The 62338-nt window shown below is 46.1% G+C and overlaps 4 protein-coding genes across 6 annotated transcripts; 2 read left to right on the forward strand and 2 right to left on the reverse strand.

The window, feature by feature from the left end:
- The first annotated feature begins 3049 nt into the window (after positions 1-3049).
- On the forward strand, positions 3050-37592 carry LOC119360757 (wall-associated receptor kinase 4-like). Its single transcript, XM_037626265.1, has 2 exons — positions 3050-3956; positions 37378-37592. Exons 1-2 carry the CDS (start codon positions 3050-3052, stop codon positions 37590-37592), a joined length of 1122 nt encoding a protein of 373 aa, XP_037482162.1.
- Positions 37593-39667: 2075 nt separating this feature from the next.
- Positions 39668-39966, reverse strand: LOC119362950 (dolichyl-diphosphooligosaccharide--protein glycosyltransferase subunit 4C). The gene has a single exon (XM_037628232.1). The coding sequence runs from the start codon at positions 39964-39966 to the stop codon at positions 39856-39858; it is 111 nt and encodes a 36-aa protein (XP_037484129.1). The 3' UTR covers positions 39668-39855.
- Positions 39967-41873: 1907 nt separating this feature from the next.
- LOC119362949 (ADP-ribosylation factor-like protein 1) lies at positions 41874-45482 on the forward strand. 3 transcript variants are annotated; one of them, XM_037628229.1, is made up of 7 exons: positions 41874-42021; positions 42134-42288; positions 42447-42587; positions 43578-43686; positions 43828-43889; positions 44551-44654; positions 44923-45482. In XM_037628229.1, exons 2-7 carry the CDS (start codon positions 42196-42198, stop codon positions 45053-45055), a joined length of 642 nt encoding a protein of 213 aa, XP_037484126.1. In that variant the 5' UTR covers positions 41874-42021; positions 42134-42195; the 3' UTR covers positions 45056-45482. The 3 variants fall into 3 exon arrangements, with proteins under 3 accessions (XP_037484126.1, XP_037484127.1, XP_037484128.1); XM_037628230.1 differs by having other exon boundaries at positions 44953-45482; XM_037628231.1 differs by lacking the exon at positions 41874-42021 and having other exon boundaries at positions 42163-42288; positions 42433-42587.
- Positions 45483-45759: 277 nt separating this feature from the next.
- LOC119362948 (AP-4 complex subunit mu-like) lies at positions 45760-50179 on the reverse strand. The gene is made up of 13 exons (XM_037628228.1): positions 49997-50179; positions 49805-49899; positions 48917-49120; positions 48580-48696; positions 48327-48455; positions 47711-47837; positions 47213-47316; positions 47020-47124; positions 46838-46932; positions 46665-46752; positions 46455-46515; positions 46288-46361; positions 45760-46114 (listed from the first exon to the last, which is right to left on the reverse strand). Exons 1-13 carry the CDS (start codon positions 50052-50054, stop codon positions 46016-46018), a joined length of 1356 nt encoding a protein of 451 aa, XP_037484125.1. The 5' UTR covers positions 50055-50179; the 3' UTR covers positions 45760-46015.
- Positions 50180-62338: the final 12159 nt, after the last annotated feature.

A 62338-nucleotide genomic window follows, 5' to 3' on the forward strand; every position in this document is an offset into this window, starting at 1 on the left:
GGTGCATTTTGCAAAAAAAAATAGCGACCTGGTGGTTTTCCGCAGATGAAGCCCCAAATGTGGTGGTTTTTTGCAATTCACACCACCCCCCCCCTCCGCCTCTCCTGCAACTTCACTTCTTGTGGCTCATGGCCGGTGAGTTTGCTGACATGAGGAAGGCATGATGTAGAACACGGAGGCCGCAATAGGCTACAAACATATAGACTAAGTTAAAAAATGCCATTCACTTTTGTTTAGTTGAAATACGTCGAAAATGTAATGGTTCTAATGAAAACTGTCCAACTTGCCCGGTTTGTTTAAATTCCTTTTGGAATGTGGTCCGCGTTGAAGCCCTAACATGGTGATGTCGATGGAACCTGAATCATTTTCTCTCTACCTAAACTTTTCTTTCGCAAGAATTGAGCAGTTCAGGCCTATCTATCTTCTTAACGTAAGTTTCAAAAAAAATACCAAGGTTGGGACTAATAGACTCACGCAGATTGCGCACTCTGTGGTGGAGCCGTCCCAAACTGCTTTCATGCCGGACATAAACATCCTAGAAAGGGTTGTGGTCCTTCATGAAACGCTCCATGAAATCCATACGAAAAAAATAGACGGGGTTGTTTTCAAAGTGGATTTCGAAAAAGCGTACGATAAAGTCAAATGGCCATTTCTGCAACAGGCCTTGCGTATGAAAGGTTTTGATCAGGCCTGGAGACACCAGGTAGAATCTTTCACGCAAAAAGGGAGTGTTGGAATTAAAGTGAATGACGACATAGGTCACTACTTCCAGACACATAAGGGCCTGCAACAAGGAGATCCAATGCCACCTATTCTGTTCAACATAATAGTCGACATGTTGACAATTCTAATAGGAAGGGCAAAGGATGTTGATCAAGTAGATGGCCTGGTACCTCATCTAGTTGATGGAGGTGTGTCTATCCTACAGTATGCCGATGATACTATCATCTTCATGGAGCATGACTTGGCAAAAGCGAGAAACATGAAGCTGCTGTTATGCTTATTCGAACAATTGACCGCGTTAAAGATTAACTTCCACAAAAGCTAATTGTTCTGCTTCGGAAGAGCCAATGAGGAACAAGAGGCATACAAACAATTGTCCGGATGTGAATTGGGGGCTTTACCTTTCACGTATTTGGGTATACCAATTCACCATCGTAAGCTAACAAATAGAGAATGAAAGTGTATTGAGGATCGATTTGAAAAGAAACTGAGCTGCTGGAAGGGCAAGTTGATGTCATATGGGGGCCGATTAATTCTCATTAATTCGGTACTCACGAGCATGCCTATGTTTCTCTTGTCTTTTTTCGAGGTACCAGTGGGAGTTCGGAAAAGACTGGACTTTTATCGATCCCGCTTCTTCTGGCAGAGTGATGACCTGAAAAGAAAGTATAGACTCGCTAAATGGGATATTATTTGTCGACCGAAAGACCGAGGGGGTCTAGGTATCGAAAATGTTGAGGTTAAGAACAGATGTCTTCTCAGCAAGTGGCTGTATAAGCTATCTGTAGAGACAGAGGCCACGTGGGCGCAGATTCTGCGTAATAAGTACCTTCATTCCAAAACTTTGTCCCAGGTGACAGTGAGGCTGACGGACTCGCCTTTTTGGAAAGTACTGATGAGAGTTAAATCAGTCTTTTTCAACAAGACAAAGTTTATAGTCGGAAACGATACCTCTACGAGATTCTGAGAGGATACATGGCTACAAAAAACACCCCTTGCGCTTCAATATCCTTCCCTTTATGGCATTGTTCAACGAAGAGACGCTTTCGTTGCAACGGTACTTCAGTCCACTACTCTTAATATCCAATTCAGGAGAACACTTGCCGGAACCCGTTGGGAAGCTTGGCTCCATCTTGTGAGACGACTGATGGATGTGCAGCTCTCTCAACGACCAGACCAGTTGTGCTGGAAGCTAACTAGGAATGGAAAGTTTACGGTTAAATCCATGTATCTGGATGTTATCAACTCTAGCTCTATTCCTAGTTCGAAACATGTTTGGAATGTCAAAGTACCGTTGAGAGTTAAAGTTTTTATGTGGTTTGTATATAAGCAAGTCATTTTAACTAAGGACAACTTGACAAAACACAACTGGATTGGTTCTACAAGATGTAGTTTTTGTGACCGGGATGAATCCATCAAACACCTCTTTCTGGACTGTCCGATGGCAACAAAATTATGGCGGACTGTTCATATAGCTTTTAATATTACTGCTCCAAATAATATCAACACGTTATTTGGGACGTGGCTTGACGGGATAGATTCTGAAACAGCGAGACACATTCGTGTAGGAGTATGTGCTTTACTTTGGGTAGTCTGGAACTGCAGAAATAATTTGGTTTTTAATAGAACAACAAATACTCATTTTTTGCATGTTATCTTCCGAGCCACAACGTTGATCCATATGTGGTCGCTACTCACTCCGACGGAGGCCAGGGAGCGTTTGGTTACTGGATCTATCGGATGGGAGATGATAGCTCGGGTTATTTTCAACCGGTTTGGATGGCGGTCATGTAATAAGATAGGCAATTAGTTTTTCTATCTTTCTTTTGCCAGCCGGTTGTGGCTTTACTTTTACCCTTCTGCTTTTTGTGAGCTTTTTTGGTTCGTTCATTTTGAGACTTCAAAACCTATGTTGAACTTATTTGTTTTTTAATAAATATGGCTGTATACATCGTTCTGATGCAGAGGCCGGGGATCTCCCCCTTTTTAAAAAAAAAAAAATTCTTTCGCGATGTAGCCCAGTAACAAAGATAACACGGCTCCATTATAGATGGAATAAATAAACTTACCACAGCACCAACACACTGCACTGTTTAGGATGTACACTTGGTGCATGTTTCTCATCAAATACTGTATGTCACACCGCGTTTTCCATAGAACAGCTGCATGGACTATTCTCCTTCTGCCTTTTCTTGATAGGAAACACGAAACAGCATGGAAGGATAACAAGACGAACCAGTCCAATTCCCACCTACCCTACCTTCAATATGTGAATCTATCTATATAATCACGAAAGCTGCTGCAAATTGTGGCCTTACCATTCAGCATGGCTTTCAACAAATTAGCACCCGCTGTAGGGTTCATCGTAGCACTGACGGCGTTCTGCCTCAGTGATGCTGGAGCTTTGGTGCCACCAGGCAACTGCACGAGGGAGTGCGGTGGACTGGAGATCCCTTACCCGTTTGGCATCGACCTCGAGGATGGCTGCCAACTTTCTGACCGCCGGCAAGGCTTCAAGCTACGCTGCCTAGACAGAGGGGGCCGTGGCAAGAGGCTATATTACATCAACCAGGAGGTGCTGGAGATCTCGCTGGAGCACGGCCAGGTCCGGTGGCTGAACAACATCTCCTCCTACTGCTACAACGCCACCGCCGGGGAAATGGAGGTCAACAGCCCGCCGTCGAACATGGACCTGGAGGGCTCCATCTTCCGGCTCTCCGACACCGCCAACAAGTTCACCGTGCTCGGGTGCAAGACGCTCGCCTACATTGGCGACACGAACAACAGCACATCGTACACGGCCGTGTGCGGAGCCACGTGCAAGGACGGCAACCTCTCGCTGCTGACCAACGGCTCCTGCGAGGGGATCGGCTGCTGCCGGACGGCGATCCCCAAGGGGCTGGAGAACTACCGGGTGTGGTTTGACAAGAGCTTCAGCACCCGCCGCTGCAGCTACGGGGCGCTGGTTGAGGCGTCCAACTTCACCTTCTCATCCGCCTACCTTTCCTCGTCGGCGTTCGTCGACGCCTACGGCGGGCAGGCGCCGCTGGTGGTGGACTGGGCTATTGGGACGCTGCAAGGGGAGACGTGCGAGTCAGCACGCGCGAAGCCGGAGTCCTATGCGTGCGTCGGCAACGACAGCGTGTGCGTCGACTCGTCTATTGGACGAGGCTACTTCTGCAAATGCAAGAATGGGTACCAAGGAAATCCTTACCTTCCATACGGATGCAAAGGTAACAAAAAGTCTAACAACAATTCCACACGTACCATACAACCAAGTCTCCAGTCTTTAATTCAATTTTCAGGATAACTTATTAATCCATCTTTTGCAGAATGAATTTGGTTTGTTAAAGCAAAATACAACTTGAAATTGGTTTTCTGATTAAAATATGGACGAATATTCTTCCAAAATTGACGAATATTCTTGTAAAATGGTAATTTTGTTGGCATACCGTTTCTTTTACCTTTTCCAAGTAAGATTAGTCACACTATTGCACCAAACCATCAACTGGTCCAAGTAATAACAATTCTTGCACCAAACCGAGGTTCCAATCTTAATTTACTTTTGCATGGTAGTAACTTGTTACTCCCTCTCGATCCTTGTAGAACGAATTTGATTCTTTTTCAAAGCAAAATACAACTTGAAATTAGTTTTAAGATTTTTTAAAATGGAAGAATATTCTTGCAAAACAGTAAATTTGACACAACATCGAATTATTAGGTGGGAGTAATACCAAATTTTCACCTACTAGCTAATTACCCGTGGGTTGCAACGGGGGCATAGGTTCAACACCAATCGTGTCCGTGATACATAGTACGTACCCTTTTGCTTCTCCTCCTCACAAGAGCACCCAATGAATAGGGTTTCCGTGTCTCCTGCCACGCTGGCGCCGATCTGCCTTGTATCCTGGGACCTTAGGGCCATGGAGGCATGGTGGATCCCGGCCCTTGCCAGCGGGAGGCTCCTGCTTCCTTTTTAGGTGTTATTTGAAGTTTGTCTAGGGTTTCTGTCTTGCTCAAGAAGACGAGACGGTGAAAGGATCGAGAATAGGGGTCTATGGGGGGGTGATTAGACCCTCAACAAGTGGAAATTTTTAAGTTCTTCAAGTTGACGTGGAGTTTTAACACAAGTTTAAGCATTCATAGTACATTTCAAGCAAGCATGGCAAGAGTATGAGCAACGGAAAGAGTAAAGCATGCTGATTACAAGAAAGTAAAGGGGTGGAATTGGAGTGTGCAAACACAATGAAGACACGGACATTTTTGGCGTGCTTTCGATAGGTGGTGCTATCGTACATCCACGTTGATGGAGACTTCAACCCATCAAGGGTAACGGTTGCGCGAGTCCACGGAGGGCTCCACCCACGAAGGGTCCACGAATAAGCAACCTTGTCTATCCCACCATGGCCATCGCCCACGAAGGACTTGCCTCACTCGAGTAGATCTTCATGAAGTAGGCGATCTCCTTGCCCTTACAAACTTCTTGGTTCAACTCCACAATCTTGTAGGAGGCTCCCAAGCGACACCGAACCAATCTAGGAGACACCACTCTCCAAGATGATGAACTCCTTGCTCTTGTGTTTCAAATGATAGTCTCCCCAACACTCAACTCTCTCTCACAGATTTGCTATGGTGGAAAGATGATTTGAGTGGAAAGCAACTTGGGGAAGGCTAGAGATCAAGATTCTTGTGGTAGGAAATATCTTGGTCTCAACACATGAGTAGGTGGTTCTCTCTCAGAAAATGAGGAATGGAAATGTAGGTACATTCTGATGGCTCTCTCACAAATGGAGAAGGGGGTGGAGGGGTATATGTAGCCTCCACACAACTCCAACCGTTATACACATTTCACCCAACTTAGTCAGTCCGAATAGAAGAACTCGGTGAGACCGATTCAGTTTAAAATGTGAATGTTAGGAATCTCGGTGGGACCGACTAGAACAACTTGGTGTGACCGATGTGCTAGGGCTAGGGCAAAACCTCATCTCGGTGAAGCCGATTGCTTGAACTCGGTGAGATCGATTTCAACCAAGAGCAAACAGAGAGTTGGTCAAGCAAACTCGGTGGTACCGATCGGTCATTTCGGTGAGATCGAAATATTACGAAAGGAAACAGAGAGTTTGCAGGGCCATCTTGGTGAGACCGAGATCCATATCGATGGAACCGAATTGCTAGGGTTTCTGGCAGTGGCTATGTCAAATGAACTCGGTGGCGCCGGGTGGATCATTTCGGTGGGGCCGAGTTTGACTTTGAGTTTTGGACATATATATATTTGGAAATGAGAAAGTGGTTGAGGGCTTTGGAGCAATATCACTAAGCACTTTGAGCAAGTAGACCATTAAGCAACACCTCATCCCCTTTTAATAGTATTCCTATGGACTCAATGTGATCTTGGATCACTAAAATATAAATGAAGAGTGTTGAGCTTTTGCCAATCTTTGCCCCTTCGCATTTTATGGGGGTTCCACATCCTCTTGTCCTTAACATGCCATTGTTGAACTCATCTGAAATATACTAGATAAAAGTATTAGTCCAACAAGAGATATGTTGACATTAATTACCAAAATCACCCAGGGAGCACTTCAGCTTTCAATCTTCCCCTTTTTGGTAATTGATGATAACATACATCAAAGCTTAGGATTAAAGATATACATGGTATTCAGTAAAGCTTTGGAAAAAGATACGTAACATGCATAGGCCCCCCCTACATGTATGCAATCATGTAAAGATAGAATATAAGAACATGTGAATGCATAAACATGACAAAGCAAGCTATGAGTTACATCTATCTTGGCTATATGCACCAGAGCAAATGATGTGTATAGGAAGTGTACCTCCATGTTCATGAATCTTTCTTGCAAACAATATGCACATCAGCAAGAGAACATCATGCACATGAGTATGATGCATATACTTACCTTGTGGTCTTGAGTTGGCTTTAGAAGAAGTGGACTTGAGAAAACAAGGTTAGATGACACAAGAACACTCTAGATAAAGCAATTTCAGAAACCACAATAGTACCAAGACTGGGATGACATGTAATGGGTGAGTACTAGGTACTCTATTTAGATACTGACACGTCCCCAAAGATTTTAAAGATATGCAATGAATTCCAAAGATTTTTCTTCCCCTAGATATGGACATTTTCTCCCCCTGAATCTAATATTGGATAATGGGAGAAAGTAGGGTAAGAGAAATTCAGAGCAAGAAAGGATAATATTAACCACAGTTAGAGCAACAATGATATGCAATAACAATAACTAAGATCAAGTATGTTGACATGTCTTTTCCCCTCTAAAAGACATGTGACTTCTCTCCTCTTTGTTTTACTAGCATCTGGAAGAGCTTAGATGTGCTCATATGATAAGCTTTGATGTGCTCTCTCTCCCCCTTTGACATCAATTTCCAAGAAGTGCACTTCTGGAGTATGAGTCAAGTAGGTGTGGTCCTTGAGAGACACTACAAAGTAGTAGGTAATTCATGATGCTTGTAGAGAAAAGAATCATTGAGTGGAGCTGAAAAAGATAGGCTGTAAAAATGTTAAAACATTTTCTCAGAGTTGAAAATGGTGACGTCGATTGGTTTTCGTCAATGACGCCGAATTGACGGAGTCACATAAGGTCTTGATCGGTGCGACCGAGTTCAACACAGAGTAAATAATTTGTCATCTCAGCTCACTTGGAAAATTAGATCTCACAAGGATTTTGTTGGGGATATAACTATTTGTGTAAGCCGCCCAGGAGGGGCCGGGTTACGCAAAGAAGACTCACCAGAGAGAAGCCCAAGACCAAGCATGAAGATGGTGATTCAATAAGGGGCTTAAGGCCCACAGGCGACTTAAGGCCCGTTGTAGTAAACTGCCATAATAGCATGACTTGTATCATAAGGTAGATTTAACTAGTCACCGAGCCGGACACTGTTTATAAGCCGACCGGGACTCTGTAAGCCACGGGGCGCCAACCCGTGTATATAAGGGGACGACCTGCTGACGGCTTAAGGCAAGAAACAACTCATCGAGAGCCGAGCATAGCGTATCTCGCTCCCTGGTCATCGAAACATCAATACCAACCCAACTAGACGTAGGCCTTACCTTCACCGTAAGGGGCCGAACTAGTATAAAACCTCTCGTGTACTTTGTCCCGATTAACCCCTTCAAGATTCCTAGTTGCGATGGCTCCACAACTAAGTCCTTTCACGAGGACATCTGACGTGACAATTCCATGACAGTTGGCGCCCACCGTGGGGCTAGCGCACGATGGATTTGAGTTCTTGAAGGGCAACTTCGAAGGGCTCAAGGGATACGTAGTGGGCCGAATGACCAAGAGTCGTCGCGACAAGATCTACATCGACGACGAAGGCTGGGGTCCCGGCGTCGGCTCAATTGAGTACGGATACTGGGTCCCCTTCGGCGGAATCCACGTCTTCATCGGCCGGATCGGTGAGCCGGGCCCTGAGCCGGACAACTGCACCGACCTCGTCGAGACGGCTCAGCATGCGAGGAAGACCCGAACTCAACCTGTTATGAAGCGTGCCTTCATGGGTTGCATCCATGGAGAAGAACTTTCTGAAGGATCTGAAGATAGGGGTGAGACAGTCGTCCTCTCAGACAATGATTCGTCCGCCGGCTCAACAGATTCGTTGTATCAGGTGCAAGACGGCGTGCTCGGGGGCTGTTCCGATGGCATCAGTATTCCGGACCCCTATGAGCCGCCAAGATGGGCAGGAATCTTCATGGCTGGAACTCAGCCCGGCTCTAACTCTACGGCTGTTGTAGCAATAACATCCGGAATAGGGACAGGCGAGGCAGGTGGCCCTGTGCGCCCGCCGGCTCAGGTGCTGATAGACCTCATGGACAAACTTACGGCCCTGTTAACCGCCACGGTTATCCCTGCGAACAAAGATGAGCATGACGCGGAGGTGGCACGGGTGCGTGAGGAGATAGCTCAGGCCAAGGAGGCCTTGGCAGCTGAGGATACTGGAGTAGCTACAGAGCGGGCGGCTCTCGACACCCGGGCATAGCGGTTGCAGTCAGAAGCTTACCAGCTCACGATGAGCTTAAACGCATCCAATGAGGTAATGAGGAGGAGACACCAGAAAACCCAATCCCGTTTACCTCCGAATTACGACCCTAGGGTTCTTTTCGCTACACCCGGAGCCGGCCCAAGTAACCCACCAGATGCCAATCAGTTTATGACAGCCGGAGCAGGAGGACCGGCTCAGCCTCGAGAGATGCCACCTCCTCATGTGAGCATGGCACCACCGCGTTATGTGCCGGTACCGGAGGGCCACTTTTCTAACCCCATGGAGAACTTAATCGCGGCTTCGGCGCGCTTGGCGGCTCTGCCCATGGATGGTGATGACCCGATAGCGGTGGAGACCCGGAGGGTCAGAGAGCTTCTCCAGACGTCCCTGGCTTAGCAAGAGACTTATTCTTACAGCAAAGACATGATTCATTCAACTCCCCCGCCTTGGTTAGCACCGCCTCGTCAGAACCGGAGCCCGAGTTACAGCAGGCACATGGAATCCGAAGCTTTGTCAAGCAATGCCCAACGCTGTAACCAACACGGTGGCTATAACCCGGTGCAAGACCGAATACGTCAGGAGAACGAGCGGGCGGCTCAGCTGGCGGCTCAACAGGCGGCTCATCAGGATATCCCAGAGTATCCAACAACTTCTGTTGAGGCAGGAGTAGCCACTAGAACCAGTGGTGTTCCTTGTCTGGTACCGGCTTTGCGCAACATACGTCTGCCCAAGGACTTCAAGGGACCTCGAAAGGTGCTGAATTACACGGCCGACTTACAGCCCGGAGCATGGATCGAGAGTTATGAGATGGCCATGGAGCTGTTTGAAGTCAGTGACGCAGCAATGGCTAAATATTTCACCATGATGTTAGATGGAACGGCCTGGTCTTGGTTAAAAGGTTTGCCACCCAATTCCATTGGTTCATGGGAAGAGTTAAAGGCCCGTTTCATCCAGAACTTCAAAGACACCTGTAAGCAATCTATGTCGATTGTGGACTTGACGAATTGTAAGCAGGGGGAGGGTGAATCCACTACCCATTGGGTACGCCGGGTTAAGGAGATAATTCATTCATCTGGCAAGATGGATGCTGGCTCTGCAGTCCTTATGTTGGAGAAGAATTGCAGTTTTGAGCCGCTGAGGCAGAAACTGGGGCGCCTTAAACGTGACTGCAAGGATATGGGTACGCTGATGGCGGCTTTAGTTAAATATGCCAATTCTGATAGTACCAAGGATCCCGCGTCTGACGATGAGAAGACAGGGAAGGAAAAAAGGAACGACAATGGAAAGGGTCAACATCATAACCCGGGGAATCAAAGCGGCAATAAGCGTAAGGCGGACGGTAACCCGGAGTTTGTGGCCAATGCCAATACGCAAGGTAACAATCAGAGACGTAAGGGTAAGCCGCCTCGATCCGGCGGGTCAGGCCCATCTCTTGAGCAGCTACTCAATGAGCCCTGCCCGAGACATGGCACCCGGGAGCGCCCCGCCACACACCTATGGAAGGATTGCGCGATCATGAAGGCATTTAAGAATTCCAACACCTTTGATGGCAGTCATGGATCTGGCGACGGCTCAGGGGCTGGCGGTTTTCACGGCCCGGGCGGTGGTTCAAATTCCGGCTTTCAGGGGCATCCAGACGGTAATAGTCAGTAGCAGTCTGGTCAAGGAGGGCAATAGCAGCAGCAGACAGGTTATCAAAGCCATCCGAAGCAGTTGAGTGGTGGGCAGTATCACGTATTTACCACTAGCTTATGTAAACGTGACCAGAAGGTTCATAAGAGGGCCGTCAATTCTGTTGAGCCGGCAATTCCTCGTTATTTGAGGTGGTCAGAACAGCCCATTATATGGAGCAGAGAGGATCACCCTCCACGGGTCGATAATCCGGGTCAATTAGCCTTGGTGGTAGCACCCCAGGTTGGTGGATATAAATTCACTAAGGTACTCATGGACGGCGGTAGAAGCATCAATATCCTCTACTACGAGACCTTTCAGCGCATGGGGTTGACTGAGAAGAATTTGAGAACATCCAACACTGTTTTCCATGGGGTGGTTCCGGGTAAGTCGGCTTACCCAGTTGGTAAGATTGAATTGGAGGTGGCCTTTGGAGATGAGTACGACTCCAGGGCTGAGAAATTGACGTTTGAAGTGGTTAAAATCAGGAGTCCATATCACGCTCTGTTTGGGGGACCGGCTTATGCTAAATTCATTGCACTGCCATGTTACGTTTAATTACAGCTCAAGATGCTGGGTTACAAGGGCACCATCACTGTGCATGGGAGTCAAAAGGTGGCTTTGGAATGTGAAGAAGGTGACGCGGCTTACGCTGAGTCTGCATGTGCTGAGGAGGAGCTCAAATTTTATCAAGACAATGTTGACCCAGCGGATATGACCTCCCTCAAGAAACCAACTACAAAGCATGACCCGGCATTGAAGTTTAAATCGGCCGCTGAGACAAAGCTTGTTGACTTTACCCCAGGAGATGCCTCTAAGCGGTTCAGTATCAATGCCAATCTGGATCCTAAATAGGAAAGCGCGCTCATCGAGTTCATCCGTGGGAACCGGGACATCTTTGCATGGAAACCTTCTGACATGCCGAGTGTACCAAGGGAACTCGCTGAGCACACTCTCAATATTGATCCAAAGTATAAGCCGGTCAGGCAGTTTCTCCAACGGTTCAACAAAGGGAGACGGAAAGCTATTTGGGAAGAGATCGCCCGGCTCTTAGAGGCCGGGTTTATTGTTGAAGTTTTTCACCCGGAGTGGTTGGCTAACCCGGTGTTAGTGCTTAAGAAAAACGACACTTGGCGGATGTGTGTGGATTACACGGACTTAAACAAGGCTTGTCCGGCTGATCCCTTTGCTCTCCCCCGTATTGATCAAATCACTGATGCTACGGCGGGTTGTGAACGTTTGAGTTTTTTGGATGCTTACTCTGGTTATCATCAGATCAAAATGGCAGTTAAGGACTAGGAGAAGACGGCTTTCATCACTCCGTTTGGAGCCTTCTGTTATGTATCTATGCCATTTGGACTCAAAAGTGCCCAGGCGACTTATCAGCGGTGTGTGCAGAGCTGTTTGCAGGATCAAATTGGGCGTAATGTTCATGCTTACGTAGATGACATTGTGGTGAAGTCCAGAGAAAAGGAAACCTTGATATCTGACTTGAAAGAGACCTTTGATAATCTCCGGGTTTACAAGATGATGCTTAACCCGGCCAAGTGTGTGTTTGGTGTACCTGCGGGCAAGCTCTTAGGTTTTCTGGTGTCAAACAGAGGCATTGAAGCTAACCCGGAGAAGATTAAGGCGATTACCTCTTTGGCTAAGTCGGCGTGCATCAATGATGTTCAGCGACTGGCGGGTCGTGTTGCCGCTTTAAGCCGGTTAGGTGAGAAGGCCCTTCCATTGTATTAGATGATGAAGAAAACTGACACTTTTGTCTGGAGTGAGGCCGCTGGTGCTGCTTTTGAAGACTTGAAGAGACAATTGTCTGAACCGCCGGTTCTTGCGTCTCCCATTGATAAAGAGCCGTTGCTGCTATACATGGCTGCCAATTCACGAGCCGTCAGCGTTGCCATCGTGGTGGAGCGTAAGGAAACTGGCAAGGAGCATCCGGTTCAACAGCCGGTTTATTACATCAGTGAGGTGCTCATTGACTCTAAACAAAGGTATCCACATTGGCAGAAACTCGTTTACGGAGTGTTTATGGCCAACCGGAAATTGAAGCAATACTTTCAAAGTCATCCTATAACTATGGTAAGTTCTGCCCCTTTGGGAGATATCATCCAGAATAGGGAGGCCACAGGACGAGTCGCCAAGTGGGCCATCGAGCTTGGGCCTCATGATTTGAAGTATATGTCACGTACTGCCGTTAAGTCTCAGGCCTTGGTGGACTTTATCAATGATTGGACAGAATTACAGGCACCTGAGGAGAAGCCAGATAACACATATTGGACGATTCACTTTGACGGGTCCAGGCAGCTAGAAGGCTCGGGGCTGGAGTGGTGTTAACTTCCCCTCGAGGTGACAAATTTTGTTATGTACTCCGGCTTATGTTTCCATGTACTAACAATGCAGCTGAGTACGAGGCCTTACTTCATGGTCTCCGGATGGCCAAGGAGATGAACTTAAGTTGGGTAAGATGCTTGGGCAACTCAGATCTCGTGGCTCAACAGGTGTCAGGCAAGTGGGATTCCAAGGATCCCCTCATGGCGGCTTATCGTCGTGAAGTAGATGCTGTGTGTCGGTGTCAAAACCGGCGGATCTCGGGTAGGGGGTCCCGAACTGTGCGTCTAGGAGGATGGTAACAGGAGACAAGGGACACGATGTTTTTACCCAGGTTCGGGCCCTCTCGATGGAGGTAAAACCCTACTCCTGCTTGATTGATATTGATGATATGGGTAGTACAAGAGTGGATCTACCACGAGATCAAGGAGGCTAAACCCTAGAAGCTAGCCTATGGTATGATTGTTGTAATGGTTGTTGTCCTACGGACTAAAACCCTCCAGTTTATATAGACATTGGAGAGGGCTAGGGTTACACAGAGTCGGTTACAATGGTAGAAGATCTACATATCCGTATCGCCAAGCTTGCCTTCCACGCCAAGGAAAGTCCCTCCGGACACGGGACGAAGTCTTCAATCTTGTATCTTCATAGTCTTGGAGTCCGGCTGACGATGATAGTCCGGCTATCCGGACACCCCCTAGTCCAGGACTCCCTCAGTAGCCCCTGAACCAGGATTCAATGACGATGAGTCCGGCGCGCATATTGTTCGGCATTGCAAGGCGGGTTCCTCCTCCGAATAATTCATAGAAGATTGTGAACACCAGGATAGTGTCCGGCTCTGCAAAATAAATTCCACATTCCACCGTAGAGAGAATAATATGTGCACAAGTTCAATCTGCTGACGTATTTTGTGGCATGATGTCACGCCACCACCAAGCCTTTACTTGAATCGTTTTTTATTATACCACCTCAGCGCGTTTAGCGAAGCAGTTTCCTTGGCACGCCTTGTCGAAGCAGAGATCGTGTTCCGCTTATTCCGGGATTCTCATCAATACAGACGTGGGTAACCCAACCGCGCCATTGATGGTGGCACTTGGGAGATAAGCGAGTTTTACCAGGCTGGTGGGTACGCATAGTTTCCGTCCGCCCATATATAAGGGGATAAAGATCCACCTCTTTTACCTACGCCTTCTTCCTCCTTTGCTTATCCATCTCCGCGCACTCGAGCTCCAGAGCCCAAGCCCGCACACCTCGTCTCAACCTTCTCCAGCCATGTCCGGAGCGGGAGGCAAGTGGATGATCTCCTCTGTTACGGAGGAGCATGTCGAGAAGTTGCGCGGCGCCGGATACCTGTCCAGCGACATCGCGCACCGGCTGCCCAACAAAGGGCAGCTCATCCCCACCCTCGGGCCCCATGAGAGGGTCGTATTCCTTCCCCACTTCCTCCGCGGACTGGGCTTCCCACTTCATCCCTTTGTCCGGGGGCTCATGTACTACTACGGCCTGGATTTCCACGATCTGGCGCCAAACTTCATCCTCAACATCTCGGCGTTTATCGTCGTGTGTGAGGCCTTCCTCTGCATCCAGCCCCACTTCGGCTTGTGGCTGAAAACCTTCAATGTCAAGCCGAAGGTAGTGAAGGGCGTCCAAGCGGAGTGTGGAGGCGCCATGGTAGGCAAGATGCCCAACGTCCTCTGGCTCGAGGGCGCCTTTGTGGAAACCATCAAAGGGTGGCAATCTGGGTGGTTCTACATCACCCAGCCGTGTGACCCTAAATGGGCTGCGGCCCCCGAGTTCAGATCTGGTTCCCCCATGCAGCTCACCTCCTGGAAAGAGAAGGGCTTGCTATGGGGTAGTTCGGAGGAGCTGACCGGACTCCAGTCCTGTCTCCAGACCTTGGTGAACAAGAAGCTCAAGCTTGTCAACGTGATCCAGGTCATGCTCGTCCGCCGGATTCTCCCTGCCAACAACGGGCCTTCAATTTGTGGGAGTTCGATCCGGCACAGCACCGGACCCTTAGCGGGCTCTTCGACACAACGTACGAAGCTGCCTGGAGGGTGCTGTTCAAGGGGGGAGAAGCCCCCGCATCCGCGACTGAAGATCGCGGATTCAGCACGAAACTCCCGGCCGGTGTGGTAAGTTATCCTTTATGGGACACGTATTCCTTTCATAGTTTGACTCTATGTGGGATCTAAAATTCCCAATGCCTTTAACAGGACTGGCAGAGGACGTCCGGACAGGTTAACTGTCTGGCTCCCCTCCCCGAAGAACCAGCGGATGCCCGTTTAACGGGGCTGCTAGTCCCGGCACTTTATGTGGTGCCGGAGAAGAAGGCCAAGAAGAAGGCCACGGGAACCCGAAGGAGTTCCCGGCGCCAGGTGGTATCGGACTCATCGTCCGATGACTCCGAGGCGGACTCCTCCCCCGAAGGTGAGGAGGAGAAAGAAGACTCTCTCCAGGAGGGGGGATAGAGGAAGAGGAAGGCTTCCCCAACGGGGGAGGCCGAAGGGTCCAAGAGGGGAAGGACCCTTCCTCTGGACAGCTCCGCCAATGCCAACGATGGCGACGAGGAATGGCCCTCAAGGGCCAAGCCCCTGGCAAGATTGTAAGTGTCCGGATTCCTGAGTGATTTGTAATTTCTCTTTTGTGCCGCGTAGTGTCCTTCTAATGCCGCATACTACCTGTAGCCCGGCCGAGGAGGATCTTCCCGCTTCATCCAGCGGGTCCTTGGCTCCGTCGGATGTAGATTCCATTCCGACCGCCTCCACCCCTCGCGATGCTGAGGACGCCGAGGTGGGATCCCAGGAGGGGACCCGCCAGGAGGGGGAGGCTCCGGAGGTGCCACAAGGCAACCTCCCGGACTTCGTGCCGGACTCCGTGCCAGAACCCGCAGTGGTTCCGGAGTCCGGCAGGCAGCCCCTTTGTAAGAAGGGCAAGACCGCGACACCGGCAGCCTCCGTCCAACCGGAGGCGCCGGACAACTTGTTGGAGGCGCTCAACGGCGCTTCCACCGAGAAAGAACACTGCACTATTATGAGTGCGGTGATTCAGAAGGTTCAGCTCGCCAAGAGCGGGCTGACCGAAGCCTGCAGCAGCCTTCTAACAGGCTTTGAGGTAAGAAGTTTTAAAATATGCAATGTAATACCGCATAGACAGTAGCCCCTGATGCTCGGTTCGGTGTTCGGAAAGAAAAGCCGGACTGAGGATCTAAAAAAGATATACGAAGGAGTACTAAAAATTATGTCAATATGGGTTTGCAGGCTACGCTGCTGACCTCTGCCGCATTAACTGCGGAGGTCGGTGCTTTGAAGCAGGACCTCGAGCGGACCGAGAACGAGCTCGGTCTTGCCAAGAAGTAGCTCGACGACAAAGAAGGTGAGGAACACCGTATTAAATTTGTACCTTACAGAAAAGGATTTTTGTTGCGATAGAAATAACAAGGATAACGTGGGTACTGCAGGGGCCACGAACGAGGTGGCGACGCTGAAGGAGGCCGTGTCCGCGGCCGAACGCAATGCGGCCGCGGAACGAGCGGAGCGAGAGAAGCAGGAGGCGCGGGTGGCGGAGGTGCGGCAAGAGCTCCAGGCTCTCATGGAAAAGCATGAGAGTTTGGAGCGCGACTCAAAGACTCGAGAGTCCGAGCTTGCCTCGGCTCTTGAAAGTTCCAAAGCCGCTAAGGCTGAGGCCCATAAGGCCCTCCAGGAGATTGAGGCGGTGAAGAAAATAGCGGCGGGTAAGGCATTTTTCATGCAAAGGAAGCATGTGAATGTAAATTACCTGTTACTTACTCGGATTCGGAGCTCTCCAGGAGCGTTTGCAGATCTGCCTTGCAGCGTATCCGATGCCGCCGCGTTCTACCGAGCCGAGGAGGGGAGTTCGATGGAGAAGGTCTTCTAGTCTCAGTATGCTGAGGCCGGACATCCGGTGCCCCCTAGCGACCAGCTGAAGCAGCTGGTCGAGCTCCACAAGGTAGCCGAGCAGGCCATGAAGGGCCTCATAGTCCGGCTGTGTCCTGGGGAGGCCATGTCTGAGAGCTACTTCGGCCTCGTGCGGCGGCTGGTGGATGCGTGCCCTTGGGTGGAGGTCATCAAGCGCTCTGCCTGCATTGAAGGTGCCCGTCGGGCCCTTGCCCATGCAAAGGTGCACTGGGGCAGGCTGGATGCTGAGAGGCTTCTGACGGACGCGCCGCCGGCGGGCAAGGAGTATCGTACGCCCGAAATGTACTGTAAGACTATCCTGAAGGGTGCCCGCAAGATTGCGAATGAGTGCCCCAGAGATGTAATTTTTTAGTAGACTCGCAATGTGTTATCCTGTGCGCTGAAAACTTTGTTCATATGCGCTAAGCAACGCTTATCTGATTTAAAATATTACCTTCTGTGCGGCCGTTTATCAAATCTGAGAGATGGCAAGTCGTCGGCTTCAGCCCCCATGCCACGAGTTCTGGGGTGTTCGGGATAAACTTGAGCGCTCTTGTTCCCATTTTTGGGTCCATCTAGGGAGGCGCTCAACGCAACGAACAAGGCAACCGGACTTATAATGCTTGAGCACTCTCACTTAGCCATAGAATTCTATAATTTTAAATTTCGGCGAAGCCCCTAGTGTTCAGAAGACTGAATTCGGGGCGCTATCCACGCCTTGGCCGGACACAGCCGGTTCCTCGCTCTAAGCAGCATAACTCTTTAAGGACTCAAAAAGACCTCTCGAACAGCGACCAGCTCTCGCCTTATCATGACGGTCAGTTTATCTTTCTCCACTGAGGCGCTCGCCCAGCTCAACCGGGGCGCAATCGCAGTGGTTCTCCCAGTGCTACCTTAGCCGACGGAACGGAACGTAAGGTACCAAAACATGGGAGCCGGGCAAACCCAACTATTGACCCAAGACATGATTCGGAGCTGATGCATATAATGCTATAAGTTTGGGGTGCCGCACTTTTGAAAGTGTTCGGACTTATCACACCATAATGCGGGGAACATAAGCCCCTGGTGTATTCGGCCGTACCAAATTGTACAGATGCAAGATGTCATAAATGAACATATATATATAAAGAAAAGGAATGCAATTATAAGCAAAAAATGATGCATTGTTTATTCAAGGAATTCTGCTATGAGTGCAGAACGATACAAATAATGCGTAAGCAAGGGTTTGGACTATTAGACATGTCCCCCTCCAGGGGTAGGCTGCGGAATGGTGTAATAAACAGATTTAATGCTCGTAATGGAGACCACCTGAGTGTTCGTTGTAGCCATTGTTCCTCCCTGGCTGTTGCATCGTGAGTTCAGCAGATCTACTGCCGGACAGGGCCTTTGGTAAATGGAGTCCTGTGGATAAAAAAGGAAAAGAAAAAAAAGCGACACACTTGGGAGCCCCTGGTGTGGTTGAGCCGCACTCTGGGCCTGTCGTGGTCGTGCCCCTCCCCCTATGCCCAAGGTATTTCCAGAGCGTAATGATGTACGCGGAGAGCTTGTGTTGCAATCATGCAAGGGCTGGGGTTGGGGCCGCATTGCTATGCGTGCTCGGAACGTGCCAGGTGGTCTTGATGTATGTTACTCCGGGCGCGTTTAATCATGTCCGGTCTTTTAACGGCCGGACTCGAAAATTGCCTTAAGAGGCTGCTCTGTACTTCTACCGCGAGAGCCGCTGTGTGTTCCTCCGTTCGAAGGGAACGTTCAGTGTTTCCATTGACCGTGATGACTCCACGAGGGCCTGACATCTTGAGCTTGAGGTATGCGTAATGCGGCACTGCGTTGAATTTTGCAAACGCGGTTCGTCCGAGCAGAGCGTGATAGCCACTGCGGAACGGGACTATGTCGAAGATTAACTCCTCACTTCGGAAATTATCCGGGGATCCGAAGACCACTTCCAGTGTGACCGAGCCTGTACAATTAGCCTCGACACCTGGTATGACGCCTTTGAAGGCCGTCTTTGTAGGTTTAATCCTTGAGGGGTCTATGCCCATCTTGCGCACTGTATCCTGATAAAGCAGGTTCAGGCTGCTGCCGCCGTCCATCAGGACTCTAGTGAGGTGAAATCCATCGATGATTGGGTCTAAGACCAATGCGGCGAATCCGACATGGAGGATACTGGTGGGGTGGTCCCTTCGATCGAAAGTGATCGGGCAAGAGGACCATGGATTGAACTTCGGGGCGACTGGCTCCATCGCATATACGTCCAGAAGTGCACGCTTCCGCTCCCTCTTGGGTATGTGGGTTGCGTATATCATGTTTACCGTCTGCACTTGCGGGGGGAAACCCTTCTGTCCTCTACTGTTCGGCGGCCGGGTCTCTTCCTCGTCGTCGCTATGCAGCCCCTTGTCATTGTTTTCGGCAATTAGCTTGCCTGCCTGCTTGAATACCCAACAATCTCTGTTGGTGTGATTAGCTGGCTTTTCGTTGGTGCCATGTATCTGGCAAGAGCGGTCGAGTATTCGGTCCAAATTGGACGGACCCGGAGTGGTTCTTTTGAATGGCTTCTCCCGCTGACCGGGTTTAGAGCCTCTGAATCCGGCGTTGACTGCCGTATCTTCAACGTTATCGCCGTTAATGCGGCATTTGTTTTTGCTGCGACGCGACCTGCCATTGCGGTCCTTGCTGTCCGGACTGCCAGAATTTTTGCTGAGGTTGTTACTGCAAGCTAGCTAGCTGTCCTCTCCCGCGTAGAAGCGGGTCATGAGTGATGTGAGGGCTGCCATGGATTTCGGCTTTTCCTGTCCTAGGTGCTGGGCCAGCCACTCATCGCGGATGTTATGTTTGAAGGCTGCGAGGGCCTCTACATCCGGACAGTCGACGATTTGATTTTTCTTTGTTAGGAACCGTGTCCAAAATTGTCTGGCCGATTCGTCTGGCTGCTGAATTATGTGGCTTAGGTCATCGGCGTCTGGTGGTCGCACATATATGCCCTGGAAGTTGTCAAGGAATGCGGCTTCCAGGTCCGCCCAACACCCAATTGACTCTGCTGGCAAGCTGATAAGCCAATGCCGAGCTGGTCCTTTAAGCTTGAGTGGGAGATACTTGATGGCGTGGAGATCGTCACCGCGGGCCATATGGATATGAAGGAGATAATCTTCGATCCAAACCGCGGGGTCTGTTGTGCCATCGTAGGATTCGATGTTTATGGGTTTAAACCCTTCAGGGATTTGATGATCCATTACTTCGTCTGTGAAGCATAGTGGGTGTGCGGCGCCTCTATATTGAGCAATATCACGATGTAGCTCAAGAGAGTGTTGTCTGCTGTGTTCGGCCCGGCCGGAGTTGCTGTATCCAGCGCGACGGTAGTCGTCGTGGGTTGTGGGGCGCCCACGTGATCCGTAGATGGATATGGATTGTCTTGCCTTATCCTCGATCCATCTGTCGGCCAGCAGGTCTTGATCAGCTTGAAGTTGTTGCTGCTTTTTCTTTAGGCTGTTCGCCGTGGCCATTAGCCTGCGTTTAAAACGCTCTTGTTCGACGGGATCCTCAGGCACGACGAATTCGTCGTCATTGAGGCTTGCCTCGTCTCCGGAGGGAGGCATGTAATTTTCGTCCTCCTCGTCTGCCGCTCTCTCCTGAGGGCTGGCTACTCCGTCCTCCTGTGCTGAATCGTGCTGGAGGGGGTTGTCTTCGGCACTCTCTGGGGTGTTATTATCTCTGGTGCCGGAATCTCCATTCTTGCTGTGGCGGGATTTAGAGCGGCGCCGCTGAAGTCAGCGGTTGGGCTGTTTCTTAAAGGAATCTGCCTCCGCTGCTTCTTCGCCGTCCCCATCCTTTGGGGTGTCCACCATGTATATGTCGTATGAAGAGGTGGTCTTCCAGTGCCCTGTAGGCGCTGGTTCTTGATCATCTCCGGCATCGTCGTCCATACCGTCGATGTCTTCGGAGTCGTAGTCTAGCATGTCGGTTAGATCGTCGACAGTGGCTACAAAGTGGGTGGTGGGTGGGCTTTGAATCTCTTCGTCGTCCGCATCCCAACCATCCTGACCGCAGTCCGGCCAGGGTTCTCCTGATAACGAGAGATGCTTTAGTGAGTTCAGGATGTCGCCAAAGGGTGAGTGCTGAAAGATGTCCGCAGCGGTGAACTCCATGATGGGCGCCCAATCGGATTCAATTGGTAGGGGCGCAGGAGGTTCGGAGTCCAGCAAGGAGTCCGGCACCTCGGAGTCATGAGCTTTATAAGGGACAAGGTTGGTATTCGGCTCCATCGCCGTAGAGGTTGCAGCTCCCGAGGCGGTGTCCAGCCACCTGTCCTCGATCTGCGCGGTCGGCTCCGAACTATAGGTCGGAGCGGACTCGTGTGCGGCCTCCAAGGCACTGTCCGGCGGCAGAGCTAGATCATGCCCATCGTGACAGTGCGGCTCGCTCGGCTGTGGCTCGAATCCGTCGAAGATCAAGTCTCCGCGGATGTCGGCCGTGAAGTTTAGGCTTCCAAATCTGACCTGATGGCCAGGGGCGTAGCTTTCGATCTGCTCTAGATGGCCAAGTGAATTGGCCCGCAGTGCAAAGCCGCCGAACACGAAGATCTGTCCGGGGAGGAAAGTCTCACCCTGGACGGCGTTGTTGTTGATTGAAGAAGCCATCAAGCCTATCGGTGACAACACAGAGGAACTCTCAATGAAAGCACCAATGTCGGTGTCAAAACCGGCGGATCTCGGGTAGGGGGTCCCGAACTGTGCGTCTAGGCGGATGCTAACAGGAGACAAGGGACACGATGTTTTTACCCAGGTTCGGGCCCTCTCGATGGAGGTAAAACCCTACTCCTGCTTGATTGATATTGATGATATGGGTAGTACAAGAGTGGATCTACCACGAGATCAAGGAGGCTAAACCCTAGAAGCTAGCCTATGGTATGATTATTGTAATGGTTGTTGTCCTACGGACTAAAACCCTCCGGTTTATATAGACACTGGAGAGGGCTAGGGTTACACAGAGTCGGTTACAATGGTAGGAGATCTACATATCCGTATCACCAAGCTTGCCTTCCACGCCAAGGAAAGTCCCATCCGGACACGGGACGAAGTCTTCAATCTTGTATCTTCATAGTCTTGGAGTCTGGCTAACAATGATAGTCCGGCTATCCGGACACCCCCTAGTCCAGGACTCCCTCACTGTGGCTGGTCACTTCAAGGGTTATCAAGTGGAGCACATTGATCGAAGGAAGAATGAGGCGGCTGATGCTTTAAACCGGTTGGGATCCCAACGTAAGCCGGTGCCGCCTAACACCTTTCTCGATATTTTACATAACCCTTCTGTCAAGGTGCCTACCGAGGAAGAGCTAGCAGTGCTAGACCCGGAGGCACAGCTGGTGGCGGCTCTTCACGTTATCCCGGACTGGACAGTGCTTTATTTGGCTTATATGACCCGGGGTGAGTTGCCTGAGGATGAGACCTTGGCAAGACAAATCGTCAGGCACTCCAAATCTATGACGATTGTTAACGGCGAGTTACATCACCTAAGTGTCACTGGGGAGTTTCAACGTTGTGTGTCCCCTACAGAAGGCCAAGAAATACTTCGTTAGATCCATGAAGGGGATTGTGGCCATCATGCCGGGTCAAAATCTCTGGTAGCAAAAGCTTTCCGTCATGGTTTCTACTGGCTGACGGCTCATGCTGACGCGGAAGATCTGGTCAGCAAATGTGACGGTTGTCAAAAGTTCTCACGACGAGCTCATGTGCCGGCTCAAGAATTGAGGATGATCCCAATCACTTGGCCGTTTGCACTCTAGGGGCTTGACATGGTTGGGCCTTTCAAGAGGTCTAAGGATAAAAAGACACATCTCCTGGTGGCAGTGGATAAGTTTACAAAGTGGGTTGAGGCAGAGCCGGACAGTAAGTGTGATGCAGCCACGACAGTTCAATTCATGAAAAAGGTGATCTTTCGTTTTGGTTTCCCACATAGCATCATAACTGATAATGGCACTAATCTCTCCAAGGGTGCCATGGAAGAGTTCTGTCAAAGAGAACATATCCGGCTTGATGTTTCGGCTGTTGCTCATCCTTAATCCAATGGTCAAGCAGAAAGAGCTAATCAAGAGATCCTGAAAGGTATCAAGCCCCAGCTCTTAGTCCCCTTACAGCGGACTCTGGGTTGTTGGGTGGAGGAGTTACCTTCTGTGTTATGGAGCATCAACACTACGCCTAACAGATCTACAGGCTACACGCCTTTCTTTATGGTGTATGGTGCAGAGGCGGTCCTGCCAAGTGACATCCGGCACGATTCACCCCGCGTGGCGGCTTACGTTGAGGCTGACAATGAAGAAGCTCGTCAAAATGCACTTGACTTATTAGATGAGGAGCGAGACTTGGCAATAGCCCGCTCGGCGATTTATCAACAAGACCTGCGCCGCTATCACAGCCGCCTGGTTAGGAGCAGAACCTTTCAGGAAGGCAGCTTGGTGCTCCGGCTCATCCAGGATCAGTCTGACATGCACAAGCTATCCCCGCCTTGGGAAGGGCCCTTTGTGGTCAGCAAGAATCTGCACAACGGGTCATATTACCTCATCGATGTTCGAGAGCACAAAGACTCACGTAAGTCGGACGAGGAGACCCGCCGGCCGTGGAATATTGCTCATCTCCGGCCTTACTATACTTGAGCCACCGGCTCTTAAGATGTATATACTTTTGACGATGTACATATTATATAAAGCAATAAAGCAGGACCTCTGTCCTTTTTTCCCATAAAGAATGTTTTTATGTCTTCTTTATCAGGTGGTGGACACTACCAACAGGGAGCGGATCATATCTGAATCCGGCTTTCCCTTTGGTCCGGCTTATGATCTATCTGAATCTAGCCATGATCACTTGGGGGCTTCCTGTTGAAACATAGGTCATATTCGAACCAAAGAGAACATAGCTGTCGATACCCGCTTGATTGGCATACTGCCAAACCCACTTGGGGGCTTCTTGATCATATTTGAATCACGGCTTAACTCCTTTGGGTCTGACGTGGATCGTATTCGAATCAGTGTCATTAAACAACTCTTATGGTCACTTGGGGGCTTCCTGTTCAAACATGGGTCGTATTCAAACCAAAGAGAACATAGCTGTCGATACCCACTTGATCGGCATCGCCAAAGCCACTAGGGGCTATATGATCATATCCGAATCTTAGCTTAACCCCTTTGGAGCGGTTTATTGATCGTATTCGAATCAGAGGCCTTTTTTGAACATTGTTTATTATATATCATAAGCATAATTACTTGACTATTTTGAGACCTTTTTGAAAGCACTATGAATGGATTTTGATTCTTCCGGCTTAATATTAACTATCCCAGGTTGTTAAGTGCTAGGTGAGCATTATATGTTCTGACTTTCAGGAGTTGAATCCATCCACATGGTGAAGATCACATAAACAGGTGGGATTACCAAAGGGATTGCAGGATGAGGCAAGCAAATTTAACATCAAGGAGACAAACAATCAACATGAGCTGGAAATATATAACAATGGCAGCTTACGAAAGTATTAAGCGCCATAAACATGCGTGAAGGCATGACAAACATTGAGAGGTTTTTTCTATCCTATTACAAGACTCCCCGAGTCTGAATAAGTGGAGCATTGTTTTGCGAAGTTATAAAATGCCTGGAGGTTCATTCCTTTGGCGGGCTTGAAGACTCCGGGTTATCCTTCTCCGCCTCTCCGTCGGTTGCTTTGTCCTGGAAGATGGACGAGACCCAGTCAATGCCACTCAAGGCTTCAAACTCAGCCTCATCATCTATTAAACCGGCCGGGTCCACTTCAGGGGCAAAGGTATGCTTACGCGTTGGAGGGATCAGGCTGACTTGGTCATATGGAATGTTTGGGATTCTCCGGTTCTTGCTATCATAGCCCGGCGAATACTTAGTAAGATCAGTATCATTCCCAATAAGGGTAGCCAAGGGACGGACGACTTTGACACAGGCGGTGAAATCTTGATCATCAAATGCAGTATCGTCCTCCTTCAGACTTGGATATCCAAGAGAGAGGTCAGCCAAGTCAAGCTCTGGCACCCATGCCTTCGCCCGGCTTAATGCGCCCACGGCTCCGGCTCTTGAAGATGCCCGCCTTAAATCCTGAATGCGTTGAGGCAGCACTGCGAGATGCTTCAGAACATCTTGTAGGAGGTGGGGAGTAGTATTTGATAAGGCCACAACGGCCAAGGCACGTTGTGACCCGGAGTACAGCTATTCCACTAAGGTGTAAACCGCCTTAAGCTTGATCAGCATGTTTTGCTTGAGGTTGGTACTCCTGGGGCCTGTATGTTCACAAATATAACAATGAGCCGGAGGTAACTATTACAATAGACATTGGAAGATTACAATGCTTGAGGTTTTGCACAGTAACTTACCGAAGATGGCTGAGACCATTTGGGATATCTGTCGTTTCAAGTCAGATAACTCAGTTGTTGCCTCTGCAAGAGCTGTTTCTGCCGTCTCGGCCCGAGTCACCAGTGAAGTTTTCTCATCAGCCCAGATTTTCTTTTCTGACTCAAAGTTTTGCTTCAATTTCTCTTGTTCAGAGACGCTGAATTCAAACTTGGAGTTGGCTTTCTGAATTTCAAGCTCTTGAGTTTTCAGCTGGTTCTTCAGGTCAGCAAGCTCCGACTCAAATTGACTTATGGTGGCCTGTATTGATACCAGGTTATGGTAAGAATCATGGTAAGGTAACATTCAAGTCCCAAACATTTTACAAGTCAAGATATTTGGCACTTGGGGGCTAATGTATGCTTAAAGAATTTTTAACCTACCCTACCGAGACATACATATTAAGTCTCAAGCACTTTACAAGTAAAGATACTTGACACTTGGGGGCTAATGTGTAATACAAGTTCAAAGTATCATGCTATCACCGGCTTAAAAATATTCTCTTTAAACCGGGCAAACAAATAGTAGCAGATTTCTAAGTCTATAGCATATTCATTCATAAGCAATAGACTTGGGGGCTCGTATAGTAAGTAAGATTCAGGAAAATAGCATAAGTTATACTTCAGATTTGTGCTGTATTTGTTTCACCATGTCAATTTCCAGGTCACGACTATTATGCACTTGGTTCAGATAGCCTGAGACTATGTCACCAATGCTTAGGTGAGTATAGTCAGTGATGTCTTGTTTGGCTTTTCGACGTTGGGCAAATTCTTCCTTGGCAGTGCATTGGGCAAGAACAGTAGGCCGCCCTGGTTCAACAAATTGACTTTTCAGATACACAACTTCCGGGTCAGTCGTCTTGGCCGGATTAGGAGCTTCCGGGTTATCAGAGTTGTGGATAACATCTTTAGCAGGCGGGTCAGAAGTTGGCCCCGGAATATCAGAAGCCGGTTCAAGCGGCGGTTGATGGGTGGAGCTGTCAGGAGCGGACAAGTCAAGCGCCGGTTCAATGACAACCGGGTCTTGGGACGGCTTGTTTTTCTTTGCCCTCTTGTTGGGCTTCACTTGTAGACTGTTGATAAAGGTAGAAGGGTGAGTATTAAAACATAAGCATGGTAAAACTCAAAGTAAGGAAGGTTACATTACCCGGGAGACGTTTTGAAAGCCGGCATGTTTGATTGCATAGACTCGTCGGAACAAGGAGAGGTATCCTGATAATTGGAGTCAGATGAATTGAGAGGTTGGCGAATCAAACCCGCCAAAGGTAAAACAGAACGTAAATCGGAGATAACCTCGGTCCGATGCTTCCTAGTTACATCGAGTAAGCCGGAGGAGAGTTCCGCGTCTTGATTGGCCCGAGTCTGCCTCCGGTTCTCAAGCTGTTGTTGCTTCAAAAGAAATTGAGGATCTTGATAAGCTAGAGGATGTGAAAATCTTACTTTCCGGGTCACCCTTCGGATTTTTTGTTTTGGCAAAGGCTCTGAGTCGGAGGAGATTATAGTTACCTCTTCTTCAACTGCTTGACTGTTCCCTGTATCCTCCTGAAAGGATAGAATGTCAGTAAAATAACGACAAGGGAGTTAAGAAAGTTAAAGGATTACCTCTTCATCATCCGAAGAACTATCATCCAATTTGAGTAGGTCGGAGGTGCTGGGTTTCTTCTTCTTTGAGGTGCCCATCTTGGCGGCCTTCTTTTCGGTTTTCTTGGCTACCCTGGCTTGTTTGGCAGCCTCGTGGTCATACTTGACCTTCCAGAAATTATCACCGGCCTGTGGAAAAAGAAAAAGAATTATAAGCACAAAGAAGGTATAACATGTTAAAGAGTATTTATTAAGATTGGAAACTCACTGCAGGGGTCGGGTTCTTCTTGCAGAAGGGAAGTAAGTCGAAGGCATTGCTAGTTACAATGCCCTCCTTCAGCAGTGACTGAGTTGTAGCATCTATCACATCATTTGGTAAGTCGTCTGGACTTTGACGCATTGGGTCGTCCTTTTTGCCTGTGTAAGTACACAATAAGCCGGAGCGGCGGCTTAATGGAAGTATTCGCTAAGTGACCCAGACTCGTACCAGATCGATGCCATTTAACCCGTTTCCCAGAAGAGCTTTAATCTTCCTGATGGTGGGATTAAGAGGCAGACGTTCAACAGCGGTCAATTTATCCGCTAGCTAATGGTTGGACTCAAGATGCAGGGCGCGAAAGCCGGGCAGAGGCTTCTCATCAGCCGAAGAAGTGTCCTGACAGTAGAACCACGTCTGCTTCCAATCTTTTGGGTGGCTCGGCAGTTCAGCATAAGGAAAAAGGCAGTCCCTTCGCCGCTGGATCGAGATGCCGCCAAGCTCAAGACTAGGCCCGTTGGCACGTTCATTCTGCCGGTTCAAGTAAAAAAGTTCTCTGAACAAAATTAGACTTGGCTCCTCTCCCAGGTACACCTCGCAGAAGACTTGAAAATTGCAAAGATTTGAGACGGAATTGGGTCCGATGTCTTGAGGTCTAAGATCAAAGAAATTCAAAACTTCCCTAAAGAATTTTGAGCCGGGAGGGGCAAATCCCCGGTTCATGTGATCCGTGAAAACTATCACCTCCCCTTCTTTGGGTTGAGGCTTCTCTTCAGACGGGTCAGGAGCACGATAAGACATGACCTCCTTTTTTGGAAGATGGCCAGACTTCACAAACTCAGCCAGTTTACTCTTGGTGACTATGGATGGGACCCAATTGCAGGTTACAGGGGCCTTGGCCGCCTTAGGTGCCATAACAACAATTGGCCTATTACAAAATAAGAAGTTCCGGTTCAAATTTTAACCCGGGAGAAATATCCAAATTATTTAAGGTAGCGGCTTACGAAGGGGCCTAATGATATAAGGATGACTGTGTAACGATATTTAAGCCGCTACAAGTATCAAGAGCAGTTCAAAATTCTTAAGGTGATGAGAAGCAAGCAAGGCTCACAGATCAATGTCGTTTATTTAAGCCGGACTCCTGGACAGCTGTGTTTAAGGGCATTTAACAGAAGGAGTTTTCTGGGTGATAAAAACAGGTTTCATAATCTTCTGCTGATATTTGAGATCAAAGGTCTGTTCTGATAAGAAAATTTTCTAGACCTAAAAACCGACGCGCATGTGTTCATAGGCTCGAATGAGGCTTCTATGCAGGTAAAGGGATCTGTTTCTTATCCAAAACAAGTGCGAAAACAACTACCGCGGCCATTTTATATCATGCTCAGATCAGAAGAGGCGTCTAAAGGGAAAACTAACAAGGGTTTGGCTCTAATGGTGATGAACTCCGACGAACTTGAGGAAGCTCTAATGCAGATCTAAGCGAGGAAGGGAAGGGAACTTACGGATCTGGATGGGCTGTGGAGGTTCATCGCGTTTCTCTGGTCCAACCAGGTCGATGCAGCGGCCTGAGACGGTGAAGACAGGAAGCTCGACAGCGGCGGCGGCGGAGCTCGAGAGGAGGCAGGAGGAAGAAGACGACTGAAGAAGGGAAGAATGGAAGACCTAAGTCGCGCCTATTTATAAGGAGAGGATAACTGAGACAGCGCAGGAAATGAGGAGATAAGAATTATTATCCAGCGGCCCGACGCCTCGATTTTCGGAACAGTCAATAAAACAGAGGTCCGTTGGAAGATACGATGGAATAGAAAAAGAATTTAAGAAAAGGATGACGTCACAGCGGGTTAACCCGGATCCAGGAGATGACGTCATGGCGGGTTAAAGAAAACCTTTTGAACAGTCAGAAGACGGAGGATTTATTAAGGTATTTTAAGATTGACATGAACAGGTTCAAATCAATCTGGGGCCTAATGTTGGGGATATAACTATTTGTGTAAGCCGCCCAGGAGGGGCCGGGTTACGCAAAGAAGACTCACCAGAGAGAAGCCCAAGACCAAGCATGAAGATGGCGATTCAATAAGGGGCTTAAGGCCCACAGGCGACTTAAGGCCCGTTGTAGTAAACCGCCATAATAGCATGACTTGTATCATAAGGTAGATTTAACTAGTCACCGAGCCGGACACTGTTTATAAGTCGGCCGGGACTCTGTAAGCCACAGGGCATCAACCCGTGTATATAAGAGGACGACCTGCTGACGGCTTAAGGCAAGAAACAACTCATCGAGAGCCGGGCATAGCGTATATCGCTCCCTGGTCATCGAAACATCAATACCAACCCAACTAGACGTAGGCCTTACCTTCACCGTAAGGGGCCGAACTAGTATAAAACCTCTCGTGTCCTTTGTCCCGATTAACCCCTTCAAGCTTCCTAGTTGCGATGGCTCCACAACTAAGTCCTTTCACGAGGACATCTGATGTGACAATTCCACGACAGATTTGCAAGGAATTAACTGAAAGATTTGCAATGAATTAGACACAGAAGTTACAGAGAAAAACATACATAAGAAAAGAGATCTAGATGGAGTTTTTTTAAATAAGAAGGGAAATACTCTAGCAAGAAAACATGCAAAGAAAATACAAAGGGCACAAAAACACTAGAGAACTTCATCTAGATATGGTCGGCGACAAAGTCACCTATGTTAGAGTATATTTACTTAGGAGTCAAGTGAAATCACTTGATCATAGGTCATACTCATCGTTTAAGCTCAAAATGGGGTTACCATTTTTTGTTTGAGCATTTTGATGTATTCACATCTCGTTGAGTTTCTTTGGCTCATGACTTGGGTCAAAGCTTCTCTAAGATGGAGTGACATACCTAGGGTTGTGATGTTGATCTTGATCGTGTAGTCGAACTTGTGTTGGATGCTCAAGGTTGATGTAGTCCATCAAGAGTTGGGAGCACCCCTTATAGTTTTAGTTCATCTTCCTACATGGGTTAGTCTTGCAAGGAAAAGCACTTGTGTATCCAAGATGACAATCGTGAAACTTGATATCAAATGAAATTTGATATATTGAAATTGTCAAAGGATATGTTGAGTGAGTTCATGCTTCCTTGTCTTCAACATCCACATAGTAGGGACATGGTGATGTAAAGATTGCTCAAAATGTGAGTGACTTGCAATATCATAGATTTGGGCTTCATCCAAGTACCTACAAGGGTTAGATAACATGCAAGGGTAAAAGTATAGATCTTAGACATATGATCATCATCATCATAAGAGAAGTATCAAGGATTAGTTATAAAAGGATCATGCCTTGCATGTATCCAAATGGAGTTTCTACTCCAAGTTTGAGGCATTAATGATATTCAATTCACCTCTCAAACGGCAAAATGCTTTCTCATGAAGCGGTTTGGTGAATATATCTGCCAATTGCTTATCGGTACGAACATGCTTAAGATTGATGTCACCTTTAGCAACATGATCTCAAATGAAATGATGATGAACTTCAATATGCTTAGTTCGAGAATGTTGCACGGGATTGTGAGCATTCTTAATAGCACTTTCATTGTCACAAAGCAATGGAACATGTTTCACATGTATCCCATAATCCTTAAGAGTTTGGGTCATCCAAAGTAATTGAGCACAACATGATCCGGCGGCAATGTATTCCGCTTCGGCATGGATAAGGATACCGAGTTTTGTTTCTTGGAGGACCAAGACACAATAGATCTACCAAGAAATTGACAAGTACTCGAAGTGGACTTTCTATCAACCTTGCCACCGGCATAGTCCGAGTCAGAGTAGCCAACAAGATCAAAAGAAGACCTCTTAGGATACCAAATGCCAAAGTTTGGTGTATGAATTAAGTATCTCACTATCCTTTTCACAGCCTTAAGATGACATTCTTTAGGGGCCGCTTGATATCGTGCACACATGCACACACTTAGCATAATATCGGGACGGGAGGCACATAGATATAACAATGAACCAATCGCAGAGCGGTAAACCTTTTGGTCAACCGGTTTGCCATCCTTGGTCAAGTCAATATGTCCACTAGTAGGCATGCGTGTCTTCATACCTTTGCTTTCTTGCATGTTGAACCTTTTGAAAATATCCTTGGTATACTTTGTTTGAGAAACAAAGGTACCTTCCTTAGTTTGCTTGATTTGCAAACCAAGGAAAATTTTGATTTCACTCATCATAGACATCTCAAACTTCTCCGACATTAGCCTCCCAAACTTTTCACTAAAATGAGGGTTAGTCGAAACAAATATGATATCATCCACATAAATTTGGCACACACATAATTCACAATTAACCCTTTTAGTAAAAAGTGTAGAATCAATCTTCCCAATTTCAAAGCCTTTTTCAATAAGAAACTTGGTCAAGCATTTATACCATGCTCTAGGAGCTTGTTTAAGACCATAAAGAGCTTTGTGAAGTTTGTAGACATGATTAGGTTTCTTAGGATTAACAAAGCTGAGAGGTTGTTTAACATAAACTTCCTCCTCAATTTTGCCATTTAGAAAAACACTTTTAATGTCCATTTGGTATAAAGTGGTATCATGGTGATTGGCATAAGCAAGTAAGATGCGTATGGACTCAAGTCTAGCAACGGGGGCATAAGTCTCACCATAGTCCATACCTCAACTTGATTGTATCCTTGAGCGATGAGATGGGCCTTGTTGCGTACAACTTGTCCACCCTCATCTTGCTTATTTCGAAACACCCACTTGGTTCCAATGACATTGTGGTTGTCGTCCGGCTTTTCAACCAAAGTCCACACTTGATTCTTCTCGAAATTGTGTAGCTCTTCATGTATAGTGTTCACCTAATCCGGATCCTCAAGAGCTTCTTCAACCTTCATAGGTTCAATAATGGAAATGAATGAGTAATGTTCACAAAAGTTAGCCAAACGAGTTTTAGAGCGAGTAATTCTCTCGGTTTGAATATCATCAAAGATTATTTCAACGGGATGATCTCTTGAGATTCTTGCTCTAACTCGTGAGAGATTTTCTTTGGGTCGGGGTGGAACATCCTCTTCATTATCTTCTTCTTATTGTCCTTCTTCATTGTTTTTGGCGTTGTTGTTCTCTTGTGGAGGTGGAGAAGGAAGTCGATGAGGGTCATCTTGTTGTACTTCCTCGTTTCCTTTGTGTTGACGTGTTCTACTTGTGGATGCCTCCAAGTCAACTTGTGGTTCACCTTGTCATAGAGTTGAGGCTTCCACTTGAATGGATGAAGTATTCTCCTTCACTTCCGTTGGGCGAATCTTGCCAATAGACAAGTCTTGAATTGCTTCTGAAGGATCTTTGTCTCCTACATCAATTGGCAATTGCTCTACTTGCCAGCCGTTAGATTCATCAAACTTCACATCTATCGTTTCTTCAACTTTTTGGGTGAAATTGTTGTAGACACGGTAAGTGTGAGAGTTTGAGCCATAACCGAGTAGGAAACCTTCATGAGATTTAGGGGAAAATATCAAACGACAATGCTTATCAAGAATGTAACACTTTGAGCCAAATACTCAAAAGTATCCAACTTGGGGTTTGTTACCGGTGAGAAGCTCGTATGCCATATTGCCGAGAAGCTTGTGAAGATATAGTCTATTTGTAGCATGACAAGCTGTCTCAACCGCTTCCGCCCAAAAATGTCTTGGCGTCTTGTATGCATCAAGCATCATTCTTGCCATCTCAATAAGTGTCCAGTTCTTCCTCTCAATAACTCCATTTTGTTGAGGTGTGTACGTAGCCGAGAACTCATGTGAAATCCCTTCTTCGTCAAGAAAGGTATCCAGATTGGCGTTCTTGAACTATGTTCCATTGTCGCTTCGAACCTTCTTGATCTTCACTTCAAATTGATTTTGGGCCTTCCTAGCGAAGTTCTTGAAGATCTTTTGGACCTATGACTTATCATCAAGAAAGAACACCCACGTAAATCTTGAAAAGTCGTCAACAATGACCAAATCAAACGAGTTACCACCAAGACTCTTGTAGGCGTTGGGACCAGAAAGATCCATATGAAGTAGCTCAAGCGGTCTTCTCATGGTCATGATGTTCTTCACGGGATGTCTTCCTCCAACTTGTTTTCCTGCTTGACAAGCACTATAAAGTCTATCCTTTTCAAATATAACATCTTTAACACCAAGGATGTGAGCACCTTTGATAAGCTTATCAAGATTTTGCATGCCCATGTGACCTAACCTTCTATGCCATAACCAACCTTTAGAAGATTTAGCAATTAAGCAAGTTCGAGGTTGAGCTCTCTTAGTGAAATCAACAATGTATAGATCACCTCTACGTATATCGGTGAAGACCATATTATGATTATCTCTACGAAATACTTGGCAATCTACTTCACTGAATAGAACATTGAAACCGAAATCGGCTAGTCTAGATATGGAAAGTACATTGTAACCAAGAGATTCAACGAGCATAACATTTTGTATGGAGCTATCATGTGAGATGGCCACCTTACCGAGGCCAACTACCTTACCTTTGAGTTGTCACCAAAAGTGACATACTTTTGGGGACTATCATTTTCAGCGAGCTCACGAAACATGTCCTTGTCTCCGGTCATGTGATCGGTACATCCACTATCAAGAACCCATTCCTTTCCTCCGGCGATGTAACCATAAAGGTTAGCCATAAGACCAAAGTGTCTCATTGACTCATCAAGATCAAAGTCACTATCATCATCCTCATCATAATATCCATGTTCAACATCATCATGTTATTGATCATCACCTAGAGAGAGTGATTCATTAGATTTATGACCATGACAATGTGCATCTTTATGAACTCTAATGACTTGTGAAATGATGCTACTAATGACTCCAACATCTCCTTTGGCACACATAAGGTCACGAAGCTCAAATAGACAATCATCAAATTTAGGATCACTAGGATTCATTTTATGAAAAGCAATGGACTTTTGAGGAATATCATCTAGATTTTTCAAGGAATAGTTTGGAAACCGCTCCTCAAGGTATCTCCATATAGTATAAGCACATTCAAATGTAGGTAAGAATACAAGCAAATTTCTAGGAAATCCTCTCATGGTAAGATCAATAGTTCTAAGATTGCGGGCCATGTCAAGATACTCATCGGGGGTAGGATGCAAGGGATCAATAGAAGGCGCACAAGGACTAGTAATATACTTGCTCAAATTATATTCATTGAAAATCTCAAGCACCTCATTTTTCCAAGCATTATAGAACTCTCCATCAAGCATAGGCACTCTACGTCTAATACTCCCAATCGTAGAGTCATCCATCTTCCTCTAATGGTGATTAAACTAGAGACTAATGCTCTGATACCAATTGAAAGGATCGAGAAGAGGGGTCTAGAGGGGGGTGATTAGACCCTCAACAAGTACAAGTGGCAATTTTTAAGTTCTTCAAGTTGAGGTGGAGTTTTAGCACAAGTTTAAGCATTCACAATACATTTCAAGCAAGCATGGCAAGAGTATGAGCAGCGGAAAGAGTAAAGCATGCTAATTGCAAGAAAGTAAAGGGATGGGATTGGAGTGTGCAAACTCAATGAAGACACGGAGATTTTTGGCATGGTTACGATAGGTAGTGCTATCGTACATCCACGTTGATGGAGACTTCAACCCACGAAGGGCAACGGTTGCGCGAGTCCATGGAGGGCTCCACCCACAAAGGGTCCACGAAGAAGCAACCTTGTCTATTCCACCATGGCCATCGCCCATGAAGGACTTGCCTCACTCGGGTAGATCTTCACGAAGTAGACGATCTCCTTGCCCTTACAAACTTCTTGGTTCAACTCCACAATCTTGTCAAAGGCTCCCAAGTGACAACTAACCAATCTAGGAGACACCACTCTCCAAAAGGTAGTAAATGGTGCATTGATGATGAAATCCTTGCTATTGTGCTTCAAATGATAGTCTCCCAAACACTCAACTCTCTCTCACAGATTTGGCTAGGGTGGAAAGATGATTTGAGTGAAAAGCAACTTGGGGAAGGCTAGAGATCAAGATTCTTGTGGTAGGAATGGAATATCTTGGTCTCAACACATGAGTAGGTGGTTCTCTCTCAGAAAATGAGTAATGGAAGTACAGGCACATTCTGATTGCTCTCTCACAAATGGAGAAGGGGGTGGAGGGGTATATATAGCCTCCACACAAAATCCAATCGTTACACACATTTGACCCAAATCGGTCAGACCGAATAGAAGAACTCGGTGAGACTGATTCAGTTCAAAATGTGAATGTTAGGAATCTCAGCGGAACTGACTGGAACAACTCGGTGTGACCGATGTGCTAGGGCTAGGGCAAAACCTCATCCTGGTGAAGCCGATTGCTTGAACTTGGTGAGACCGATTTCAGCAAAGAGCAAACAGAGAGTTGGTCAAGCAAACTCGGTGGTACCAACTGCTCATTTCGGTGAGACTAAAATGTTACGAAGGGAAACATAGAGTTTGCAGGGCCATCTCGGTGAGACCGAGATCCGTATCGGTGTAACCAAATTGCTAGGGTTTCTGGCAGTGGCTATGTCAAATGAACTCGGTGGCGCCGATGGATCATTTCAGTGGGGCCGAGTTTGACTTTGAGTTTTGGACATATTTGGAAATGAGAAAGCGGTTGAGGGCTTTGGAGCAATATCACTAAGCACTTTGAGCAAGTAGACCATTAAGCAACACCTCATCCCCTTTTAATAGTATTCCTATGGACTCAATGTGATCTTGGATCACTAAAATATAAATGAAGAGTCTTGAGCTTTTGCCAATCTTTGTCCTTAGCATTTTGAGGGGTTCCACATCCTCTTATCCTTACCACGCCATTGTTGAACTCATCTGAAATATACTAGATAAAAATATTAGTCCAACAAGAGATATGTTGACATTAATTACCAAAATCACCCAAGGAGCACTTGTGCTTTCAGACAATGACGACTCCCAAAAGATGGAATAAGGTTCTCCCCGCCTAGCCTCTGTTCTAGTGGCGTGTCTAGTGTCATTGGAGGGTGTGTGCAGGTGTGTCTCCGGCGGATTTTACGGGATACGTTTGGTGTTTGTCTTCGATGGATCTGTTTGGATTCGGTCTTCATTCGTCCGCTTATGTGTGCCTACATATTGGATTATATGGATCTATGGTTCTCTTCATCGGCAACAGTTGTCATTCTGGTGCGCTGGTCCTTTGGGGCCTTAGCATGACGACTTCCCGGCTATCTACTACAATAAGGTTTGGCCGACTCCGATAGGGAGGGGTGATGACGGCGGCGCGCCTTTGACTCGCATCAGTGCTTATAGTCATCACTGGTGGTCTACAAACATAATATAATTTATTTATCTGGTGTTCTTACTACCATGATGTTTGATGAATAGATTAGAATTTTCCCACACACACAAAAAACATCAATCGTGTCCGACATATACCTTACACCCACCATATTTTGGATTTTGGTAAGATTTGATTTTATTTGAGTATGGTTAGTGAAGGCAAGGAATGTTTTGATTTAGGTGAGGTTTTTGTAAGATTCAATTTGATTTGGATAGTGTACGGGAAGCAAGGAAAGTTTTGATTTAGTTGGGGTTTTGATAAGATTTGATTTAATTGAGTTAATTCAGGATGTGGTTTTGAGAGACTACGGACTAATGTACAAACACTAAACCTGCCATTACAACCGTAGACTCCCCTTTAATGTAAATTATGGCACCTCACCATCAAGAGCCCTATAGCCTCTCTTTAAAGCGATTTTTAAACAGGCATGTAAAATCCTTATGTTGGTGGTGGTCCATGGAATTAAGCAAATTTCGACCCCAAAAGATCACTATGCATTTTAAAAGGGTAAACCTAATCCCTCAAAGCCCACAATTTGCACTACGATAATCTTTTTCCTAACCCCCAATCAAAGCCCACAATTTGCACTACAATAAAAAAATGTTGACGTTCTGCATTGGAGTCGTTGTAAGATAGGTCAATGGCTTCACGAAGGTGAAAATGTTATACATTATTTCAGGAACTATGACCATGTTAAATATGCCCAAAGGAGTTATCCTCCTTTTCGGGGAAAAGGCGTGACCTCAGCGGTTAAAATTATATATCAAACAGTCTGCGTGGCTCATAGGCAATCTTAGAATTAGAGTCAGATTATTCAGACAAAAAAGAAAAAAAATTGAGTCAGATTATAGGTACCTAGTTGTCTGGCTATCTTCCTCAAAAAATGGTTATTTAGCTACCAGTAGAACTGGAAATGTCGGTTCCATGAAAAAGGCTGACGATATGCACGTGTTATTGCTTGCAGTCGTGTTTTAGTCAGCCATCGTTCTAGGTATGATAGCCAATATATTACCCGCCCAAGTTCTACGACAGCTAGTCTTCTGCCACATGACATGGCTAATATTCTGATTCAAATCTCCTAATCTTGTCAAGAAGACAAGAACATATGTATTACCTTGGGAAAATAATGTTTTTCTTTGATATTGTTTTGCTTGTGCACCTTACCAAGATGTGCCTCATTTTGCAGATGTCGATGAGTGCCTTGACCCAAAAAATTGTGAAGGGACGTGCCACAATATCATTGGAGACTTCATCTGTTGTCCTCCGAGAACAAAATATGATCCCAAAAAAATGCAGTGCACCACTACCAAAAAGAAAACTCTCGTCATAGGTACCTACCTTTCAATTATTATGGAGTATATGAAAATGACAATAAGCTTATTGGCATATGGTTTTACATAGGTGTTACCATTGGGCTGGGTGCGGGCTTTGGAATGCTACTTCTTGGCTTGAGTGGAATGTCCATCTCCTATCGATGGAAAAGATGTGTCAAAAAACAACAACGCAGGCTTTATTTCCAGAAAAACCAAGGCCTTCTATTGGAACAACTCATATTATCAGATGAAAATGCAAATGATAGAACAATGATTTTCTCCTTAGAGGAGTTGGAGAAGGCAACAAACAACTTTGATGAAACTCGTATTGTAGGCCGTGGAGGACATGGCATGGTATACAAAGGCATCTTATCAGACCAACGTGTGGTGGCTATAAAAAAGTCAAAACTTGTTGAGGAATCTGAGATCAATCAGTTTATTAATGAGGTTGTAATCCTCTCCCAGATAAATCACCGAAATATCGTAAATCTCTTTGGATGTTGTCTTGAAACAGAAGTGCCGCTGTTAGTATCTGATTTTATCCCTAATGGCTCTCTATTTGATGTTTTGCATGGTGAGCCAACTAGTAGACTATGTTTATCCTGGGATGATTGTTTGAGGGTTGCTCAAGAAACTGCTGGAGCTCTCTGTTATCTACATACATCTGCCTCGATATCGGTCTTTCATCGTGATGTGAAGTCCTCGAATATCTTGTTAGATGGAAATTTCACTGCTAAAGTTTCAGATTTTGGTGCTTCAAGAACAGTTCCTATTGACCAAACTCATGTTACCACAAATGTACAAGGAACATTCGGATACTTGGATCCAGAGTATTATCAAACTGGGCAACTAAATGAGAAAAGCGATGTGTATAGTTTTGGTGTGGTACTCATAGAGTTACTTACAAGAAAAGAGCCTGTTTTTAGAAGTAATTCAGGTTCAAAGCAAAACTTGTCCATCTACTTCATTACAGAGATTAAAACAAAGTCAGTAAGAGAGGTGGTAGCCACTCAAGTTCTTGAAGAAGCAAGCGAGGATGAAATTTGTATCATTGCCTCTCTTGCGGAGACGTGTTTGCGTCTCAAGGGAGAAGAAAGGCCTACTATGAAGCAAGTGGAGAGTACATTACAATATTTGCGAACAAAAAGGTTGGCCTCATGTCATGCTGTTCAAAGGAGCGAAGAAGAAATCCAACCACTTGTCTCTAGTTTTCAACCTTTCGCCATTCATATGGATGATAAATCTCATTCAATCATTCAGAAGCATCTAGTTCTTTCTTCAGTTCGGGGTGAGACGTTTTTTCTTTTCTTTTTGATAATGTCCGGGGTGAGAGCTTATGTCATTCGCTTATCTGGTTCACAAGTATTTGAAGTTGTTAGTTTGCATTTCTTTTTTATCTTTGCAACTAAATAGTATTTCTTAGTAGCGGGTTTGCAGAACAATTCATTATTATATGAAGACGGGAGTAGAATAATGCCTTATTCGGCCAAACACATGTACTGCAGTCAAGAGTGTTAGATTTTTCTGTGGCTGTTTATCAGCATATTTCTTGTTGCAAGAATTGAGATAAATTTTGCTTCTCAGAGTATATTTCATGCAAGAGTTATGACAACATTTTGCCATTTTGTCTTGCTGGTGTTTGTTGTAACAATGGAACTAAAATAACCCACAGTGGTCATTTTTTCAAACATGCTGTACCGTCAACTCCACGGATGCCCCCTTCACGTCCATCCAGACAGACCCCAGGACAATTGAACGGTTCATTTTTTCTAGCACCATAGAAAAAGGTTTGCTTAAGCACAATCCAAAATCTTAACAACTTCCATTCTCTGAATACAGAAGACTGATAAATGGCAGGAAAAACAAAGCACATGTAATTGTGATTTGTGCACCGTCAACCCATAGGTGTATGGCCTTGGCATGGGTAAAACAAGGTGAAGAAGACAAACTCTGCTTCATCGACAAGGTTCCAGTGCATATTATCATTTCATTTTTATGGAATGCCATCCGGCAAGCTTTATTGATTAGATAAAATAGTTATATCGTTGAAGAACATAGCAAAAATGAAGCTAGGGGATTCAAGTCCCAGATACGAGAATTTTGCAACCCAAAAGGCAATACAGATCACATCATCAAACAGCAAATAACAAGCAGGGTACAACATAGACAGATAGTAAATCAATCTTTTGAAATCTCAACAGTTCACTTGTTCAACAGATTAAACATGATTCAAGTCACAATGCCAGGTAATTGCAATTAAGAAGATCTGTCAAGCGCTCTGTTACCATTAACCGACACATTTCCCTATTTGCTCCGAGTATAATACGGTCTCATTGCTAAACAAAAGGCGATCAGTTCTCATACTTCGGGTCTGCCATCACAAAGTGGTACGCGATGACCAACACAAAGATGAAGATCCCCAGGAAGTTGGTGAAGAAACCCAAGTCTTGATCGTCAAACATCTGCAGAAAACATTGGCAAACAAAGGATAGTTAAGATGTGAAAACAGGCAATCCATGATGATAATCAAATGTACTGGTTGCCACTTGTCAGAAGTATATGCCATGGAAGCAAAGGCTAAAGTACAACATACAAACAGAGGTTATAAACGAGTTGTGTGTGTAGTGTCGGAAAGGAGGGCAAGAAGCAGCAAGAAGATTATGGTGATAGGTTGTCAATACAAAACGCAGCAAGTCAAACATGTGGCAAAGCCCTGCTTAACCATCATATGGTCCTGATAATTCCAAACAAAGATCTCTGAGCTCTGGGGCATGTTCCAACAAATCTAATTTGATGACAGATTGGGATGTCACCAAGTCAGCATCACTCTGACTCCACTTTCTCCAAAAAGATACGTAGGAATAGCAAATAAACTGGGGTTAAGTGCAGTCCACTTTTATCATGATATGCATTGATTAAGGAACCTTGCATGTCCAAAATACAAATTAGGCCATCCATGTACCTGACATGGGAAGGGTGTCCTATGCCTACTGTAGTTCAGGGATGAGTCGTGGAAGATGGGAGACTAGCTAGATAAACTTTTAGTGGTGTAGCATGATCAGAAAGAATGACCATAGTTTAAGCTATGAAGAGCATACTGCTACTGATGTATAGAGCTAGATTACATAAGATGGTGCGACTGAACCTGCACTACTGTGGGCATGCTGCAAAATCTAATAATTCAGGGCTACCAATATCTAGAGAAAGTTTCAAATGAAAGCAAGACAGAAAGATGGAAGATAACAGAAACAAAATTTCGATAACCAGATCCAGTGCAACACATGAATGAAGGTGAAATTTAGTTAACTGCTGTACAAGAGCACTATCTCTGCAGTGTAATAGAACATGTAGGAAACGTGCAATGATAGCTATACAGAGAAACACACATAACACGGTCTTCCGGGTGCACCAATTCATGGGTCTTCATATCTTCATTACCCTTCCCAAGTTTCTACTGCCAAGAGAACTCTTCTTGTATGCAAGGGTTTGTGTGATCATATTATCTATCAACATGTACAAATTCAGCTCCTGAGCTGTTCACTCAACATAGCTTAATCTGCTCCGTGGGTTGCATAATCTTCTTACGGCTAAAACCGGAGAATTACTTTAAAAATTCATCCTAAAAGGATATCAGGCTACTGCATCTGGCGCCTGAACCTGACCAAGCGGATTACGTTCACTCACCTATGGCATGCCACACCCACCGGGTGATCCTCCAAAGAGCACCACAACAATTACCCTAAACCTACGAACAAAATCCAACAAAAGGGGCAGAGTGGACTGAGCCCGAGTCATTTCCTGCCGGAATTCCGGAATCAAATCGAACGAGATCTCACGGGATGCAAAGCTGATCCGGCCACGAGATCGCGGCAGAGGAGCCGCGTCACTCAGTCACCCCCTTGTGACTCCACTACGGATCCCGCCCCAAATCGAACGGATCTGCCGGATACCACGACGAGGAAGACAGAAGAAGCTGCGGCGTGATGGGCAGGAACTCTTCGCGCGAGCAAAAATTTGCTGTGCGATCTGAGAGAAGAGAGCAGGTAAGACGGAGGGAGAGGACCGCACCTTGCCGGCCGCCGCGCGGATCTGTAGGGAGACTTGGCGCGCTCGCGGTCACGCTCGCCGTCGTTGCCGCGTCGTTGGTCCTGGCTGCCGAGTGCACTGCGCTGAAACTGCCGAGTTGCGGGGAGGAAGAGCAGAAGAAGACGTGGGCCGGGGTTACAGGTCTTTGTGACGACTCCGCGATTACTGGGCCGGCTGGGTTCATCTGGGCTTAAGGCACTGTGTATTTGTGGCCCATGCGACTTTGGGGAGAACACCCCGTCAACGCTCCAGTGCTGCGAGAACACCCCGTCAAAAAAAAAAACTGTGCTGTGAGAACAAGTCGCGCATTCTCGGCTCCAGTGCTTGCCGGGGACGAGCGAGGCGAACGACCGACCGACCGACCGCGCGCGACGGCGACGTCGGCGAGGGGGCGAAGCGATCTGATCGCCGCGCGCCGCCTCCTTTCTCCGGTGAGCGACCCAGATCTTCTCTTTCGCGCCGTGATTTGCATGTTTTACCCTCTTCTCCTTGATAGTTTTTGTTCGCGCCGCCGCCGATTTGATGCGCATTGGTTTGTTTCAGTTTCAGGGATGGCCTGCACAACAATAAGCTGGTAGCTGATTGGGAAGTGGGGAATACCAGCAATGTTCTCCTTGCTACATGGCCTATGGAACCATGTGTTCAGCAAGACAGAGTTCCGTGTGCTCATCCTTGGAGTCCATAAGGCTGGGAAGACGGTAAATTCATCTCAAACTTATGTTTACATGTATGAAGTATTGAGCCAGCTATCTCCCTTATCGTGTCAGCGTCCCTCTGTTGAGGATTGACTCTATTTGTACTCTATTTTATTAGATTCATACCAAAAGTTGACATGCTTCCAGTAATGAATATGCAGACCTTGCTAGAAAAGTTGAAGTCAATCTATTTGAAAGGAGAAGGGCTTCCACATGATCGTATTGGTCCAACTGTGGGGCTTAATATTAGACGTATTGAAGATGCAAATGTAAAACTTGTTTTCTGGGATCTGGGAGGTCAGGTATGGTTTCTTGTGCTATTGACCAAAATTTGTGGCCGACAAGCTATTCTATGAAATTTCTCCATTCGTCATTCAGGACTATTTTAATTTCATCAAAGATAGGTTGATATTTGCTAATTCTCCGGCCTCCATTTTCATTAACGGAGATCAAAATCATGAAATCTGGAAATAGAGAGATCTTGCTCGAGAAGATTAATTGCAACCATAGTAGAGCTGCACATGTTGTATCTAATTTTGCTAGAACCGGACAATACACTAATGCTTGGTTGCACTGGTTAATGGATTGCATTTCACTGCTTTCTAAACCTTTAGCTGACCAATAAAGATCCCATTCCCATGTAAGGAAAAAAAAGGAACTAATTGATGTTAAGATCAATGCATTTGTACTTTCTTTTTTTTATGATCTTACTTTAATACCTGGAGATAGAATACACTTCATTTTGCAACCAAAGTACCTGGATTAGATAAGTGACAATTGTCGGTCAGTTTTCAACTTTTCATCCCTTATTTAGAAGCCTCAAAAGTTTCCTCTGGACATGCAAATTAGTTGAACATTAGAGTTGATGCTTATACTGAAGGCATGTAACCATCATGTTTATAAGTTTTTTCACGTTTATGGCAAAACTGCAGCAAATGCTTATCTTAAGTAAGACCTTATACTTGATACTACAGAGATCCTGGTCTACGTCCGTGATCATGTACCTAATATTTTTATGGAAGGTTCTCTCTTACTACTACTGCTGTCTGATGTACTTTCAGCCTTTTAAGAACATAAGCTTTGGTAATACTGAATTGACAAGTTAGACCTTTCCCATTATGTGGTTTAAGTTTTGCTTAAGGAAGCATACTAAACTGTAGTTATGACCTTCACTTTGTGAAAGCTAACAGGCAAAATAAACTTCATTCCAAAATTCCACGAAGACTACAATGTAGATAGCATTCTTTTTCTAGACATTGCAAATTCTAATGCTAATTACATGTTTTTGACAGCCTGGCCTAAGAACTATATGGGAGAAATATTATGACGAGGCTCATGCTATAGTATATGTTATCGACTCTGCCTCCTCATCGACATTTGAAGATGCCAAATCTGCTCTTGGTAAGTTGCTTCTGTTTCTTTCGTCACAAAACATTCGTGTAACTTATGATGTAACTGTATGTTCTAGTAAAGTCTTTCATAGGTCTGGAAAAGTTAGGATCATTACTGGAGTGAATGGTGACTCAAACATTTTTGTTGCAGAGAAAGTACTTCGTCACGAGGATCTGCAAGAGGCGCCACTACTCATATTTGCCAACAAACAGGTTGAGTTCTATACACTATACTTAAATTACCTTACAAAACTCGATGCTTTCACTCTGAACTGAAAACTGCAATTGCTTGGATGAAAATTGGTACTTCTGGGAAAATTCCTTTCCATGTGCATACAATGCACAGCTGTAAACCAACCTACAGCTGTTTAAGTGTCAGAGGATGTCAATTTCCATGCTCCCTAGGTTTTGAATACACATCATGTAGAGCTCAGAGTATGGAAGACGAGAAACATACTTTAACCATGTGCATGCGCATAACTGAAGTTGTTCAAGAATTGACGCATTCTTATCGTCCTTGATGATATTCACATTTTGAAGACGAGAGACATGTTGTGGAAATAAATAATTGTCCATCTTATTCCTTGAAGGACTGGAGTATCACCAAAGATTTAGCCATGGACCGGGGTGTGTGGAAATTAGCTATCCACGTGCCAGAACCATGACTTGGTTTCTATATCTTATGGGTTTCAACTCTAGCCTACCCCAACTTGTTTGGGACTGAAAGGCTTTGTTGTTGTTGTTGTTGTTGTTGTTGTTGTTGTCCATATTATTCCTTTGAGTCCTCTGCAAGTTCATTTCATCTTGATATGTTGCTTTTAGCCATTTTCCTCATGCCTCTTGTATTTTCATGTTTGGATGCTCCTCTCAACAGGATTTACCAGCAGCTGTCAGAGAAGAAGAATTGGACAGACATCTTCACCTTAAAGAGTTTGACGAGAGGCCATATATGTTTGTGGCGGGATCTGCGTTTGATGGGTAAGTAGAGCAATACCTTTCCCAAGCTTATTTGCCTCATACTGAAAGATGATCCATTATTATGCATATTTCTACTAATTTCTTCACAAGATGGAGATTCAGTGATTCAGTTTAGGCTGGCAACTGCACCGCTTAACTCATTCTTATTTAAATATACATCGCTTAATATTTTTTTCTTCTATGAATGTGTAATAGTCAAGGATATCATTGAACTAGCCACTTGGAAGTCTTTGCTTCTTGACCAGTAGACATGAATAAAGGTGTGCAGACCTCTTTGGTTTTATGACCTTTATGGCAGGACGGGGATCAAACTGGGTATCGACTGGTTGGTAGAAGAAATGGGAAAGGGCAGGCGCACCGAGGCTCTGAGGGCACGCACCAACACATATGCGAAGATTTAGCACCATGACTCAAACTCTGGCACCTTTGATTTTCAGAAGCACAAAGCATTTGAGGACGCTGGCTGATGTCGTTGATCTCGTGTATACGCACTTTAGTACAATGTCATGATCAGTTGAAGCCCATCGTCATCCTCACTCGGCTATAGCCCCAGAACAAAATGCCTTAGATGTGGCTCTTGGAGCAGTACTTGCAGTAGGAATTCTGTTGTAGCGACGCCAGAAACGATTGTGTTACTCGTCCAGATTCGTGTTCATATGATCTTCCTTTTTCTTGAAGCATGATTACATGCTGGGTGGCAATGTTGAGCATGTGCTTTGTACTCCCACCATTCACAAGTATAAGGATGTTTTAGCTCTTTTCTGAATCATTTGTATATAGATATGTTTTGGTGTTCACAGATATAAGATGTTTTAGCTCTTTTCTGAATCATTTGTATATAGATATGTTTTGGTGTGTTTGTTCACTCGTTTCAGTCCGTATGTACATATTCTTGAAGCATGAACATGCTGAGTGAGTACTCCCTCTGTTCACAAATACGAGATGTTTTAGCTTTTTTCTGAATCATTTGTATAGACATGCTTTGGTGTGTTTGTTCACTCATTTTGGTCCGTATGTAGTCCATATTGAAATATCTAAAACATTATATATTTGTGAGAGGGAGTACGTCTAGTTTTGTCCACAGAAAAAGAATGCATTTCCGAAGTGAGACAGTTTCAGTTTGTAATTGCCAGATGAACAAGAAATTTATTCATTTCTCAGAATACAAACACCATCATGTATATTCCGCATATCGCAGAAGGAAAATATGACACTAAAAGAAAGTTAAGCTAGAGGAGCAGAGTGATGTTGGGATCCCACTATAGAGTTACAATACATGTCACTCTGTCCAAGCTTCAAGTCGGTCCAAGATAATTGCACAAGGAACAGGTGGGAAATGCCTTTGGAATTGTACAATGTCCTCATAGACGAGCTACATACGAGTTGGCCTGCGTCACATATCTCACCCACCTGTATGGATTGTATGTTTTGGATTTCTTCGCTATCTGAAGATATCTGACCTGCAGAGGCGAAGGGAACAGTTCAGTCGTGTTTAGGAAGCATAAAAGCTACATGGAGCAACTAGCTGTTCAAACACACCTAATAACAGAACAGCTAAATCATACTACCTACTTGTCGCTCAAACGGATGTATCTAGCACAAAGATCGCATACTTGGCAGCAGATGGTCTTACCTGCAACTTTGAAGCATTGTACATAGGTATAGTGAAATTCATGTTTACTGGCCCGGCTTCCTTTGTGAGGTTTCCTGCATTCCAGAAAGATGCGTGTCACAAAAAATGCAGTATAGCAGGCAAGCCACTCAGAGCATAGACAAGGCATGCCAAAGACAAATGCATACCATGTGACTCCTGGGAAAATGTGAGTTTTGCACGAAGGGTATGCTCAGAACCGCCAACAATCTGCCAAAAGTTAAAATTGTTCAGCAAAGCACAGCAAATTGGCTAACGAATTCAGGTTTGCATTGCATGTAATCATCTTCAAATAGGGCGTGCATATAATAGAGCTCAAACAAGATCAAAGAAAAGATTAAATCCTTTTTGGAACTTGCCTTCTTTAGATTCCACTCCAGTCTCCTAGTTCCTTCTTTAAAATCCGTTGTCTGTCCAACTGCTCCAGCTTCCAGTTCAAAACTTGCCCTACAAAGTAATCCATAACGCATCAGAAGAAGATAATGTTTCGCTTTGTATCAACTAAAAAGAACAAAATAAATCTGCAACTGACCTCATTGTGTAAGAGGGCACTGGCATTTGTACTGTGATTGTGTTGGCAGTCACATTCGCAGGAAAGTCTGCCCGTATTTTCAATAGAACTTCAGCCTGTGTAACATAAATCAAGATCTTGAATGGAGATACACCAATGTAGAAATATTAATTTATCAGCCTCAAAAACACAAAATACCTTACCCGAGATGGACCAGCTTCTTCAATTAGTGCGGTGACACGGAAGGGCGGCTTAAATTCTTGAGTCATCCGGTAGTTCATCACTGGAAATTCTCCATCAGGTGGTATCTGCTCATTGGTAAATATGATTGTAAAATTTTGCTGCTGTGCTTATTTGGAGAAAAAAAAGGAAGAAATTCATATCAGTAGTACTTACTAAATGCAGAGTTCTGTCAATGTCAAAACTGTCAAGCTGCACTGACTCATGGAAGTTACAATCATCAAGAACAACTGATCCTCCTCCAGAAGAACTTCTGTAATCTGGTATCAAGCATTTGTAGTATTGTTAATCCATAAGATGTAAGAAAATAAAATGATGGTAAGCAGATCAAATTTACATGATAGCAACAGCACATCAAACTCACTTTGTTCAAGTGGTAAAAAGTTTTTTGGTGAAGAACTGAAGATAGGAATTGTACGATAAGACAAAATGCAAATAGAAGGACTCCACTGACATTAATGGTTGAATGTACCCATTGAATAACCCATCAAGCAAAAAATGTAACACGTTTTCAACACTATGAGCACAAAATCAAAGAACAGTGAAGAAACATAAAATTCAGGTCATGTTTATAGATATCCGGAAGTCCACAAAAATAGTAGTACACCATTTTCCTAAGTTGGGTAATAAAGGAAGAAAAGTTAACAGACATACCATGTGTAGAAGAGCTATTCTTTCCAATGCCTAAATCCTCATTCAGAGCTAGGCGGATTTCTGGATTTCCACTAAGGTAACTTTTCATTTGGATGGTTCCATCAATCTCAGAGGTAAGTATATAACCCTGTATAATGAAATTTCAGATAGAAGGTAGTAAGTACATGGAAGTACTAGTGTTGCATTAGAACAAAGCATGTATTCATCCTAGTTATATGACACAAGACAAACAAAAGGAACTGCCATTTAACTACTCAGGAGTAGGTTGATAATATGTGGTGCCTCACAAAGTGCAAATATCCCATTCGAGCTATTCAGAACCAAAAGGTAATATGGTCCCTATCCCATTGATTTGGAATTTTACAGTAAGGGGCAACAACATAGCATCTTATGCATGTCCAATTTTAAGTTGTAAACGCGGAGATACTAGTGGGATAAGAAACTGAATAATAAAGGAGCAAATTTTGACAGTAAGGCAAATCAACTAACTACGTGCAGCAAGTTGAACTACTTAGTAATCACTATTAATACTACAGAACAGCAACATGTTTGAGATTTCAGGTCAGGAAGAAGAAAAGGAAAAACAGCAACAAGGCATGTGTATATCAGAACTTACACTAGAGCTGAATGTCACACTTATTTTCTCAATGATATCAACAAAAATTTCCTCCCTCTTTTTCCCACCTGGCTCATTAGCAACAACTGATTTTGTCACAGCTGTACCCGGCATCCGCTTTGTGCCTTGCTGCATTAGACAATTTGTCAAATGAAACTATGAGATTAACAGAGTAAAATGGTGAGCAGCACACTGCTTGGTCAAGTGAGACCCTAAAGCCATGTTTTCTTGGGATAATAGGGAGAGGTTTTACCATGAACATAGCAGCAGGACCAAGTGGTGGCAACCGTCCAGCATCAACCATGATTGGCTCATTAAATATGTACGACTTCAGAGCCTCGGTAGAAGTTGTTTGTGGGTATCCGAAGTCCTAATTACACAATTCAACACATAAATAATGACATAGTTCTACCAGAAGATGATAACATTGTGTTTTGTCCTAAACAGATGAATCACACTAGCCACTTCAAAACCACACCAACTGCTTGATAAACACACATTAAAATTTGCTAGTGGACCAAAAACATGGTCAGAACAGGTTGCGGTTAATATTGTATGAAGAAAGGTAGTGTGGACTGCGGGGTACTTACGATAACTTCATCAAGCAACTCGTACACTAAAATGAAATTCTTCCTCAGGGAATCTTCATTTAGAACACCGAGATAGTCTTTGGTAACACGTGCGATCCTTTGCAGAAGTTCCAAGAGAAGCGACGGCGAGATATTGACCATTGTGGTTACCACAAAAAATAATCCCGCGACTTTGACATGGACATAATTAACCCCATCGATATTCTGTCATTTACAAAACGTAGAAAATGCCACATATCAGATCAAGTGGCAAAGAAATGGGTGAATCGACAGACAGAGGAATGCAATCATTGTTGTCTCTTCCATACACATATGTAACACTCACTCCTTCACTTTATCAAGCAGATCCTCCAAGGCAAGCTTCATGCGCATTTGATATGGAACTAACAATGCATCATGTTATAAACCTTCTCACTACCAAAAGAACCATAATGGAGAACATGCACTAAAAGCTTCCTTCCTGATGAGCTTAGTCCCCACTTCCCAGACCTCCTACACAGTTGAAGAGTTGCTGGAGGAGGGACTAATCATTTTATTTTCTCAGTCCATCTAAAGCATTTGCCTTAGGAACTACTTACACAGGAATGCAGATGCACCCTATGCACCTAACCAAATGCTCAATTATCGTGAAAGGAATTAACATATTGGACGCACAATGATTCCAAACAGAACCAGCGATCTGTAAGCTCACGTTCTATCTGGAAGTCGGTGATGCTATTAAGCTTCTCAACACATATTCGACAACCCATAATAAACATAGCTAATCAGCCTATCACTTCAACGTAACACCACAACTCAGCACCCAAAAACCTCGAAATTAGGATGGTTTATCAGATTGCCCAGTATGAATAACAAGAGGCAAGCAGGGAGAGGGGAGCAGATGCATACGAACACTGGAGGCGCCTCCTCGGCCTCGTCCTCGTTCCAGAACTTGACCTTCCGGAAGAAGATCTCCGCGCTGCCCTTGGGCACCTCGCCGCGATCTGCATCCCGCCCACCCGCCAACATCCCCACCCCAAATCAGCGGCAGGTCACGACAAATTCTGCGAATGGAACGAGGGGGCAGGATCCAGATCTTACAGTCGCGGAAGACGATGTGGTCGCCGCGCTGCGACAGCACGAAGAACTGCGAGATCATCTCTCCCCCGCGCGCCCTCCTCTGCCTCGCCGGCCTCCGGCTCCCCCCTCCTCAGGCAACGTGTCCCGTGGCTGTGACGTGACGCCGCGGCGGTTCGAGGAACAGGCAGCGTGAACGAGCACGGGGAGGTGGAGACGAGGGGGGAGAAGACGCCGACGAGGCCCGCGCGCAGCGGCACGGGACGCTGGATCAATCGATCGCGGGCGTTGGTTTCTGATCGGACGGCGGCTGACTGGCCACGAGTTTTTTTTTCTTATCTCGGCCAGATGGATTTTATCGTCTTGTCTTGTGCGCAACCGCTGGCAGATCAGGCATCAAACTGAAACATTTGCTGTGTTGAGTGTTTATAGGGAAAACGAACTGGATTCTGTTAAAAAAAATTTAACTGAATTTAGTACTCCCTTCGTCCCATATAAGAGTCAAAAACGCTCTTTAACAGAGGGAGTAAATATGAAAAACAAGAAAACCAAATCCTGTAAGTGTCACAAGCATAGTTGCGCATAGAGCAGTAGATTGCAATATTGCAAATGGATTTGGACCTTTCCTTTTCCAAGTATGATGCACATGCAAATAATCACCATCATGCATAAAAATGCACCATAGCTACAATGGCGATCTCCCACCCCCACCCCCACCAACACCCCACCTCCACCTAGCTACACTGGTGATCTCTAATCTTGGAGCCGATGGAGGGCCTTCTCCATTGGGACTTCTCCCCCGGTCTTGCAGTTTTGGATCAGGTGCGTCAACGGTTTGGCTCCACGGTTCACTTCTCCTCCTCGGGCCTTTGATGGGAGAACATTTCGGTTCTCGGTTGCTTCTAACAAGGTTGGGCATTTCATATATGGCCTCAAGGATAGGATTTGGCCGGACTTTATTTGCCATTTTCAACTATTCCGTCCTGGTATTCTTGGTCCTTTCATTCAGAGTTCTTTGTGGCATGCTGACGCTTAGATTCCTAAGATTTCTGCTCGTTCTTCGATTGCGATAAAGCCAAATTTGTATTTCTTAATTCGGGATCATGAAGTTGAGCCAATTTCCTATGAGCTTTCCAAATTTGGTCTCCAGAGGGATGTTCATCACAGCTCTCGGTCGGAGCCACTACCGGAATCCTCACCGGCGGCGACCGGCAATTCTTTGGACCACACACCCGGTCCCGTTTTGGGTAAGGAGCCATTCATGGAATCATGCCATAATTCACTACACTTTAGGCTGGTCTTTAGCACATTTCAATCAGCATTTAATGACACCTTTAGGAATCATAATTGGCGTTTTGAAGGTTGACGGTTTAAGAGGGAAAATTGGAACTCCTTGCCACAATTCTTGCTTCATCATATTTTGGACTTTCAGAAAGTGGGCTACTCTGACCAAAGAATTGCTGAAATCTGGGACCTTCATATTGTACCCTCATCAAGCTTTATCTATGAAAGGCTCAATTTATGCTCCAATTGTGGTGACGTTGGACACCTTACCGCCCAATGCCCTGGTACGTACTACATGATTTGTTATGACTGTATCTGCACGTGTCAATCTACATCGCCTCGTGACTCCACACAATGTTCCCCACATAATAAGTTGGTCTGCTCCTTCCATGGGTCCTTAACCCACCCTTTTTTCGACTGCCCAACCCATATGAAATGTGCCAAATGCAATCTATTGGGTCATCATACGACAATTGCAGAGATCCGCCCTTCATCTGGTGTGGAAGCCCAAAGTCCATTTGGATATGGCCTGCTCATCTAATTCGAGTAGTTATGGATACTTCTCAAAATCTCTCCACGGAATTCTCGGTACCACCTCTCAAGGATTACTTGGAGAAACATTTGGATATCATGGATGATTTGCCATACTCCTTCCAAGGATAAACATATGTAGCACAGGCAAGTAAAGCAGAATATGGTCAATTCTGGGTCTCCGCACCATCAGATCAATCAACATCAAAGCAATTATTCGCCTGCCAACTTACCAGCCTACCACCGCAAATGCTCGTCTACCGTTTGATGCACTTTTTGTGGATTCTTGGAACACGCGGCAACACCCTGCTTCCGTCTATTCCATTCTCAGCAAGGGGTCTGGGTCCCCAAGGGTGGGTGTGCTGCTGCCGATTCGCATTCTTCCATTGTGCGCTCCCCTGCTCTGCTCTCGAAACCTCCACCTGCATCGGTCATGGAGAACTTCCCTCTCAACTTCATCCCCTACCTCCCGCAGGGCATGACGGTTGATCTAGGCCCGGCCGATCGAAAGATGCGTGGTGACATGGTGGTCAGTCCGGTTCCCTGCTACTTCTTCAGCTTGCGTTGGTTTTTCCCTTGAAGAGGAAAGGGTGATGCAACAAAGTAGAGATAAGTATTTCCCTCAGTTTGAGAAACAAGGTATCAATCCAGTAGGAGAAGAACGCACAAATCACCAATACCTACACAAACAGTCAAACAACTTACACCCAACGCAATAAAGGGGTTGTCAACCCCTTCACGGTTACTTGCAAAAGTGAGATCTGATAGAGATAGATAAACAAAAGATAGAATATTTTTGGGTTTTTTGGTTTATAGATCTGAAAATAAAAGATTGCAAAATAGTAGATCGGAAACTAATATGATGGAAAATAGTAGATCGAAAACTAATATGATGGAAAATACACCCGGGGCAATAGGTTTCACTAGAGGCTTCTCCCATGAAGGCAAATAATACGGTGGGTGAACAAATTACTATCGAGCAATTAATAGAAAAGTGCAAAGTTATTACGATATCCAAGGCAATGATTATGCAATATAGGCATCACGTCTGTATCAAGTAGACCGACTCCTACCTGCATCTACTATTGTTACTCCACACATTGACCGACTCCTGCCTGCATCTAGAGTATTAAGTTCATAAAGAATAGAATAACATATTAAGTAAGATGACATGACGTAGATGAATAAACTCAAGCAATATGATGTAAACCCCATCTTTTTATCCTCGATGGCAACAATACAATACGTGCCTCGCTACCCCTACTTTGCCACTGGGTGAGGACACCACAAGATTGAACCCAAAGCTAAGCACCTCTCCCATTGCAAGAAAAACCAATCTAGTTGGCCAAACCAAACCGATAATTCGAAGATAAATACAAAGATACCAAATCATGCATATAAGAATTCAGAGAGATTCAAATAATATTCATAGATAAGCTGATCATAAATCCATAATTCATCGGATCTCGACAAACACACCGCAAAAGAAGATTACATCGGATAGATCTCCAAAAACATCGAGGAGAACATGGTATTGAGAATCAAAGAGAGAGAAGAAGCCATCTAGCTACTAGCTATGGACCTGTAGGTCTGTGGTGAACTACTCACGCTTCATCAGAAGGGCAATAGAGTTGATGTAGATGCCTTCCATGATCGAATCCCCCTCCGGCAGGATGCTGGAAAAGGCCCCTAGATGGGATCTCACGGGAATAGAAGGTTACGGCGGTGGAGAAGTGTTTTCGTGGATGCGTTTGAGGGTTTGGGAATATTTGCAAATATATAGGAGGAAGATCTAGGTCAGGGGGTCACTAAGGGGCCCACAAGGTAGGGGGGCGCGCCCTCCACCCTTGTCGCCACCTCGTGGCTATTCAGACTTGCACTCCAAGTCTCCCGGGTGTCTTCTGGTCCAAGAAAAATCATCGTGAAGTTTTATTCTGTTTGGACTCCGTTTAGTATTCCTTTTCTGCAAAGCTAAAAAGCAAGGAAAATAGAAACTGGCACTGGGCCCTAGGTTAATAGGTTAGTCCCAAAAATATTATAAAATAACATATTAATGCATATAAAACATCCAAAACATATAATATAGTAGCATGGAACAATAAAAAATTATAGATACGTTGGAGAAGTATCAAGCATCCCCAAGCTTAATTCCTGCTCGTCCTCGAGTAGGTAAATGATAAAAACAGAATTTTTGATGTGGAATGCTACCTAACATATTGTGGCATGAATGTTCAGATTTGAAAGATTCAAAACAAAAGTTTAATATTGACATAAAAACAATAATACTTCAAGCATACTAACAAGGCAATAATGTCTTCTCAAAATAACATGGCCAAAGAAAGCTTATCCCTACAAAATAATATAGTCTGGCTATGCTCCATCTTCATCACACAACCTCCACCCCCACCTATATATATGAGAGGAGGGAGAGGGGCAACACACACCACGATCCCCAAGCCGTATGTGGCGCCCCACTCCCTCCAGTTCATCCTCGGTCATAGTTTTCGTAGTGCTCTGTGAAGCCCTGCGGAGATAGTAGCACCAACACCGTCACCACACCGTCATGCTGCCAGAACTCATCTACTACTTTGTCCATCTTACTGGATCAAGAAGGCAAGGACGTCAACGAGCTGAACGCGTGCTGAGCGCGGAGGTGTCGTACGTTCGGTACTTGATCAGGACGGATCATGAAGGTGTACGACTACATCAACTGCGTTGACAAACGCTCCCGCTTAACGGTCTACGAGGGTACTGTCATGGTACTAAGTCTGATAGTAAGAGTAGGGGGTACATATGAGGAGGCAAGGCCCTAGCTACGGTGAGGTTGTACACACGAGTTTACGAGTTCAGGCCCCTCTCGGAGGAGGTAAAAGCCCCACGTCTCGGTGCCTTGAGGCGGTCGACTGGAATATGGATGTGTGTGTTACAGGGGGTGCGAACCCTTGTGCCAGAGGAGGGGGTGGCTTATATAGAGTGCGCCAGGACCCCAGCCATCCCCCGTTACAGGGTTCAATGTACATTAAGACAGGGCGTTACTGGTAACGCCAGCTATAAAGAGCTATTAATGATCTTTAAGACTACGGAGTGAACGCCTGACCGTTGCCATCCTGAGTGACTCTAGGTCTTCTGCACTCCGATTGGTTTCTTGTATGGTCGAGTGACTTTATCTTGGTCGAATGGAATTGGGGTATCCGAGTGAGGTAATTGGTCGAGTGGATTGCACTCCAAAGTTACTTCAGTCGGTATCTCTTGTTACACTCTGTATGTTCTTGATTCTAGGGTAGTGACCTTGGGTAGGGCGTCTAGGTCAGGCCTGTGACCCTACCCTAGGTCCATGGCATCGTCATTAGCCCCCAAATGGCTTGAGATCTGAATGAAAAGAGAGTTGAAGTTGATCCCGACCCGATTTTTATGCTTCGTAGGCATTCTTCCTGAGTCTGGGAATCATGTTGAAACTTCAACTTTATTTCAGTCGCCTTGATCGATTCAGAGATCGTCGAGTGAACTATACTGGAAGTCTTCGAGTGTTGATATGGTACGAAATCTTCGGCGCGATTGGTTACTCTGCGGTTCCCGGATCTCACGGGATTCAAAACTTAGGGGAAGCGCGCGGGACGGAGCGCGCCGCAGTAAACGGGGTGGATAGACAGGGGCGTCTCAATTCTTGTGCCACCTTTTTCGCCACGTATCGGGCGTGCGACTATTGTGGGATGATTGGATTGCTTGGGCCCACGAGTCAGCCACTCGGAAGCAGGCCCATAAAAGGTGTCGAGGCCGATGCATTTGCACAATGCGCCTTATTCTCCTTCTTCCTCCTCTAATTCTCCACCGCACCCTCCTCCACTCCTGATGCTACCGCCCCGCCCGCGCGCAGTCCGCCGCAATGGTTAAGGACAAGATGGCGGCCCTGGAGCGTGCGAACAAGGCGACAGCGATGGCGAAGGGCAAGAAGAGGAGTCGGGGGGTCGTCGTCGAGGTCCGGATTGCAGCCGGGCTAGATCTGGGGGATCTGGCCGCCGCAGGCTTGGTTGCTGACGGGTTTGGAGGTTGCCAGGGAACGAGATCTAGCCTCAGCTGCAGGAGGGTGAGTGCGTCCTCCTTGCAACTCATGTTGACCGTGGTTTCACTCTGCCTTCGCATCCTTTTTTCCGGGGTCTCTTGAACTTTTTTGGTGCCCAACTTCACCATTTCTCTCCCAACACTATCACATACCTCGCTGCGTATGTTTCTCTGTGTGAAAACTTCTTGGGTTGTCGACCGCATTGGGGTATATTCAAACACATCTTTACCTGCCGTTCCCAATCTATGAAGAAGGTGAATCCGACTGATGAGAGGACGCACGTGATCCAAATGTGCGGGGGTTTAGGGATTCAGATGAGGGTTATGAGTACTTTCCCCCCTATGACTCTTCCTGAGTCGGTTAGGGAATGGCAGTCGACCTGGTTCTACTGCCAAGATATTCTGACCCCTGGTCAGTCGACCGGACTTCCTCCCTTCACCATGGATCGAGTCCGCCAACCCTCTTCATTGACCATGACTTCAGCAGAGATAGTAGAGGTGTCCATGCTAGTCGAGCGGGTGGTCCAATTGGTCCGTGACAGTGTGACTGTCATGGATTTGTTGGAGGTGTTTCTCAATCGACGCATCCAGCCCTTCCAAGCTCGCGATCATCCAATGTGGATGTACTCAGGCACCAAGACACCGCTCGGGTCCACCCAGAGGAGGTAGCGGATGATACGGTGGCACAGTGGCTGCAGAGCATCACTGGAAACAAAGATAACCCCAGGGGGTCTAGAAGAGTTGCACCATTCGACACGAAAATGAGCCGGACAAGGTCTGATCCTTATTGCCGAGTGTCTTTTCATTCTGATTTGCAACTATCCTTGAATCTGATTGATGCTTGTTTAACTTCTTGCCTTGTAGATTTATACTGAGATGTATTCGATGCCAAACGGGGAGCAAGTCCAGGAGGGAACGGAGAGCGCGGATGAGAGTGCTGACTGGCAATCTCCTGACGATGATGAGGAGGAGAGTGATGAGTCGGACGATGGTGAAGAAGTCGACTCACCATCTCGCACAGAACGCCGATCCAAACAGTCTCACGACCCTGCAGGTGGGCGTAGCAAGGCAGCTCCTCCAAGTGCACAAGTGCAAAAACGCACTCGGACTTCATCTCCGGAACCGTCTAAAAAGGTCGCCAAGCAGCCCAAGGTCGCCACTTCAAAGATCGGAAGACCTTGCCCAAGATCAAGATGGACGTTCTCGTTGCTTTTGCGTAAGTGTTTTGTTCTTCTCCATGTTACCGTCAACTCATTCCTCTGCTTGACCGAGTGGGTTCTGAATCTTTTCAGTGCTGCGACTTCTGGGACCTCCACGGACATTGACAAGGACCAAAATGATGAGGAAATTGAAGACGCGACCACTTCCAAAGCGGGTATAATTCTACAATCTCGTGCTTATTCTATCGGTTGAACTGTCGGTCGACTGAAATCTTATGGTCGAGTCTTGTGCAGCACCACAAGATGTCATTGAACTTCCAGACGACGACAAAGAAGTGCCTCAGAAGATTGCGGGAAGAAAAGGCAGGACTTCGAGCAGGAGAGCGCCTGCCAGCAAGGTACCTCAGTCGACATCAGCGCCAGAAACAGTGACCCCGCAATCCGGAGATCCAATTCGGGCCTCTGTTTCTTTTTCCAATCCTGTGTCGACTGACCGTCCTTCGGCGTCGATCGCTCAAGTCCCTGCTCCGTCCGTGCAACTCCATGCCTCAGATCCTCTGGCTACTCCAACTGTTCCACCAACTCTGCTCTTTGTCACCCATCATGTCCCAGAGGACCCGGTCAGTGCTGCTAAGGAAGCTATGCGCCAAGCAAGTTTGGTGATGGATCAAATGAAGGTGGTGCACGAGGCCAGCAAGGCTGCCTACGATGCTAGCTCTGCTCTTCAGACCAATGTCAAGGTGAGTTGATTTCCGACTGAACAGAAACAGCTGCTTTATTATCCGTAAGATGTCCCTGGATGAGCGTTTTGGAACCTTTTATGTGCATCTATCATGAGTCTGCACTTTATATCCATTCACCCATTGGGTGTTTTAACTTTTGTTGAATAGTTCTTCCACTTGAGTCGACCAGGTTGTGTCGAGTGTATCTTTGAATCAATGGGGGCACACAGAGTGCACCCACTGGGTGTAGTCCCCGAGACCATCGTCGAATGTGTGATTCAGCGGGGGTCTTTATCAAATATCTCTTTATAGTTCTTCCATTCGTTCGGGACAGATCGTGCTAAGTGGGATCTAGACCAGTGGGGGCACGCTGAGTGCAGTGATAACCCACAAGTGTAGGGGATCGCATCAGCTTTCGAGGGTAAAGTATTCAACCCAAATTTATTGATTCGACACGAGGGGAGCCAAAGAATATTCTTGAGTATTAGCAGTTGAGTTGTCAATTCAACCGCACCTAGATAACTTAGTATCTGCAGCAAAGTATTTAGTAGCAAAAGTGGTATGATAATAAAGGTAACGGTAGCAAAAGTAAAGATAAATGTTTTTGGGTTTTTGTAGTAGTTGTAACAGTAGCGACGGAAAGTAAATAAGTGAAGAAAATATGTGAAAAGCTCGTAGGCAATGGATCAGTGATGGATAATTATGTCGGATGCGATTCCTCATGTGATAGCTATAACATAGGGTGATATAGAACTAGCTCCAATTCATCAATGTAATGTAGGCATGTATTCCGTAAATAGTCATACGTGCTTATGGAAAAGAACTTGCATGACATCTTTTGTCCTACCCTCCCGTGGTAGCGGGGTCCTTACGGAAACTAAGGGATATTAAGGCCTCCTTTTAATAGAGAACCGGAACAAAGCATTAGCACATAGTAAATACATGAACTCCTCAAACTACGGTCATCACCGAGAAATATCCCGATTATTGTCACTTCGGGGTTGTCGGATCATAACACATAATAGGTGACTATAGACTTGCAAGATAGGATCAAGAACACACATATATTCATGAAAACATAATAGGTTCGGATCTGAAATCATGGCACTCGGGCCCTAGTTACAAGCATTAAGCATAGCAAAGTCATAGCAACATCAATCTCAGAACATAGTGGATACTAGGGATCAAACCCTAACAAAACTAACTTGATTACATGGTAAATCTCATCCAACCCATCACCGTCCAGCAAGCCTACGATGCAATTACTCACACACGGCGGTGAGCATCATGAAATTGGTGATGGAGGATGGTTGATGATGACGACGGCGACGAATCCCCCTCTCCGGAGCCCCGAACGGACTCCAGATCAGCCCTCCCGAGAGAGATTAGGGCTTGGCGGCGGCTCCATGTCATAAAACGCGATGAAACTTTCTCTCTGATTGTTTTCTCCCCGAACGTGAATATATGGAGTTGGAGTTGACGTCAGTGGAGGTCCAGGGGCCCACGAGATAGGAGGCCGCGCCCTAGGGGGGGGGGGCGCCCCCTGTCTCGTGGACAGCCTGTGGGCCCCCTGGCATTAATTCTTTTGCCAAAAATTCTTATTAATTCCAAAAAATGCCTCCGTGGATTTCCAGGACATTCCGAGAACTTTTCTTTTCTACACATAAAACAACATCATGGCAGTTCTGCTAAAAACAGCGTCAGTCCGGGTTAGTTTCATTCAAATCATGCAAGTTAGAGTCCAAAACAAGGGCAAAAGTGTTTGGAAAAGTAGATACGTTGGAGACGTATCATGCACCCACTGGGTGTAGTCCCTGAGACCGCGGTCGACTGCGGGCAGTCGGCAGGGGTCTGAGATTTTTTTTACTCGTGCTGGGCAGACCATGCCGTGTGGGAAATCGGACTAGGTGGGGCATGCCAAGTGCACCCATTGGGTGTAGTCCTCGAGACTACTATTGAATGTTTGATTCGGCAGTAGTCTTAGAACACTTTTTGCTACGATTTTGTTGTGATTGACCTTTGTTTCTGTCGACTGACTTGTCTTATTTGTTGACTGCAGAAATCTTGTGAGCTCGGGACCCAGTTTGCTGAATTGGAGAAGAAACGGATCAGTCTTAACCTCGATCTGGAGCTGACCAAGAAGAATCTTCAGAAGGCCAAGGATGATGCAGCTGCTATGGGAGGTAATAACTCATCGACTGTCGACCTTATAATTTTTCCCTTTTAGACTTTTGAACTGAGTGACTCCACTCGAACAGACGTGCGTAGTGAAAACCATCAACTCCAAGCTCGTCTGAAGAATGTTATTTCTTTAGTCAAAATGAAGCAGGCTCTGGAGCAGAAGGACCTCGACTTTGTCGCAGCGTAGAGAGAGGCACGAGAGAAAACTGAACTTGCCGACAAGAAGCTGGCTTTAGTCAGCAAGTTGGAATAGGAAAACGCCCAGTTGAATACTGCCATTAGCGAGGCCAACAAAGAAGTCATGTAGCTGAAGAAGGACAAGGAGGCTCTGTCCGACAAGGTTGGAGATATCACTCGAAAGAGGGGTGAACTAGAGGCTTATTTGGGAGCACTCGCCAAGAAGATGTTCCTAACGCTTGAAGGTACTTTCCCTTGTCTGACTACTTGTCGCTGTCGACTCATCATATAACTGTCGAATCACCATTTTTCTGGGTGTGCAGAATTCTGTCAAGACTTCAAGGAAGAGATTAGGCGTATCGAGAGGGACCTGGACCCCATAAACTCTCCCATCAAGGATGAAGTTGTGATGAACGTGCTGCGATTGGAGTCTCGCCTTGCCAGTGTTACGGATTATCTTGATCGCTCGAAAGTAGTGGTGTCGCGGATTGACACGGAGCTCTAGCCCCAAGCGACGTTCCAAAATGATCTCGAGTCTCTGATGACTCGACCCAAAGAAATCCCTGGTCGAGTGCAAGAGTGGAAGAAGTCGTCTGCTCGTTGTGGCGCTGATGTGGCTCTATCCCTGGTCCGAGTCCATTGCAAGGAGGTCAAAGAAGATAAGCTAGCGTCTCTCAAGGTCGCCAACACCAAGAAATTCCAATTCCAGTCCTTCATGGAGACCTTCATCGATGCTGCCACTCGTATTGCAGACGGTGTCGACCTTGACCGCTTCGTCGAACCAGCAAGCCTTACTCCTGCCGAGTGAACAAACTTAATGCCTCACCTTTATTTGCCTCGGAATGCCGAGTGATTTTGTAACCGTTAAACTCTTTCGGGCCTGACGCCTGAGTACTTCTGTTCATGGTTTTGAACTTTGCTGGATTTATCTGAACTTGGTTTTTCCTTGAATATGGTCGCTTTGTCTTCACCACTTTTAGATCTTTTAACTCTGAGTAGAGCTTGATTTCTCACTCGGAATAGATTTTGTACTTGTGACGTAGTTCCGACGACGTGCTCGATTGGCACCTCTTCGTCCTTGCGGATCAGGATGGAGCGGACATTGTACTTGTGATGCAGCTTCGACGACGTGCTCGATTGGAACCTTGTCATCCTTGCGGATCAGGATGGAGTGAACGGTGTACTTGTGACGCAGCTCCGATGACGTGCTTGATTGGCACCTCATCATCCTTGCAGATCAGGATGGAGCGGATGTTGTACTTGTGACATAGCTCAGAGGATCTTTGTAACTTAGGCAAATCAGATTCACAGCTAAGCCTCCGAGTGAGAGGGTTTCTCTTCACTCGGAGTGGTTTTTGAACTTAGGCGAGTACAAGGTCACAACTAAGCCTCTGAGTGGGAGGACTGCTCTCCACTCGGAGTGGTTTTTTAAACTTAGGCGAGTACGGGGTCGCAGCTAAGAGGATTGCTCTCCACTCGGAGCGGTTTTTTAACTTAGGCGAGTACGGGGTCGCAGCTAAGCCCCCGAGTGGGAGGATTGCTCTCCACTCGTAGTTGTTTTTTATCTTAGGCGAGTACGGGGTCGCGGCTAAGCCCCTGAGTGGGAGGATTGCTCTCCACTCGGGGTTATTTTGAAACTTAGGTGAATCAGGTTCGCAGCTAAGCCCCCCGAGTGGGAGGATTGCTCTCCACTCGGAGCGGTTTTTTAACTTAGACGAGTACCGGGTCGTAGCTAAGCCCCTGACACTACAAACAAAAGACACATCCGTGACATTTTGGGCCGAACAATTTTTTTTCTGTCATACATATGACACTTCTATGACGATAATTGTGACAAAACCTGGTATCATCATAGATGTGGTGGGCTCCTACTTCTATGACAAAAAATCATGACACAAAATGGGCTTTTCGTCCTGGGCGGGCCGGAGACGCGGCTGCATGACATTCTTTGGGCCGTCCATGACGGAAAAAACCGTGGTAGAAGCAAGGGGGAGGAAAATTTCGGGGAGTTGCCGGTTATGGTGGGAGGTCGGGGGCGGAGCGATGCGCGTTTCTCTCGTACGTACGCGAGTGTGTGCGAGGCGTTGGCTCTAACTGAAGCCGAGCGAGGCGTTGGGCTCTAACTGAACCCGAGCGATTGCACTACAGGCTACGCATTACTGAACCCGAGCGATCGATCGATGGCTGTTAACTGAACCCGATGGAGCGATTCCTTCACTACTGCTGCTAACTGAAGCCGATCGATGCTGCCT

The sequence above is a fragment of the Triticum dicoccoides genome, chromosome 2B, assembly GCF_002162155.2.
Source record: "Triticum dicoccoides isolate Atlit2015 ecotype Zavitan chromosome 2B, WEW_v2.0, whole genome shotgun sequence".
Lineage (NCBI taxonomy): Eukaryota > Viridiplantae > Streptophyta > Magnoliopsida > Poales > Poaceae > Triticum > Triticum dicoccoides.

Coding starts and splice junctions, on each gene's coding strand:
- LOC119362948 (XM_037628228.1), bottom strand. CDS start 50,054: ATGATCTCGCAGTTCTTCGTGCTGTCGCAGCGCGGCGACCACATCGTC. Junction 48,697..48,916: donor AGTTGCTTGATGAAGTTATC/GTAAGTACCCCG, acceptor TTGTGTAATTAG/GACTTCGGATACCCACAAAC. Junction 46,753..46,837: donor GTGCCCTCTTACACAATGAG/GTCAGTTGCAGA, acceptor ATTACTTTGTAG/GGCAAGTTTTGAACTGGAAG.
- LOC119362950 (XM_037628232.1), bottom strand. CDS start 39,966: ATGTTTGACGATCAAGACTTGGGTTTCTTCACCAACTTCCTGGGGATC.
- LOC119362949 (XM_037628229.1), top strand. CDS start 42,196: ATGTTCTCCTTGCTACATGGCCTATGGAACCATGTGTTCAGCAAGACA. Junction 42,289..42,446: donor TCCATAAGGCTGGGAAGACG/GTAAATTCATCT, acceptor ATGAATATGCAG/ACCTTGCTAGAAAAGTTGAA. Junction 42,588..43,577: donor TCTGGGATCTGGGAGGTCAG/GTATGGTTTCTT, acceptor TGTTTTTGACAG/CCTGGCCTAAGAACTATATG.
- LOC119360757 (XM_037626265.1), top strand. CDS start 3,050: ATGGCTTTCAACAAATTAGCACCCGCTGTAGGGTTCATCGTAGCACTG. Junction 3,957..37,377: donor CCTTCCATACGGATGCAAAG/GTAACAAAAAGT, acceptor CTCATTTTGCAG/ATGTCGATGAGTGCCTTGAC.